Source organism: Panthera pardus, unplaced genomic scaffold (genome assembly GCF_024362965.1).
Source record: "Panthera pardus isolate Hobbes unplaced genomic scaffold, ASM2436296v1 HiC_scaffold_12, whole genome shotgun sequence".
Classification (NCBI taxonomy): domain Eukaryota; kingdom Metazoa; phylum Chordata; class Mammalia; order Carnivora; family Felidae; genus Panthera; species Panthera pardus.
In genome coordinates this window covers 90,680,956-90,753,044 of record NW_026526677.1, presented here as the reverse complement: position 1 = coordinate 90,753,044, position 72,089 = coordinate 90,680,956, and positions in this window count along the sequence as shown.

The following is a 72,089-nucleotide window of genomic DNA, read 5'->3' as shown; positions in this document are numbered from 1 at the left end:
ATTAAATGGACAATGGTCTTCTATCTCAGCCATTTGCAAGTTAATAGTATGTCAGGACAGACCGCATAAAGATCAGATATTTTGGCCTAACTACACATTGCATTCATTCAAGGAGAAATCTCCAAGCATCCAATTCAGAACTGGATTGCTGGAGAAGGCAGTGGGTAGAGACTGATAAGTAATTTGGATGACGAGAGGAAGCTGAATAAGACACATTACTGAAACCTCATTCCAATTTCTTGAATCATAATATTTGAGATATTTATAAAGCACATGTAAATCATCAGAATCTTTCTATTTTTGAGATTCCATTTCCTAGATTATTTATGAATATCTTATTACAGAATCCCATTTATACCTCTGTTAGATTTCCAGCTAGGCAATTGTATAGTTCACACTACATTATGTCTTACAAAATTTCACTATGTGTAAGTAATTCCCCCTCCCCCCTTCTTCCCGTGTGTCTATTTAAGGCACTTTCTGATTTGGAAGATGTGTGTCTCACCATGGGGTATAGAAGGCAGTGGAGGCAATTAGGGACAGAAAGTAGCTAGAAGTGTTTTTGTCCCAGAAAGTCATAAATGGCGAAAAGAAAGCAACACCTAGGAAAAATAATTTAATAATTATTTGAACTGTACACCTACTAATTATATACCTACTATGTCTGAGACTCTGGTAGGTGCTAGGACTAGAACATCAAACATCACAGACATAGTACCAGCCAGCATTGGATGCATCTATGCTGAGGCTTGGTCATTGGCATATTATTTCTAAGAGATTTTGGTCTCCTGTTCTCACGCATTCAATGACAGCATGTGGTTTTTCTACATATGGCCTATGTTTACATTTGTGTAAGGGTATACAGGTGGCTCTTACCTGCTTGATTAAGCATCAGATTTCTGGCCTAGAGAGTATACTAGAATATAAACTCCTATGAGATGTAACTAACCTAGCAGTAATGAAGTTTAGTTTTGTTTTCACATGGCTCTTATCTTGTTTTCAAGTTAGGGCCCATCAATGCCTTCGAACAAGTATACAACTTCAAAATTTGATGACCTTGGAGGATAACACCCATCTGAATGTGTAAGTTCCAAAGAATTTCTCCAAAGCGTGCTATGTGATTTGTTAATGATCTCCTGGTTAGCCAGGAAATGGTAACTAATTTCCAGAGAATCTCTACTTCTGCTCAATAAGGCAATCAGCAGAATAGGACCCCTGATACCACAGTATATGTGCCCAGTGGAAGTGCACGTATCTGTAATCCTTGATTATTTTTATCTTGTTTATAACTCATATAAATATTTCCCATCTACTAATAGCGTATGGTTGCCTATAACCAGCTGTTAAGATGGGTTAATTACAGTGCATTTTCATAAGAGTAACACTGTTTGCATGTCCCCGAAGCAACCTCAGAGACACAACCTGTCCAATTTAGGATGCTGTCTCCCCTAGGACAGACTACACACAGTCTTATTTCAATTTTGAGACTATAGTTTTCTTGAATTCCCAGTGAGGCCTCACTCATTCCTGCCTAATGATGGTGATGGGAAGTGACCCAATTCTGAAGCTCTGAACATCATTCCCTTGAGAATACAGGCTCCAATCTACAGTTCAGATGGGAAAATGGTACCAAGATGGAAAGTTAACTTAGAGTTAGCTCTCCTGTATGTTTCTCTACCATAAAAGATAATTCATATCAGACAAAGTCAGATTATTGATTTTGGGGTTCATAGCGGATTCTAGTCCTTATTTCTAAGACATAAGATTGGAGCACCTGCCTCTTTTGTTGATATGCTTATCCATGGACGCTGACTAACATCAAACCATAGTACAGTGCCCAAGTCTACAACTGACTAGTTTAATGTACAATACAGAACCATCTGATAGATTCCAATATCTAATATTGATGTTGAGTTGCAACTGCTTTCAACATGCCATGTTAAGCTTTCTGGGAACAGAATGCTGAACAAGATCAACCATTACCATCAAGGACCTTACCGTTTCAAGGGTTTAAATCATCAAACTAGATAAATGCTAGAATATGATAGAGGTCTAAACAAATTGATGCAATCAATTTCCTCTTCTCTATTGCTGTTCTCATTCCCCTCTTTTGTAGATTTACTTTTTCCTCCCTTGTCTGGACTCTTGTCTCTTAACCGGACCTCCAAACTCATCTACTTGCTTCCATACTCACTCTAAACCGCCTTTCATATAGCAGAGCATTTGTCCTTATAAAATATGCAAATATAGCCCTGTTGCCTCCATACTTAGACCTCTTCAATGGGTCTTCCTTGACTATGGGATAAAACTGAACTCTTTGGAATGGCTTTCCAGGTTCTTTCTGATTTGGCTCCTGTCTACCTATTTCGCTATACTTCCCTCCCTTCTTCAAGTTACTCCTACTCTCCCAGCCACACTGAATTACTTATGCTTTCTCACCTCATACCTTTCCACAAGCTATTTCCTTTCCCTGGATTGCTTTTCTTGCCCTTCGTTGTCATTTGAATTCCTAATCACACTGTAAACTCAGCTCTAACACTACTTGCTCAGTATTCCATGGCCTGAATTGGATGAACACAGAAACTTGTGCCTCTCTCTATCATAGCCCTCAGTATCCTGTGTTGTAAAAACTGGTTTATGAGTAGAAGTATGATTAAGCACTGGCAGTGAGATCCTTGAAAAGATGAACCTGCTGTATTTATCTTTGTGTGCCCAGGGTTTAGCACAATCCTGTATGCACAGTAGGTACTCAGAATAGTTTGTTGGACAAATGAATGACACGAGGCGCGATGGAAAGAAGTGATAACAACTAGCTGAGATCTTCAGAGGGCTTTAGAGAGTATATATTTTGGCTGGTCCCTGAGAAGAAAAGATTTAAACAAGCAGAAGTGAGAGTAGGTTATTTCTGCTGGGGCATATACCATTTAAAAAAAAACCCTAACTGACATTCTACATGATCTTTGAAGGGACTTTTGGAGTCTGGTGTTAGCTTGATTCATTAAGGGTTTCTCTTGGCTGATCAAACTAATCCTGATTCTTCAGGCAACCCACACCCAGAAAACCTCAGCTACAAGTCAGGAAAGCTTGGTGAAGGGCTGATGGCTTAGGGTACTTCAAATATCACTACAGAAGCTACAAGCTTTGTCCTGCCTTCTTGGCAAGATCCTGCTCCTCAGATGGAGACAGAGTCCTGTTCTAGCTCGTTTCCCTACATCATTACTCTTAGACTTCCCATCTAATAGATAAAGCTCTGTCACATCAAATAGTTTTTTATTCTAATAGAATCTAAAATTATTATAAGATGGGTGAAAATACCTGCTTAAACTGACTACTGGCTACAGAATTAGAGTTGATCCTGGAGAGAGAAGCCTCATTATTAACTTTCTTTAAAAAAGAAAAAGAAAAAAAAAAGACTTTATTCTCTCACTTTAAGGACTTGGCTGTTTTGGAATCTGGAATCTCAAGAGTCATTTTGAAGCATTTGCTTATAGGAGTCAGCCTTGATAGGCTGTGATGTGGTTTCAGAAGCCGAGCAGTGACTGGCTTTGATAATTCCAAATAATGACTTTAACAGCATCTGTACAGATAAAATAATGCAGGATGCTGAAATACGACCAAGATAACTCATGTAGTTAGACTATTAGATGTCCTAGAATCCAGTCTTTCCTCCCCCCCCCCCCCCAGTTAATTTGCAGGTTTATTTCCTGAATTGTCCAGAAAATTGCTTCTATTCTGAAATTCACAATAGCCAAAGTCATGGAAATATCATTTTACTAGCAATTTAATTGGAGGCTAACTACAGATTTAGATGATAGCTATAGGAGTTTAGTCATTCTCCCTTACTTGCCCAGTATAGCATTTTGGATACCATCAACTATGTTTCTGAGAAATCACATGGCCCATGCAAAAAGAGAAGAAATATAGATATTCAGATGCAGGGAAATTGACATTTTCTTGTTTCTCCTGTGTGGCTGTCCCTTCCTTTCTTTGTAGATGATTTTCACTCCCCTAGAGTGCATGTTCATTTTTGCCTTCAAGATCTGGCATGTTCATTCAGGCACCAACATACAGTGAAGACCTATAATAGACATTGAGGGCACAGAGATTCATTCATTCATTCATTCATTCAACAAAGTTTTATTGTTCACCTGCCATGTACAAGGTATGATTCCGACTAACAAGGAAATTATAACACAAAAAGGCGAGAGAAAAGAAAGCCAGTAATAACAGTTGGGAGATTCAAGTACGATGTCAGGAATCTGGATTTCTTTTATGGTGACCCCTATAATCAGACATCAAGGAAGGGTACAATTGCATCTGAGTGTGTTGTGGAGACTGGAATGAAGGTCAAGAGGGACTTCTGCAGGAAACATCTACAGATTGCCCCAACCTACTGAGAAACTCTGCATAGATATGATTGACCAGCTGCATATTATTTGGAAACTATTAGTTTTCCCTTGCTTCTTGTCTTATTTCTATTTTATAGCTAAAGAAATAAAAGTGCAAAAGTGGTTAACTCTTTAATTCTTTCTGATTTCTTTGTTATGTGTTTCCATTGAAAATGCCTCATAGGGCGGGTCTATCTTTTTTCTTTCTGTTTGTTTTGGTTGTTGTTGTTTCTGTCGTTTACTTGTGAGGTCCCATAATGTTTTGGGCTCCAAGTAACTGCTCCGAAATATTTATTAATTTTTTTACGTTTATTTATTTCTTTGAGAGACAGAGAATGAGCAGGGGGTGGGGGGGAAGAGAGAGGTAGACACAGAATCTGAAGTAGGTTCCAGGCTCTGAGCTGTCCGCACAGAGCCTGATGCGGGGCTTGAACCCACAGACCATGAGATCATGATCTTAGCTGAAGTCAAACACTCAACCAACTGAGCCACCCGGGCACCCCGTTTGCTCCAAAATATTTATTAAATAAGTATTTACATATACACACTCTCTTAGTTTTGATCTCAGTCTTCTGAAAAATCGACTCCATTTGTCTCTTTATTGGAGAGAGGTAGTTGCATGTGACCTGAATAAGGACTGACAGCTACTTTCTGGTAACCAGTCTTTCTGTCACTGGGAATGAATTTTTCCCTGATGACTGGAAAAAGAGTAGCAACATTATCTAGTTCATTGGTGCTTTTCCTCTCCCCGTGGGGAAAATAAAATGCATTATGCATACACACATAATTGTACGTATACTTCCATGGCCGTATTAGGCAGTATTAGGAGTATACTCCCTAAGCCACTATTTTATGGGTCCTTCTGCTGCAATGAAAAAAGAAATGTGTATTGGGAGCAAAGACATGAGGGTTCAAGTCTCATATCTGGCATTAACTAGTTGGTTGTCATTGCTTTGGTTTGTTGTAATAGCTTTGCACTGAGTTTCCTTTTCTCTGAAAATTAAGTAACCATGGATTCTCTATCTCCTTGAGCCTTAGCAGAGTAAACTGAGATAAAGTATAAGAGGAGGTTATGAGGAATAAAAAGGCACTAAGTGTGTATATTATTGTTATATATACTACTAATAATAAAAGTAAAGAATATTTATGATATTACTGCAAAGTAGTTTGTTTAAAAAAGGGACAGTCTGGTTGGAAATCTTCCCAGAAGAGCCACAGAAAATATGTTCGGGTCAGAAATAAGACTGACCCTGATTTCAATTAAGGGAACCACTAAGCTTTTAAGAAATTTGGAATGAAATCTAATTGACTTATTTTTAACCATTACTGAACTGTAACAATGTATGCTTTCTGTGTGTTCCTAGAGGTACATCCATTGGAATGCCACGAAGTCGAATTCTTAGCATGTTTTTAAAAAACCATATAGGTCTTTTCAAGATGTTAACATGTCTGTTCAGAAACATCCTATCAGAGAATGCCAAAGCAGAGATTCACCATCTTGCTTTACAGAATTTTTTTGCTTCCTCATTTTTAATGTCAGATTTCTGCTGGAGATGGACAGATCTGGGAACTTAGTGGATAGCTCCAATCCCCTGAGGTTGCTTGACGATCACCCCAGGAGGCAATTCCTCCCAGAGAGATTGGGAAGCAGTCTGCTCCTAACACCCAGCAGCCGGCAGGACCAAAAACAAAACAAAACAAAAAACCCCAGAGATTTTAAAACAAAGATGATTTGCACATTTACCCTTTAAGTTAAAAATATTCTTTAATTAGTCAAACGTCAGGAGCAAACTTTCCAAACCAGAAACTGTGGCCATACGTATTGTCTTCTGTTCTTTGACACTCCTCCTCCTTAAGCTGAGCTTTGATCTATGGTCTCTGATAAACCTCCTTGAGCACTTGATCAGATGCCTGGCCTAGAGGGAAAGAGAATAATTCAAATTGAATGAGAACACGGGACATCCAGGAATCCTTCTGGGCAAGAGAAATCTAATTGTATGTCATTTCTAAATTCTGACTCATTGCAGCAGGCTGAGAACAACCACACACAAATCGATAGGCAGATATAGTGAGTTGAGAGATAAATAGCACAAATAAGGAGGCCGACATGCAATAAATACGACCACTGATGTGAAACCTCTCTATGTAAACAGCAGCCCAAGTTGGTTGAACATGGAGGCCCAGCTGTTAGTTAGACAGGAGTTCCATAGGTAGAAAAGACGTAATTGGATAGAGTAGGTAAAAGGATTGACCTAGCCGTTTATACAAGTGTCTACTCCCCATTGGCATTTCAAAGAATGAATGCCCAGAGACTCAACTCCAGTCTGTATGCACCATCCATCTGCCTGTAATGAGGTCTATGAATCATGTTTCTCCTGAAAGACAGCCAGATCTGTCACTGTATTGGACAGCTGTCAATCCCAACAGCCAAGAGGAGCCTACCTTCGGCATTATTTTCTGATATTTACCGAATCCAGTCAAACCATGAGCTCTCCATGAAAAGTGCAGATGCAGGCTGCAACCACTCAATTGTCTCAGAGTCCCTTACAATTTGTTTTCCATTATTGCTCTGGTGAAGCTTTATTCCATTAAAAGACATCAGAGGGGACTATTTCTAACCCTGAGCACTGACACTTCTGTTAATGAGGTACTAAGAGGTAATGCCTACTAAGAGGTAATGAGCTTTGCTCAAACTGCAGTCTTTCTCCGTGCAGTAGTGATATCATTCCTCGTTCTGTGCAGGAGGCAGGCCTCCAATGCTTCCCCTCATGCGTGAGCTCACCTGTCTACTACGGTGTATAATGGGAAAACTGAAAACCCTGGGGTGTTGAGGCTGCCAAGAAATGGAAAATGGATCAAATACTGTTACCCTTGTCAAGGAGATTTTTTTAAATTTATGTGGAGTACTAATATCTTTTTTTAGTGCCTCGCCTCTAGCAGAATTCCAGAGTATTTTATGAGCTGTGTACAGCATGTGGGGAAATCACTTTGCATGGCCATGCCATGCAGCGATCTCTATAAGGGTATATGGAAGGAGACAGGTAGAGCCCAAGCAAAGTAATGCAGTATCGCCAAAGCGGTATGTCGTGGGAGGATGTTTCTGGAATGGCTAGTGGCCCAAGGTTTTGTTTTCACTTTTCATATGCTGACTGTACCTTTAAAATAATTTAGGCTGATGCCTGTGGGGGATTGTTGGTTTCTCTTTGGGGACTGTAGCCCCCCCCCCCCCCCAATTTTGATGCACCTCTTCAAACCCCCCCCCCCCCCTTTTTTTTGGACATGATGCTTAGTGACAGGCACAGGGTAGATACAATATCAAGATGTAGCCGGCTTTGGTGAGAAGTCTTTTTTTTTTTCCCTAGAAAAGGCACAGCAATCCTGTGAGGTAGACAGCGTGGGTATATTAGTATCCTTATTTTACAGTTCTTGACACAATAGATAGGTTCCTAGGACAACAGATTTGTTCTTTAGGGTACAAATGGTAGAGCCAGAACTTAACCTCAGGTCAACTGACTTTGAATCCTGTTCGTATGAATTTGTCTCATAAGATACACAATGGTTGTAATTCCTCGATGTCCCTCTGGAATTGCTGAAGTCCAGTGTGTCCCAAACATAGAGCTCCCTCTCTGGGAAAGCCACCCCCTCCAACTCTGCTCACTATGGAACTTCCTTAAGACCCTCAATTAGACACTGATTTAAGGCAGTTGTGACTGGTGCTCAATATTCTCTACCTTGTGCAGCTAGCCAAGCCCTCAGGTACAACTAACTGCACGATTTCCTTGTCCATCAATTAACTTGTCTTCTTTTCTTGGTCCCTGAGTCCCACTTTCAGCTCGGTGTTCTATTGTTCAACACCTTTAGCTGTTTCTTTCCTTTTGCACATTTCAAGTTAACATCACATACCAAAATAGCTGTTTTCCCAGAGCGGACAGAATGTGACATCGTGTTTACCATCAAGCAGCGTTCAAGAATCTACACGGAGGAGACAGAGCCACAAAGGTTATGCTTCTCTATGGTTGACATCCCACTACAGGAGAACACAGCGGCATAAGCTGTTGTGCATTAGTTCCCCAGTACAGGACAAGATGGTGGAAACCAGAGTCTTTTCAAAATGTGGAGAAATTGGAGTCTGCCTTTTGGGAGATTGTTTCTTTTTTTCCCTAAAGTTTATGTATTTGTTTTGAGAGAGAGGGGTGGGGGGGGGGGAGAGGAAGTAGGGGTGGAACAGAGAGAGAGGGAGAGAAAGAGAGAGAATCTCAACCAGACTCCATGCTATCAGCACGAAACCCATCACGGGGCTCGAACCCACAAACTGTGAGATCTGTGACCTGAGGCAGAATCAAGAGTTGGAGGCTTAATTGACTTAGTCACCCAGGTGCCCCTGGGGAACTGTTTCTAAGGGAGTAGCTGGGCAGACAATGCTAATATACAGGTATCTCAAAAATTGCTCCCTGCCCCTCCCCCTTTCTAGGAACATAGGCCTGGCTCAGTGACCCTTTTAGATTTATATAATTGGTCTGATATCTGATAGATACTTCACCAGTCACAGACATTCCCTAGTATTTTTGAATATCTGGTCAGAAAAGTGTGCTTCTCAACCGTAAGTGTGTGTGTGTGTGTGTGTGTGTGTGTGTGCGTTGACTGTGGACATGAAAGGATGTGATTGATGAGAAGAGAGAGGAATAGACATAGAGAAGTTCCCTTCAATTTTTGGGTCCCTCCATCCAGTTTATCTAGACCCCATCTCTGACCGCCCCCTCCCCCACCTCAGGGTTAAGAAAGCCAATCATGTCTTTGGATCTAAGCTGCTTGACGTTTGGTTCCTCTCACTCGCAATCAAAAGTGTACTGGATTACATGCCTATGTGCTCCTACATGGAATTGACTATAATCCTGACCCGTTTATCTATCTACCTACCTACCCACCCATCATGAAGTAGGTGTTCTGTCCAGGGGAGGTTGGCGTGACTGGATCGGTGTGAAAGTCAAAATGACCTTGAGGTCAAGATTTATGAGTAACTGGAGGAAAAGTTTTCAGCAAATGCATGAGGAGGCTATGGCATCTTGGAATAGATGCGAGACAAGGGGGAAATCTGGTTGAAGCTCAGACTGAGGACAGAAGAGTGGTAGGAAAGGAATGAATTCAATGGGAGGAAATGCAACCAAGAGTATAGAACACAGCTGTGCTGAGAATCAAGCTTTCCTACTTCTGGCTTTGCTTCTCTTACCACATCTCTTGCCTCCGCTTCTCTCAGTGGGATAACAAGTTTCTTGCTAGAATAAGATGTTTGGAAGAAGGCGTTTGGCATAGGGAATCAAATGCATGCTCCAAACCACTCCCTGGTGCCCTATGCCGCCTGACAGAGCTAATGTTTATTTATTTTTGAAAGAGAGAGATGGAGCACAAGCGGGGGAGGGACAGGGAGAGAGGGAGGCACAGAATCCGAAGCAGGCTCCAGGCTCCGAGCCCGCAGCACAGAGCCCGACACGGGGCTCGAACTCACGAACCGTGAGATCATGACCTGAGTGGAAGTCAGACGCTTAACCGACTGAGCCACCCAGGTGCCCCCAGTTACTAGAGCTGTTGTCCAGTTATTAGAGCTTTCCACACTTCCGATAACAGATTAAATCCAAGCAGTGGTTTCTGGACCAAAGGATCTGTTCTAATTGCTCTGTCTCTGGTCTTGAAGAATGAGCTGCATTTTATAGATCGGGGCTGAGCAGAGAGTATGTAGGCTGTACTGTGACCCACAGAGGCTCCTGACAGCTGTAAACCCTTGCCTCCTCTACCTAACGAAAACCACTGAATGTGCTCTCGTTAATATTCCAAAAGTATAAAGGAGGACGCAATGCTACAAAGCTTCTTTTAGAAAGTGCAAACCTTAAAAGCTACGTGCATTTGTGAGATATGTGGGCCTGTGTGTGTTTTATCCAGTTCTAAGGACAATACCCAGGTTTCAAAATCCTTACCAAAGAATTCAAAATATCAAACAGTTTAAATCTCCAGTGAAACATCCAATGGAAACATGAAAAGGAAAGCGAGGGAGGGAGGAAGGGAGAAAAGGAAGAAGGGAGGAAGAACGTGAGGAAGGGAGGGAAGAGGAAGGAGAAAAGGAGGGAAGGAGGGAGGGAGGCAGGGAAGGAGAGAGAAATCCTGCACCAGCCAAGTGCAACATTTCTGTGATCACTTTAGCTTAATTGCTGCAATACTATACATTGCAAATCATTTAGCCAAGAAAATCTCCCCAAATCCATCACCTCTTAGGTAATTACTGCTTCATTATGCTGAGTTTATAATGATCCATTTACAATCATGGAATGAATCAGCTCCCACCACAGAGAGCAACAACAGAGGCTGATTCTTCCAGCACCTCTTCCTGTCACCCAGCCTCAGGGAGGGCTTCCCTGTGGTACAGAACTTTCGCAAAAGATCTGCAGAGTGAACACCCAGCGCTAATTGGGGAAGGGAGCAGAGAGGAGAGGGTTGCCCAGAGAAAATGCTATAACCAAGAAAATCATACTGACATCTATCAATTCTTCACATAAACGTGAAATTATTTAAAATTTTCTCCTCGGGGGGCGCCCTGGGTGGCTTAGTCGGTTGAGCGCCCGACTTCTGCTTAGGTCACGATCTCCACGGTTTGAGTTCGAGTCCTGTGAGGAGCTCTGTGCTGACAGCTTGGAGCCTGGAACCTGCTTCAGATTCTCTGTCTCCCTCTCTCTCTGTCCCTCCCCTGCTCAAGCTCTGTCTCTCGCTCTCTCAAAAATAAACATTAGAAAAAATCTTGAAAATGTTCTCCTTGGCTCTTCAAAACGGTGTCTGACTTCAGAAAGAGAGAGAGAAAAAAGCTGGAAATCAATGACCTTAGCTTCGAAGCATGGTCAAAGTGATAGTCACACGGAGGCCTTATGCCATTCTACCTTTTAGTTAGAAGACCACCTTTCAAGTAGAAGGTGGTGAGAGCAGGGGCTCATGGAAAGCCCCAATAATGGAATGCTTTATTCATTCTGTGGATAAAGGAGGAGAAGGCGGAAAAATATGAGTGGGATTTGATGAAATGGAAAGTAGGAGTCAAATAATGGAAATCGGAAGACAGTTCACTTTCTCACATTAGATGGAGAAGCCCCAGCATGAGGAACAAAGTAAGCCTCTAAAATTCCTGACTTTGAGCCTAGGTATCTAGACTCTCATGTGACAGAACTCCTTCCTTTCCCAGGAAAGTGAAGAAACAGTCTACCTTCCCCCTCTCCGCTGAGGCTTTTTTATTTCTTTCTCATGTGCTTCTCGTCTGTCTTCCTTAGCTTGGCTACCCACTGGTTCATCAACTGGTTCATCGATTCCTTCGTTCACACATGTATTCAAAGCTTTTCCTTTGTTATCTACTCTGAATCTGCTGATGTTACAGGGTCCTTACTGAACTTTAGATGATGTAACAGTACAGGTGGATGGAGCTTGTAACTCTTTTGTCTAGTATACCCACTTCATTCATGCTTGTTAATCCCTTTCAAGCGAACTATGTCCATTGAGTGCACTGCTCTATACAAGGACTGTACCTATTCCAAAGGACATGGCCAGGGAAGTGAAGGAAAAGGGATGTTCCACATGCAAGATTGAGCTGAGGTTGACTGCGGTGGTAAGCCCAGAGAAGAGAGGGTTCTGATTAAGTATCATAACTCCCTTCACAAAATAGAACTGTAACTTTTTTTATGCTTTATTGTATAGTTCAGTGTTGCTGCTGGTTTTACTAATATAACCATGTATTGACCATGTGATTTGCACTGAGCACTATACATCATGTCAGGTAGACCTTGCAATGATCTAGTGAGATAAATATAATCCATTTCACAGGTAGTAAAACTGAGTCATGTGGAAGTAAACAACTTGCCAAGGGTCAGAAATTATTATGGTAGAGAGCCAGAATTTAAACCTAGGTCTGTGTGATTTGAAATGACAAGTTCTTAACTCTACTGTTATATGGATTCACAAATTAAGATAATATATATAATGTGAAAAACCATGGTAATGCTCCATCAATAGACAAACTCTTCTCTTTCTCCTTTGCCTTCTTTCCTTTTCAGTTAGAGGTATGTATTAGCCAGAGTTTTCCAGAGAAACAGAATCAGTAGAATTTATATATGGATATAAACATAGATAGATAGATAGATAGATAGATAGAGATAGATAGAGATAGATTGGATATAGATATAGATGATATAGATATAGATATAGATGTTTGTCAAGGAAATGGATTACAATTATTGAGGAATAGAAGGAATTATAAGGAATAAAAGGAATAACAAGATACACAAGGAATATGCTTATGGAAGCTGAGAAGTCCAACCATCTACCACTTACAAGAAAGAGACCCAGGAAAGCCAGTGATATAATTCATTCTGAGTCCAAAAGCCTGAGGCCAGGGTAGCTGACGGTGTTAACCTCAGTTATATCTCAGAAATATCTCAGATATATCTCTGATATATATATCAGAGATATATCTCTGATATAACCTCAGAAATATCTCAGTTCACTAGTGAGGCAAAAAAAAGGGGGGGAGCAAATCCCTCCTTCCTTGGCCTTTTGTCTTATTCAGGTCCTCAATGGACTGGATGTTGTCCACCCACGCTGGAAAGAAGATTAAAATGTTAATCTCATCCAGACACACCCTTACAGACACATCCAGAAATAATGTTGGATCTGGGCACTCTGAGCCAGTCAAGTTGACCCATAAAATTAATTATCACAAAGTGTTTCTTATTCTGAATGGAGAAAGGACCAGAAACAAGGGTGGGAAGCTTCCAGGAAAACGTGGTGGTTTTGTTGTTGTTGTTGTTGTTGTTGTTCTTATTTTTTGTTTTTGAATTTTAGAGAGAGAGAACATGTGCAAGCCAGGGAGAGGTGCAGAGGGAGAGGGAGAGAGAATCCCAAACAGGCTCCACCCTCAGTGCCTGTACTGTTACATCATCTAAAGCAGCACAGTGGGACTCAATCCCACAACCCTGGGATCATGACCTGAGCTGAAGTCAAGAGTCAGACAGCCAACCAACTGAGCAACAAAGGCAACCCCCAGGGAAACACTTTCTAGAGGTCCAAAGAGCTATCCTTGTGCGACGGAGCCACCCAGGAAAACACCTTTTAAAGAAAGACTCGAGAACTGCCCTCCTCCTGATGTGGTTGCTGTCCCCTGGTTAAAGATACACAAGCAGCCACATAACTACTTTTGCAAGGATGCTGGTCGAAGGCACTTGATCACCGAATGGGGACTTTTCCTAGGAGGCTTTCATGTTCTTTCTGACCCTGACATTCTCATTCTATGAGGCTTTGGAAACACCGACCCTGTGTCACCAAGGTATGTTTCCAGATTGCAGGTGGCAACCAACGGGTCTCTCAGTGTAAGCAATCTGGACTAATGTCATGGGAAGTGGGTGTCGATTAGTAAACGCACTTGTACATGGTAGGCAAATCAACAGTTCAGCACATCCAGAGTTGCCGAGCAGTCACTTGCCCAAGAATGAGTGTGTTTTTAATAATCAATTGCTGTTTATTTGACACATGGCTGTCTGGGTAAATTTAAATGATGTGTATTTAGGAACCTTGATATAAACCACTACCTTAGAAACAGAGTCATTTGTCAGGGACTAAGTTGTTGTTAATAACCTTCCCCAGGGGAATTGCAGGCAAATGGTTATGTATTTGGTGATATGGGGCCTTCAGTCAGACGCTCTGGAAAACTTAATCTTCCATTTCGGAAGAATAATAGGATGTTATGTGGTAGAACAGTGACAGGGTCTGCAAAATAGACTGCATTATTCTCTCAGAGTATTAGGACAGAGGCGGGGCCGGGGTGCACATGAATTTTGATTCTCAATGTGCTCCGTTTTGCACCAGAGGAAGCCTTATAAAGATGAGGTGAGAGTTCTCTCATGGAAAGAACCACAGAGTGTTCCAAAGTGGCACATCATCTGGTCTAATCCTGTAGTCAAACACCTTTGTGTTACTGATGAGGAAAGTTGGTGGCGAAGGTGTTGAAGTGGGGTGGGCAGATGTGCTGTCCAAGGTCTCAGCGGGAGAAATGGAGGAACTCATGTGAGAGAAACAACCAAGATACCACTCTTCCTGGTTTGCAGCTCAGCGCCAGCAGTGACAGAAAATATACAATTGAAGAAGGAATGCTTTGGCTAAGTGACTTGCTGGGGGATGCAGCCAAGAAATGTGGAGGCCTCTGGCGTCTGGGAGGATGTAAGAACTTAGTGACTTGGTGTGACAGTGACATTGAAATCGTCAATGACGAAACCCCATTACAGGCAGAGGAAATGTTGGCACGGACTTGGGATCAGAGCCAGATAAAGCATAGCTAGAAAATAGTGTGTGCTAAACACGGAGTGGGCAGGAGTGAAGGGAGGTACCCGCATGTAGCAGGGGAGGGAAGGGGGGACAGTCAGGAGGGGCTACATCAGTGTCTGGGTAAGAGGAAGAAAAGTTCCTTCTGCCACCTGAAGATCTAAAAACTTGAAGGGTCTAGAATTGTATGAAGTTTGCAACTGTATCTGTCCGGTCAAAGTAAGAGAGCCAATAATGATACATCTTTCTAGTTTAGGACTTCTATAATTTTATCCTCGTATTTTTTTTTTAAATGTCAACTCCTCTGTGCAGTCTTCCAAAATTTCTTATGCTTCAGTAGTTTGCGTAGTGCTTGGAGTAGCAACATATTCATTCTCTCCTAGCTTTTCTTTGTGTCTACTGCCTCTGACATTCTTTGTTACCCTATCTGAAAAATCTTGATGACTTTGATATCTAGTACAATTTTCAGAAGATAATAAGTACTCAAAGTATAGCAAGGGAATAAACACATGTAAAATACTGAGTATTATGTAGGCAGTACTTTCTAGTTATACAAATGCTTTCACGTCAGTTATCCCTTTCAATTCTCACAATTATCTTAGGAAGCAGCTCTAATTATTATTCATAGTTTTTAAATGAGGGAATGTACTCAGGTTAATTATCCAAGATAGTGCAACTGGGAAGTGACAGAGATAGGAAGTCTTATAACTTCAATTTTATCATGCTGGGGAGGAAGCGCGGGGTGGGGGGGGAAGGGCCAAACTATCACAGGTAATTGCTTTAAAATTCAAACTTGCTTTGCTTATGCAGACCCAGCTGTCATGCTAGAATGCAACCAAGAAACTAATGCGTAATGACACCTGCTAGCTGTCCAGCTGTCTAAGCTAAAATCATCCGTCATGTTTAAACTTCTGTCCCACCAGGGACAAAGCCTTGACGTAAATGGAACAACTGAGTTATGAAGAAATGGTCTTGGGACCAGAGGAGGTGGGAACCATCAGTTCAGGGTGAAGAAATCTCAGAGCAGAGAGAGGGGCTGTTGTTGGACCAGGACCTTGGGAGATCAATAGGAATCTGGAATGCTAAAAAGAGAATGAAGGTTTTCCCAATTGGATGAAATGACTGGGCTAACAGCAAGAAAAAGTGTGAATATGTAAACATACTTGAGGACTTGACAAGGGTCTGGGAGAAGAAAGGAAGTGGGTGGTAGATAATTGGAGAGATATAGGGGAGCCTAGAAAGATAGGGTGACCATAACGAGCTGCACCATGCCATGGGGTTTGGACTTCACGCTGTAAATGAGAGAGCCCTTGCAGAGGTTAGAATTGGAGCCATGACTGGCCCAGACATGCCTTTCAGAACAATTGTTCTACTGACTTTGTGGAGAGTGGATTAGCTGGGACACAGATAGATCTTGGAGAGGCAATTGTAGAGTTGAGATCAGTACTCCTCAAACTCTAATGTGTGTTTAGATTACCTGGGGATGTTGTTAAAATGCAGCTTCTGATTTAGGTCTGGGCACGACCCAGTATTTTGCATCTCTAACAAGTGCTCAAGCGTGGAGTAACAAGGGTGTATGTGACAGATAAGAAAAGCCCATAGTAAAGTCACAGTAGTAAGAATGGAGAGCCAGGGATGCCTCTGAGACATTGCTGAGCTGCCCCACCCCCAACCTCCCCCCCCCCCCAAAAAAAAACCAAACTCTACCTCTCTTTTATCGTCTAGCCAAATTTCTGCCAGGTGTTCCCAGCTATCTCTTGCCCACAGGTCTCCTTCTGCACTTTGAAAGAGCTTAATTTGCCATGCGCTATTTGGGCATCCAAACAGATTTTTTTTTCATAGAAATTTATCATTATGTGTGCGCATTTCCTGGCTCCAAAATGAAATTAAAATTCCCTAAAGGTCACAGATTATATCATAATCTTCCTGCTGCACTCCAGTGAGCACATAGTATTTGGCACTAATAAATACTTATTAAACTTAGTATGTTCCTGAAAAACAAACATATTGGCTTCTTTTGATAAAGGTAAATCATATTTTTAGTGCTGGAGAAGGAAATGTGACGCTCACAAGTTAAAGTTGACCTCTAGCCCCAAATGCTCAAAAATGCTTTTGAAGTATGAGTAATTATTAAATTTATTTAGTAGAGTGAGATGTTCAGTAATAAATATCCTCCTTCTATAATCTCACTTCAGAAAGGTCAACCTAACCTAAGTTTTCCATATAAAGAGAAAATTCATACCCATGTGTTTTCAGAGCAAAACCTTGAGCCCCCATTTGGGACTCAGAATAAAAATCTAAGGATTCAGGAATTCAGTGAAGATAGGGCAAGTTGTGGCCCTTTGAAAGTGATAAAGTCTGATGGTAGCAACGGTAATAGCCGACACATTTCTTCCCCAAGAGAATGGAAACAAATTGGTTTTAAATTCAATTGAGTTAACTCTGATTCTTTCAAATTGCTTTAGATGCCTGAGCTGGTAGAGCTTGGACTCGAACTTGGCTTATACCATAGCAATAAAATGTCCTTTACGCTCCCTAAGTCTGGAAATGAAAATGCCGCATGGCCTAAGGAAATGACTTTTGGAGGTAGACAGATGCGAGTTAAAAAATCTCATGGCCCTATCAAACACCAGGAGTATTAAGTAATTGTGGGCAAGTCATGTAACTGCACTAGGCTTCAAAGTATTCATCCATAGAAGTGGTAAAAAATCATACTTGGGATGCTTAAATGGGACCCAGTGTTCTCACTGTTCAGACGTTTTCTTGTTTATGTTTTTGTTTTTGTTTGCATTTGGTCCATTCAGATCCTGACTTCCTTTAAGGCTGAGGGTGAAATCCCAGGGGTACCTGGGTGGCTCAGTCGGTTGAGCATCCGACTTCGGCTCAGGTCATGATCTCACGGTTTGTGGGTTCGAGCCCCGCATCGGGCTCTGTGCTGTCAGCTTAGAGCTTGGAGCCTGCTTCAGATTCTGTATCTCCCCTCTCTGCCCCTCCCCTGCTCATGCTCTGTCTCTCTCTGTCTCTCAAATAAATAAATAAATAAATAAATAAATAAATGTATGTAAAAAAAATATATATGAAAAAAAGACAGGGCAAGGACATGGGCAACCAAAAGTTCTGGGTGATACTAATTATACAAAAACACAAAATGGATTCTTATCTTGTCATAAGCTAAATCTTGGCTTCAGTTTCAAACTTGTCACTGAATGTATAAAATGTCTTCGGTTGTCTGAGAAAATGTGAACAATATAAACTTAAGAGTTCTTTATTCTCAGTGTTAGGGCAGGTAGAATGTTGTGTGGTAGTCTGCCACCTTTTGGTTGGGTGGATCAGAGGGAGAGAGTCTTCTGGATGAATAGAGTTCACAAGACAATACAAATCTTCCAGTCATTCCAGTGGGATCAACTCCCATGTGAATTTTTTTTTAAGCAAATCTGCCTCTAATTTCAATCTTTAGGTGCTTTCTTTACTGAAACATGGTTCCTTTTCTTTATATTTTAATACTATATTCATCATGGGTTTGATGTGTGCTTTTGATTTCTTTGGGCCCGAATTAACCAAACACAAAATCCAACGTCCTCAATATGACTCATGAATATTTTAATAAATGAAGTGTTTATTTAGGCAGCAAAAGCATTCTTTAACGGAACGTCCTTAGTAAATTTGAGAAAAATCAGTGCAGAAATGTGATTTTAACTACAGATAGAGATAAATGAACAAAACTTGAGGTAGAGTCTATCCCTTCACTCTGTGTGTTGACGATAGTTACAAGAACAACATTAATAATCACTCTTTTTGTGTTATGTTTAACAATTTCTACCACACGTATAGTCTTCAGTTTTTTTTAGCCAGAGTAATGATACTTAAGTTTTCTTATTACCCACTGACTGGAGCCCAACCATATCTTCTCTACCTAAAATCTTCATCCATTTTTGATTTGTAGAAGGCATATTTATTGAGCATACGACATATGCCAGGGACTCTATTCAACTCCAGAAACACAGTAATTGCCAAAACAAAACATCTCTGTTCTCAGGGAACTTCTCCTCTAGTGGATGAAGGCAACAAACAAAGATACAGGCAGATGAGAGGAAGTGTCAAGAACAATAAAGCAGGGTAAGAGGTCAAGCTTGACTATGGTTAGAACTGCTCCTTATGGAAGAGCTCACTGGTAGGTGATTTTTTTTCCCCATTAAAGATATAAAGGAAACAAGAGAGCAAGTTGGAAAGATATCTTAGAGAAGAGTTTTCTTAACAGAGAAGAGCTGGGGCGAAAGGCCATGGTGGGAGGGTAATTGGCTTTCTGGAGGAGGGAAAGAAGGTTGGAGTAGCTGGGGGAGAGGAAGCGAGGGGAGAGTGGAAGGAGATGGGATCAGAGACACACAGATGGGAGGCACAGCATTTGAGCCTTATAGGCTGCAGGGAGGATCTTTGATACTTTGGGGAATGATATAATGATGTGAAAAGACATGGCAGGGTTTTGAACATATACATGACTTAAGCTGACAAGCCCTCTGCTTGAGACAGATTTTTCCAGTTGCCTCTCTGGGTCTCCAGAGGGTCTCTGGGTCTCCACCACTCTCCATCCCACTCTCTGGGCCAGGAGTCTGACCTATAGGGAAATCTATGACGGACTATTGCATCTTATGGCTTCCAGGCGAGTTCTGCCAAAGGGGAACCCCAACTAGCGATGGAAGAAGAAAGTACTTATTCTTCTGGTTCCTCCCTAACAGTTGCTTCACACTAGCTGTGTCCTTCCAGACCAGATCATTCCACTTGTCTAGGCAGTTTGCTTACAGGGCTCTCTCTCCTTCCTGGTTCTGGTCATCTTTTCGTCCCCAGATCCCTTTTGGCCCATGGGGAGCACCTGTTACCTCTGCTAGCCCAGGCTTCCTATACCATTACTTGCGGTTCTCTAAAACCCCACCTGCTCCTTTTTGGTTAGTCTTTTTATAAGTAAACTCTCCTTGAGTTGTCCTAATTTGACTGTGCCATTTGTTCCTTGAGGAAGAATGGCTGGTACACTCTCCATCCCTGAAGATAGTTACGGGAATGAATCACGGCAAGATGTGCCTAGCGTGTGGAATCTGTGCTACACCATGCTTTGGAGTGGCCTCCATAAATCATAACGTGCATTAATTTCTTAAGGGAACAAAAGTAAAGCAAAGAGGATACTTTTCTTCTCTGACTCCCTCTAAACTCGGGAATTCATTAAGCAGCCTTTGAAAGGAAGCGTTCGAGACAAATCTTAAAATACCATGTTTTTCAACTGCAGCCTGAAAAGCCTGTTTTATATTTCAAAATAGGTTATCGAATGCCTTTATAATGAGGAGAGCTTCTCAGCAAAGGCAGCTCCAGATTGTGCCTTTGCCTTTCAAGGAGGTTCCTTATTTGCACGCCACTGAAAGGGCTTCACCTCAAGAAGGTGGCAAAGAAGAGACACAGCTGGTGACGCGAGAGCATAGCTTTGTGATGTTGAAAAAAAAGGGGATCAGAATGAGAATTATTTAAATCAAAAATAGTTACTTAAGCCCAGGGTGAACTAGAAATTGAGTTTGGTGCCGGATGAAATGCAAAATAGCTTAATGGGAATGCCCTGGATAATAGGGATGTTGTGTATGTGTTTCAATGACCTTGGAAAACTTTGAATAATCCAGAAATCCCAATCTTGATCCTCACAATGTTCTAAAAAGCGAAGAGCAAGGGAGGGTGAGGGGGTGATAACAAGCTCCAGAAACCCTACACTAGCAGAAGCTGTGGTCTGAGAGGCCCCCTCGTAATCTCCATATTCCCAGCACCTCGCACAGTATCTAGCAATGTTTTAAGAATTCACGTTTATCAAGCGAATGCAGTGAATGAAGAGGACAGCAGCAAATGAATTTCAGGATACACTAAGACACCATAACATCCACAGGATTTACTACTTCCAAATTGATTTAAATTGGTAACGAAGAATGAGTCAGGAGAACAGATATATTGCCTGCCATTGTGTAAGCTAAACAAATAGTTTGTCACACAATAGTTTTTATATTCAACCTGTTGCTTTGAATTGATGTGCCTACTGATGAGTCGTAATATGGTGATGCTCTCATCGTGACAATATCATTTATTTCCAACTCAAAAATGCTGAGTGGCGTGCTTTTTTGATGAATAAGGACAAAAATGATCAGGTTTGGGGAGAAAACTTGAAAACACTCCAAAAGCCAAATGGTTACACCTGAAGTGTGGAGAGACTAGAACTACCAGGGAGCGGCCCAAGAAAAGATATCTAATGTTGTGTAGGGGCAGGGATTGTCCAGCCTTGGCAATAGCAGAAAGTGATTGTGGGCAGAGGGACGGCACTGTTGCAGGAAGGAGGAACCCATCTACGGATTCAGTCAGGGGCTCTAAACCCTAGATTACACAGAGCCCCAAATTCACCAGTAGTCTCCACTTCCTCATTTCTAGGGAAAGAAAAAGAACATGACTAACTAGACAGTGTTTTTGATCAACTGGGGAACCAGTTGTACTGTTACATGGTATTTAATTCTTTTTTATTTTCTCACTTGACACTGTTCCAGCAACTGAAGGATTTAACTATTCCAAATGAGCTTGTTCTTCATACCATAGGTGCTTAGGTACCTAAAAGCTAAGCGAGGAATCTGAACGTCAAATGGATCTATCACAGTCTCTGACCATAAAAACAAGATAAGCTCCTTTGATTCTTCTAGTCACCATCTGGCCCGGTGCAAATTGCAACTGGGAAGAACTTTTTCTTCTCTATGTACATAGTCTCCCATTTGGTAGACACCATTTTCCGTTTTTCCTGTAGGACCCTTTATACTGCCTCCTACCCAGCACCCCATTGCCCCCTTGTTTTCTCCTTTTTATTATTTCTCAGGATAGGCATTGAAATCAATCATTGGCCCCTTGGGATGAATGTAATTAGCTGGATTACCTCTCTCAGAAGTTTTAGGATTTAAGCCTTAGTTCATTGTTGGCCTCAATAAATAAATTTCAAACATCAGAAAAGAGAGTTATAGTAATGGTTCAAGTACCATACCCTTTGTTCCTTAAGTCATAATTCACTGACAGAACCTATTTTAATATAAGACAATGTCTAGAATATCTTCATTGTCATTCTTTCTCTATGGAGTACGAGAGAACACAGACTCCTACATCTTGCATCGTATGTACCTTATTAGTTATTTTAGTTTGGATTGATATTGGCTCTTAATATAAAAAAATAGCCATACAATTGAAGAATGTGGAACAACTATATAGATAACCTTTTCTCACAAATAAGAGTTCACCAAATCACCAACTTACCCAGTGAAACACTCAAGTAAACTGTAAGTCTCTCAAAGTCCTGCCCCATCTTTTCCAAAATCCCACCCTGGCGCACTTGCTCTCTGGCCCCCAACGTTTTACATTATGCTGCTTTCTTCACGTTGAGATACATATTGGGTGTGTTAGTATATGCAAAATATCTGAATCGTTTAGACCCCAAATATATTTTTCTAGCTACCATTCAGTTATTTCAGGTGAAAGAGTTTCTTTGCTCCAATTATCAGAGTAATTTAAGTACATGAAATCAATCAGAGTTTATACCCAGTGCTAATGCTCAACCCATTTTCTTCCTCCTTTCTGAGTGATAAAAATTTTAAAAGAACAGAAAAAGCATTAAATGAATATATTTTTGCGGTCGTTTGAAGGTCTGTAATGAGAGCAGGAAATACATAATTGAACACAGAGTAGTACAAGGTAAGTCATCAGTGTAATAAATTGAAACACACAGTCGTGCAAAGTAATAAACTGGAACACTTTCGTCTGAGGTCAGGTGTGTTGCTTTGAAGTTGGACTGCAATTTGCCTTCCCTAGGACAGAACTATCTCCTGATTCTGCATGCTCGTTGATCTACAAGTCATTTAACGAGGTAAAGGGTGACCAACAGGTGGTATCAGGAAATTTGTTCCAGTGTCCACAGGGCTAGAGATCAGCTACCATCTTGAACATGCAAAATTAGGTTTCTTTATGCTTGTGTTGATTAACAGGCTGAGCTCAGTTTGCACCAGAACATCTTACAAACACCTTCCTGTTGCCTTTTGACTATTATTCCCTATACATGGGAATAATCACACCAATCAGGGGATGTCTTCTCATCACTTAGTGAACAGCAGATCTGGGTTCTGGTTCCAGCTCTACTGAGATTCATTACAAGAAGAAAAACAATCTTTTCTTAGAGGGCCCAAATTCAAAATACTCCCTCCAAATCTTCATTCACTCCCTGTCCATCACCTTTCATGGCGGGGAGGGAGGTGCTTTAAGCATGAGTGGGCTGGTACAAGGGGTGTTTTCTGAGTACTTCTGGAAAGAAAGAGAAACCCAAATTCCAGAAATTACAATGCAGTTAAGGAGCTATATAGGTGTGAAAAAATTCTGGCAGGTGTCTGAAAATAAGCAAAGTCCAATTAGCCAGAGAATTCTTCCTGGTGATATTTGACAAACTTGACTCGCAGCTGAGCTAGAAGTATAAGTAGGATTCCATCCCTTAATGATTTTCAAAGAGATCTCCAAATGTTTTTATCAACATTGATGAAGCCTTAGAACCTGTCTTTGAGGAAGCCCTGGATAAACAGAATTGGGTGTTCCGGATACGGATGGGGTACTTATTAGGAACACTCTAGTGACGATGCCTTTACTTGACCCGTTAAATTCTGGAGTTAAAGTTACACCTGGTATCCTAATTCGTGGCACATTTTTCATGTCAGCAAACGCCCCAGGAGGAGCCTAACTCTGAACGGCTTAAAGGGTTTGCCTCTACCTTAAATGAATTACTCGACACATTTCTTTGGAGCACCTACTATGTATTCAGCCTGTCCTAAGCATTTTGAGTTCTTGAAATGGGGGCCTGAGACAATGAGCCATATGGCAGGGGAGAAGTGGGGGTATAGCACAGAGAAAAGCAGCAGGACAGTGAACTACAGTAAGGAAAATAGGCCAGTGGGGACAAGGGAGACCTGGTTTTTAAGATCTGATCTGATGTTTAGCTAATATGCTACTATTTTGCCTAATGAATATTAACATACCCAGAAAGCTGGAGACAAAGTATTAACAAGACACTGCTTTTGTTACCAGTGGATAGAAGACTAGAACATCAACCCCTAATCCTAATGTGTTGCTCAACATTAAAGGCAAAAAAGGTATAATGACAATTGTAAATTCACATATAAATCACTTATTTTTTACTGAAGCAAAAGTTCTACCTGATTTAAGAGCAGTAAATGAGAAATTAGATGCGCAGTAGCAACAAATCTAGGGACTCCCAGGAACGTTCTAAGTATACAAGAAATAAGTTGATGCTGGGTGCATGGCGGTCACTACCCTCATTAGAGGCCATTTACCATTTTGCGAGGCTGCATAAGTCAACTTGAGCTCCCAGTGACCTTTCTGAGACTGCAGTTAAGACATAGAAACAAAGAAGACCCAAAGACACAAGGTGAACTTAAAACCAAAGCCACTTAGCTTCCATTCAGTTATATTCACTGTTAATAAGGCCAGGATTGAGGCTTAGCTCCGCTCCAATTACTCAACTTTACCTATCTCTATAGATTCTATAGGCTATAGATTTTCCCGACAAAGCTGGCTATCTATCTGTAAGTGGATTCAGTCGGAAGGCAAAGGAGCCCCCAAGGAATAGCAGACACTGGGTGGGGCCATAGTAGGGCTGGAGTTAGGGTTATCTCTTTTAGAAGCAACTATAATTATGATGGCTATTTCCAATCGCATATTTTGGGAAACAACATTCTCCTTAACTGTGGCTACCCTGCTATGCTAAAATTTTATTTTTTTTTATTCAATTAGACAACTCGTGCTCTCATTCTTTCCTTCCCTTTCATCCTCACCCGAGTTGACCTTTTGGATCTCCCATGACAAGGTACCAGTGGCTGAAGCTAAGTCCGCCCTGATAATGATTCTATTCTAAGTCACAGAATTAAAAAAGGGGGTTGTATGGATCAGACGGTCCCACATAATTCCTTCCATATTGAATATGAGATTCCTTACTTCACGCTGAAAGTTGTGGGTTTTTTTAATCCTTCTTGAAGGTCTTGGCCCTCTAATTAGCCCATTCATTCAACCATTCAATTAATACGTATTGAGTGCCAGACACTGTGCTAGACATAGGATGAAATGGCGAGTAGAAGAGCAAATAAAATCGGGTTTAATGGAAGTTTCAGCCTAGTGAGAAACAGACTTAATTAAGTGATCACACACAATTAAATCTAAATTTTCAACTGTGAGAAGTGCATCCAAAAAGTTCAGTGTCCTAATCTAGGTGAGTGTGATTTCCCTTTGGCTGGATTTGAGATCTCTTTATTTCAAAAAATCAGTCTAGCAACTATCTTGACTATTCACAACAAATTGGTTCTTGGGCCTTTGAAACTTTGCACAGCGGCTGCACTTTTTTTTCCCTGCCACCCCGTTATTTCTCCAGTGGTCACCGGGTACAGGGAGACTCTGAGGAACCTGTAAAAACGCGGGAGAATGAACAGAGGCAGAGCATCTCTTGGGAAGGCCGTGATCCATCAGCCAGTTCAGTTCAATTATTTACTCGCTCTGTAAACTTGCACAATTCTCTTATTCTCTGCCCATACCCTCTTTGCCTGTGAAATGGGGATCATGATTACCAACCCCCTATTACGGGTACCATACTGATATACACGCACAAAAACAGTCTGTCAGTCGTGAAATAGAATATAAAATTAAATCAGCGTTATTATCATCATTTTCTTGATGGGTATTATGGCAAGAACAAGAAGAACCAAAGGGAGTAGGATAAAAATTCAGTGGTCTTTTTCATCCCTTGTTTCTCGTAGGAAAGCAGAAAAGCCACAGGAAGGGTTCTTCACTTTCACCCAGGCAGACCTTGTCACAGCGTGAGCTTTCTAGCTGTGGTGACCGTAAGTTTCACACACACACACACACACACACACACACACGCAAAATGGGGACCCGTGATCTGACAAAGGCTTTTTCCCACTGATTTATGACTTTAGCTTATGAAAATCTATAATAATTACAACACCTTAAGCTATAATTGTGATGTTTCAACGTTATATGAAAGAATGCAAGAAAATAAAATGGTACTGTCTCAGAAATCTGAGGCATCCCCTTACCCTACCCTTGGCCTGCCTTTGTGGCAAACGGTTGCAGATTGGAGTCTCTTCTAGCTCTGGTGGCTTTCAATGCAAGGTGAATAAATCTGTCCCCACGGGCCACCTTCTGAAAGGATGATCATCTCGATTCTGAAGATATTTATTTACCTCTGTCATGATTTAGAGACGGACTCCTCCTTCGCAGGCTCCCCCTGCCCTTTGCTGCTGATAAGGCATCCCTGAGGATTTATGTCGTTACCCAACAGTGGGATATGTGAGTTCAGACCATGTTGCTAGCACTATCCTGGATAAGATACATTTATCACAGCTTTGCTTAGTCTTATTTGCATTACGTTGTGTACTGCCTATATTGTTAAAACCAATTGCTTTTAAATTGTGGGCTGGTAGGTAGCGTGTCTCCCAGATCTATCAGCAATACAAAATTCTGCCTTTAAAATCAGGAGAGCAGAAATTAATCATGCTCCACTACTCAAAGTATCTCCACCTCCAGTCTGCACTTGCTGGCATTTTGGGTAGGCTGAAGGCTCGAAGTCATCCTAACAAGACCTTATCCGAGAAGCCAAGTAGCAGATGGGTGTCAGAACCCCCAGGGCACGGGGCTCTTTGAGGAAGGGCTGGCTCTTCCAGGGTCTTGTTAGGTAACTGGCTCTTTTGGAAATCTCAGGGTGAGAATATGTATAACCTGCAAGTGATCAAGTCACTTGATCATGATTCAGACTGGATCGAAGGCAGACTTAGGTTTCAGAAGCATCCAGCCAGTAAGGTCAGGGTTATGAGGTCACAGAAAAGAAGGAAGCACTGAATAGACAAAACACCAATCTGACTGCAGTTCAGTAAGGCTAGAACAATGTGTCCACACTTCCCAGAGTCAAGCTTTGCTGTTCCTCTTCTGTGAAGTGTTATTTAGCAAAACACAACCAAACACAAAGCCATGGCAAGGGTCATTTGCAAAACAAATGATTTCTGTGCCCCCTACTGCAAGAGCTTAAAAGGAGATTTAAATTCCTGGAGTCATAAAGGATTTTCTGAGGGTTTTGTCTGTTTGCTTTGCTTTTTTTTTTTTTTTTTTTTTTTCCCCCACGGAAACAGCAAAGACTCAAGTCAGTTCAAGTTACCTTCAGTCTTAAATAATATCTTAAATTTCCACTGCAGAATTGGTACCGGGAGTGACACTTTTCCTGGGCTTTGGCTGAGCCTTCCCCCTGTGCCAGGGCTTTGTCCTCCTTGTGATGTATTACCACCCTTGACTCCTAGTACAGTTCCGCTAGAAAGGTTGCTCCTGCTTCCTGCCAGCCATGAAGGCTTCTAGCACACGGTGACCTCCCCACTTCTGAACTCACAGCCTTCATTGAGTCTCTCATTCAGCAATTTATCACACCCTCCTCTGGGACAGCTCCTGTGTGTGGTCTTTGTTGTTGTTTAGTACTGGATTGTTTCGGGTGTTTTCATGTCTGGTCTCAAATGCTTTAAAAACATTTTTTTAATGTTTATTTATTTTTGAGAGAGAGAGAGAAAAAGTGTGAGTCGGAGAGCGGCAGAGAGAGAGGGAGACACAGAATCCGAAGCGGGCTCCAGGCTTCTGAGCTGTCAGCACAGAAACCGACGCAGGGCTCGAACTCATGAACCGTCAGTTCATGACTTGAGCTGAAGTCGGCCGCTGACAGAGCCACCCAGGTGCCTCGCCTTGTCTCAAATTCTAGATGGGAAATTGAGGAAAGGGATACAATGTTATATGTGTTATAAAGGCAAAATGGGATGAAAGAAATTTTCGATGTGACATTTACTTGTCAGCTAAATTTGGTCAACTCTTTTAAATGCCAGTGATCTAATTTTATGACTTCCCATAATCCCAGGCTAGGTGAGAGTACTTTGGGTGTGATGGATGCATAATAATTTTGTTACTTGATGAATAAGCTTTGCCCAAATCCCTTGTTACATTATCCAGTCCAAGTGAACGGGGGTGGGGTGGGTCCAAATGTGATCCAGAAGGACTACATGTGGGCAAGGACATCTGGAGGTCAAGGCCAAGCAGGAGGGACCATTCCTGGAAGATTATTAATAGTGAAGCAAGATCCAAGGAGGACAGGTAAGGAGTAGGTAGAAGGGCCAGGGGCGACTGCATGAAGCCCAGGCAGCATGTGGAGTCAATGGCAGATACACAGGAAGATTGGCAGCCAAGACGTCTGGGAAAAATAGAGTGACACATGGAGAGAGATCAACAGTGCAGTGTCGAGCATGGGAAGCAAACTATTTGGAATTCAAACCATGAACCCTGGGCATGTGGTAGATGTTTCTTTTATGGCACTTACAGCAACAGCCAGAACAATGGCTAAGTGATATAGATTGCCTTGGAAAATCCTACCCACCCACACAATGGTTTCTTTCAATCCCTCTCTAATATGCATAACTACCTTAAGGCCAAAGCGGGGATCAGTCAGTTGTGAATAGTTTCTAGACACGGGCCCCCTAGAGAAAGAATACTCACCAGGAGACTACTGGGGGGCTTTGCTCTGTTCACTGGTCCCAGGCTTCAAGTAAACCCTGTCAGCTCACTGCCCAGCAAAACTATATTCAGACTGGTGAGAGAGGCCAGAACCAAGGGTCTGAGGAGATAGATGCAATCCCATGTGCACACCATCTAGAAAAACAGGGCAATCACAATGAAGCTGGGTTGATCAAACTGGCATGGGAAGACATTTGGAAATACTTGCAACTAGTGAGCTTTTGCTGCATTAGCATTTTGTTCAGTGAATGGCAGAAGAAGGGAAGGAGGAAGGATGGACCGGTCAATATCATGTGTATGAATCGCTGCACTTTCTCTTCTGGAGGAACTAATTGCTGTTTTCTTCTTATTTCTGCTATGAACACTTGAGTCCAAAATCTCATCTGGTATCCTTCCTCAGTTGGCTGAATATTCTTGTGCCATGTCTGGTAAGAAGATTGATCTTGGCTCACCAGCTTGTCCTGGACTGTATGCATTTCGATTCAAACGGTTTATCCGGGGGGCTCAGTCCAGACGGCAAACTGAGCTGATATATAAATGGCCTCTTGGGGGTGCCTGGGTGGCTCAGTCGGTTAAGCGGCCGACTTCGGCTCAGGTCACGATCTCGCGGTCTGTGAGTTCGAGCCCCGCGTCGGGCTCTGGGCTGATGGCTCAGAGCCTGGAGCCTGCTTCCGATTCTGTGTCTCCCTCTCTCTCTGCCCCTCCCCTGCTCATGCTGTGTCTCTCTCTGTCTCAAAAATAAATAAACGTTTAAAAAAAAATTTTTTTTTAAATAAATAAATAAATGGCCCCTTGAATTGTGGCCGGAAATGGCAATCACCTTGGTCATTCTAGCTGGCCAGTCAGTGCTCAGAACAAAGTTGCTAATCATGAAAGAGTTTTATCGCTGCGTTTTTCCTTCCCCAGCAGAGATGGGCGCTGCTGTGCCATTTGAAATCTCTCCCCTGCTTTAGGAATGTGAGGTCAGTTGCTTTCACATTAAAAGGTGCTTCTAGGGGCGCCTGGGTGGCTCAGTCGGTTAAGCGGCCGACTTCAGCTCAGGTCAGGATCTCGCGGTCCATGATTCTGAGCCCCGCGTTGGGCTCTGTGCTGACAGCTCGGAGCCTGGAGCCTGCTTCAGATTCTGTGTCTCCCTCTCTCTGACCCTCCCCCGTTCATGCTCTGTCTCTCTCTGTGTCAAAAATAAATAAATGTTAAAAAAAATTTTTTTTAATTAAAAAAATAAATAAAAGGTGCTTCTAGTTACAAGTTATTTTTACATCCCGTGAATTATTGCGTCTTTACAATGAGTCAGATGAAAGCAGTGACTACAAAGTCCATTATGTAGGTGGGTAAACTGAGGCCAAATGATTGCACTGTACCCAAGGAATAAGCAGAATTCTGTTTGTTATCACCGGAGTGGCAGAGCTCGGCCAGCAAGCAACCAGCTTCCAGGACCCCAGACTGATGCTCTGAAGTCAGAGCGTATGTGCTATGCCAAATACACATACTATATTTCACAATGCAGATAGGACACCAGGCTAGACGCAGAGCAAGAAATAAGCAGTCATGGGGCGCCTGGATGGCTCAATCGGTTAAGCATCAGACTCTTGATTTGGGCCCAGGTCATGATCTCACGGTTTGTGAGTTTGAGCCCTTCATCAGGCTCTGTACTGTCACAGTGCGAGATTCTCTCTCTCTCTCCCTCTGTCTCTGCTCCTCCCATGTGCTCTCTCTCTCTCAAAATAAATAAATACACTTGAAAAAAGAAATAAACAGTCACCGCAGGGTTGTTAAATGACCAGTCTTCCACTCTAGCTGCATATTTTGTGCCAAATATGACACAAAGTGACACATTCTGAAGGCCAGAGTGACAGAATTGTGAAAGCACTGCGTTGTGCTCCCTTCTTCATATCCATGCTGCTCTGAGGCTTGTGGAGGAGGGTTTGGAAGGATGCGGAAGCTGGGGAAGAGGAGAAGGAGGGAGGGAGGGAAAGGGAAAGCATTTTTTGGGCACCAGCTCCACGATCAGTTCTGGTCATTTTTGCCATTTGTGTCACTTCATCCTTTGGGCAGATCCTTGGACATCACCGGGCCTCAGTTTCTTCATCTGTCCAGTAGAATTACGATGCCTACCTCCAGGTCATAAAGTGGGTAGAACGTGTTGGTACATATAAAGCACTTAAAACGGTACCTGGTGCTTATTACCTATTTGTTGTTGTACTTGCTACGATTATGTACACGTGAAAGAATGAGACTCAAAATTTTGAATATTTGGCCAAGATTTCAGCTGATAAGGAACTAAGGTATAAACCCAGGTCCATATCATCTGGGAGGAATCAAGGTGACCTATCTGAAATATTCTTATGTTGGTAGCTGGGAAGACCTTAAATTCTTCCACAAGGCAGACATTCTAAGGAAGAATAAGCAGATCCAGCTATAGGTGAGCAGAGAAGAGGGAGATCGGGGTGGAACTCTCTGTTGGCTAGGGAAGCAAAGGAACGAACGAAAACAAACAAAAACAAAACAGAGCAAAACAAAACAACCTCACGGAAGACCTGAAAGCCTGCACGGAGCATTAGCTACTTAGCACCACGCTTGCCCGGAGGAAAACAAGAGCTCTTCCTCAAAATCTATGGAAACAAAAATAATTAATGGCCCAGTACCTGTGAATGTCTTTCACACAGCAATTTTTACAGCGGACCAGCCTCTGTTTTAAGAATTCTCCTACACGGTATTTAAAAAAAAACAAACTCGGGGCGCCTGGGTGGCTCAGTCGGTTAAGCGTCCGACTTCGGCTCAGGTCATGATCTCAAGGTCCGTGAGTTCGAGCCCCGCATCGGGCTCTGTGCTGACAGCTCAGAGCCTGGAGCCTGTTTCAGATTCTGTGTCTCCCTCTCTCTCTGACCCTCCCCCATTCATGCTCTGTCTCTCTCTGTCGCAAAAATAAATAAACGTTAAAAAAAAATTTTTTTTAAATAAATAAATAAATAAAAACTATTTTCTTTAGCTGTCCCAACAATTCACTCGAGGAGCAATAAATTGTTCCTCTTTACTATGTCTTATATGGAAAAATATCATGTCAGTGCTCCGGTCACATATGCATACAGTGTCATTTCAGTAGAAGTTGATTATTTTTCCATTTTATGCTCATAACCTCTGAGTTAAAGTGAGCAACCATGCAGGTCTTTCGGTATTAAATAAATCGCCTGCGCTAAGGAAGGGTCAAGCTCCTCTGTGGGACAACTAGGCATCTCCCAGGAGCCACTGGCTAATCTGGACTTCTGGAATTTTCTATGAGTAGCAGGCTGCCTAGGTTAACATCAACTGGAGTGTGGGGTGCTGCTTGGCCTTCTTTAGGGAGGTTTTCTGGGGCTTATCAGTGTGCTGTCTTCTATTTGCCCTAAGAGGCCCCTCTCAGCTGGATTTCACGTTTAGCACAAAGGAGGTATGGGCCTGATACTCACTTACTGTTAACGTATTTCTCGAACCTTCCTAAAGTCAATAGCAGACACACAAATAAATCTCTATCTGTATGTGGCCGGAAATCTCTGTATAAAATCCGCCCACAAAATCTCTGTATAAAACCTGCGTACAGTATTTCCTAATAGAAGACTGCAGTGGGGGCGGGGAAACAAAATAAAACTGGGTCCCACGTCGCATTAGATACAGGCTTTTAAAAAGACTAATGCATTGAAAAGCAAATATATTGGCACTATCCATAACCCTGACATTTTGACAAATACCTCAGTGTCTGCCTGTGTGATCAAATTGATTATCTCTGTGAGTTTTCTTCAAAGCCAGTCACCTCTGTGGCATCTTCCACTTGGTTCTAGAAAACCCTGGGGCCTGATGCCAGCATGCTGTTTGTATCCCAGAGTTCTTTGCCGCTTTGTTCCATTTTTCTCATCCCCCAAAGAAAACCAATTCAAGGAATGCAGTGGGACGCCTCCTGAGGGTGAGGTAAATATGGTTAATTGCCAAGTTTTGTTGAGGGAAGCAAGTTTTGTGAGACGGAGCTCAAGGCAATTCATTTTCTTCTTTCTTGAAAATTGCCCTGGGAAGACTGTCCAGGTGATTTGCCCTGTCTGGGTTCAATTCTATAGAAGACAGAACTGCTGGAATTAATTTACCTTAATTTACTGAGTTGTAAAGAACCATTCATTCAATCATTCATTCAGCAAACGTTTAATGCAACTTTACTGGGTCTCCGGCCACGTGCTAAAGCACTGGGAATGTTAACGAAGGTTATCTCTCAGGATACAGGCAAGTTTGACTAATTCTTGTTCCAAAGAATCTTCCTTTGTTTTGCATATTCTAGTCTTTGGCAAGGAGAACAGGATCTGAGGGCGGAAGCTGGTTCTCAATTTTCCTTCAGAAAAGAATAAACTAGAAGGTGAGAGACGTTTCAGCAAGGATATGAGGAAAGCAGGGCAACGTTAAGGGAAGAAAGGTACCGAATTGTTCCACAGATCAGTCTTTGTGAATAGCACTGACATTCTTTCCGTCATTAGCTTGAAGCGTATCCCACTTCCAAAATTGTTCATTCATGTTCTCTCTTGTCCACCATGACCAACCTGTGTCACATCCCAGTTATTATCTTTCTCCTTGGTTCGCCACAGTGGCTTCTAAACTGATCTCAGTTCCAGGCTCGTTCCAAAATACCTTGGATTCAGCCACCAGCAGGAGCTTTGAGGAACCAGTAACCCACCACATGAACTCCCTGAATTTCAACCTGCCCGTTCAAATACACTCTGTACACGGCCACCAGATGAACCAAACTACCCCGCAACCTCTCTTCGTGTCGCTCCAGCCGAAGATCTTTAACCAAAGGAATATTATGGTCATCTCCTTCGTCTACTGCCACAGGCTTTCTACAGTGCTTTGCATGTGGTTGACATGCACCCCCCTGACTGGTCCCTAAACCCTCTGGCTTTCCCGTCTCTTGGGCTTGCTTGTGTTGCTTTCTCCCTCTGGACGAGTCCCTGAAAATTCCTTCCTCCTATGCCTTTAACTATTTTTTTAAATGACTTTATTTTATTTATTTATTTAGAGAGACAGGGAGAAGACACAAGTGGGGGAGGGGTAGAGGCAGAAAGAGAGAGAGAGAGAGAGAGAGAGAGAGAGAGAGAGAGAATTCCAAGCAGGCTCTGTGCTGTCAGCACAGAGCCCGATGCAGGACTCGAACTCACGAACCGTGAGATCATGACCTGAGCCCAAATCAAGAGTGAGAGGCTTAACTGAGCCACCCAGGTGCCCCCCCCCCTTTTTTTTTAAAGCAGGTCTCGGTGTCTCCTGTGTGCTGCTTTTGTGCACCCATTTTATAAATTGTGACATTCCCTTCACCCTGACAGTCCTAACTCTTTAGCCATTTCAGAGAGATCTGGCATATTCTCCCTTGAAGCTCCCCGCGGACCACTTGTTTACCCCTGACATGCTGAGACCTCAGAGGGTTATGAAGGTGTCTTTTCTTTCCCGCCAAACTCAGCACCATGCCTGGCACGTCATCATGTTATTTTTGAAGAAGTCCAAAGAGTAAGTTGATGATACAAACTTAAAAAAAAAAGTCTTAAAGTAAATGCAGTTGTTAAAACTTGCCTTAGTTCTTCAACAAGACTTGTCCTGTAGCATGGTCATGAATCTGCCTGAGGAATGACAAATTTGAGTGAGGATGGTCTATAGTGGGTCCTTTTTTCTTGGTGACACTTCTTTTTTTTTTTTTTATGTTTCTTTATTTTTGAGAGAGAGAGAGACAGAGCGTGAGCAGGGGAGGGGCAGAGAGAGAGAAGGAGACACAGAATCCAAAGCAGGCTCCAGGCTCTGAGCTGTCAGCACGGATCCCGACGCGGGGCTTGAACCCACGAACTGTGAGATTGTGACCTGAGCCAAAGTCAGAGGCTTAACCGACTGAGCCACCCAGGCGCCCCATGTGACGCTTCTTTCCACATATAGGGGTACCATTCTTAGCCAGTTGCATTTAGCAGTGTGACTCTGGTACTCTGAAATTGCCCGCCTCCATTTCAACAACGTTTGCTGCGAGTCCTGTCATTGTGGTTTTGGTCATTTTTGTTGGTTTGGTTGGTTGGATTTTTTTTTAAAACAGCTTAAATAAATACATGACAGGCAGAAGCCTGCTTTCTTATAATGTAACCCCATATACCTGTCAATTGGGCCATTGAATTCCTATTGATGGCATCCCTCAAACCCAGGACTTTGGAGCTGTTATCAGCAAGGAGTCCCAGATCTGATGGCCTGGGACCCACCTGGCCAGCTGGTGTCTGGCCCAACATTCTCAGGACATATGCTGAACATGAGTCATGGTGACAGTGAGGTCACTTGGGCTTCTCACCCAAGTGGGTATACTCTGACCACTGATGATGGCAATCTGGATGGCCTGATGGTTTCAGCGTCCCTGGAAAAAACAAAAACCATGTGCCAGCCGCAAGGAAAGCCAAGGTAAAGCCCACGTGCCCCTCCAGAGACTGTTGTCGCTGTTTTCCTTTCGCTAAAGATGGAAGTATTCACTCTTCCACCTGCGGCCGAGGAGACCAGCCTCGTCTTCCGTTTCGTAACTGAGGAAGCACCAGTGGCTCAGACCTTAACCTGGAATCTTCTTTTCCGCGTTTACTGACATTTAAAAGCCAAGACCCATTACCTTAAAATTGGCTAAATAAGGTCTCTCCAGTTAATTTTGCCTATAAAACAATTTTCCTATTCAAGAACACTGAACACTGGACTTCATCTCTCATAATAAAGAGGCCATTAATTCTCTGCTACTGCTCATTATTCTTATTAACTATTCGCAGACTTTTTGCTGGAGGCAAAATGTATCTATTAGAGCCAGCAAATCAGGATTGCTAACATGCTGAGGCCAGCGTCCTCTCCCAGGCACTCAGCAAAGCCAGCGACATTGGACTCCACCAGCTGGGCCCTGTGCTGAGCATCTGTGCTGTCGTGAGCCCCGAGAGGGAAGGTGGGAAGACAGGCTGTTCAGGCAGCAGAGTCGTTACTCAGATTTGCTTATTCAGAGCCCTCTATCTTGAATATGTAGTGAAAACAGTTTTCTAAGACTAAAAACTGACTGATCACTTGGATTTATCTTTAGTTTTTTTGTGGGTTTTTTTTTGGGGGGGTGTCCTATTTTGTTTTTTAATGTGAAAAACAGACATTTTCTCTGAGGGGAGAGTGAAAAAGAAAAGAAGGCGTGGGGTCTCACTTGGTGCCCCCTGTGAAAAACTGAGGGGTGAAAGAGAAACTAAGGAAATGGATATTTCCTGAGCAATTGACTGACTGACTTCTTACAGGTGGCTTTTTAAAAACAACTTACCAGGGGCACCTGGGTGGCTCAGTCGGTTAAGCGTCTGGCTTCGGCTCGGGTCATGATACCCCAGTCCGTGGGTTCGAGCCCCACATTAGGTTCTGTGCTGATAGCCCAGAGCCTGCTTCAGATTCTGTCTCTCTCTCTCTCTCAAAAGTAAACAAACATTAAGAACATTTTTAAAAACAACTTACCCAAGTATATCTTACACTACATGAAATTTACCCATTTCCTACATAAAATGCAATAGTTTTTACTCACTCTACCAGGGAGTGCAATTATCACAATAGATCGATTTCAGAACACTTTCATTCCCACACTAGAAATCTCTTCTGCCTATTTTCAGCTACTCCGAACCCACTCACATGCCCTAGCCCCTGGCAACTACCAATCCACCTTCTATTTCAATTTGCTTTTTGGTGACTTTTTTATGCAAAGGGACCAGACAAATACATGGTGTCTCGTGTCTGGCTTCTTTCGTTTAGCATCACGTTTGAGGTGCATCCTTGCCAGAGCACGTGTCAGCAGATGCTTCCTTTTCATCGCCAAATAGTGTTCCATGTAGGGTATACCACATTTCGTCTATCCATTCACCAGCTGATGAACATTTAGGTTATTCCCAGTCAAGGGCTATTATTAATAATGCTTCTTTGAACATCTGTGAACATCCACATATCAGTCCCTGTGCGGACCTATGTTTTCAATTCTTTTGGACATATACCCAAGGGGGGAACTGCTGAGTCATCTGGTATTTTTATTCCACCTTTTGAGAAACTTCCAAACTATTTTCTGAAGGGGCATTCCCACCAACACTGTATGAGGGTTCCCATTTCTCTGCATCCTCACCAGCATTTGTGACTGTCTGTCTTATTTATTTTAGCCACTCGGCTGGGTGAAATACGGCAGCGTGTTGTGTTTTTAACTTGCATTTCCCTAATGAATAACACGTTGAACATCTTTTCAGGTACTTATTGGCCATCGGTGTCCTCTGCGGGACAATCTCATCTATGTTCAGTACCTATTTTCTTTCTTTCTTTTTCTTTTTTAAAGTTTCTTTCTCTATTTATTTTGAGAGAGAGAGCAAGTGAGCAGGGGAGGGGCACAGAGACAGGGAAGGAGAGAGAGCATCCCAAGCAGTCTCCATGCTTTCAGCGCAGAGCCCCGTGTGGGGCTCGATCCCACGAACCCTGAGATCGTGACCTGAGAGTCAGCCACTTACCTGACTAAGCCTCCCAGGCGCCCTGCCTGTTTCTTTCACTGGGTTGTTCATCTTTCAGTAGTTGAGTTGGAAGTATTCCTGTAAATTCTGGATGCCAGTACTTTATCAGATTTGTGCTTTGCAAATATTTTCCCCCCAATCTGTGGCATTTCTTTTACATTTTTTAACAGTGTCTTTTGAAACGTGAAAGTTTTTAATTTTGATGAGACCCAATTCATCACATTTTGTTGGTGGTGGTGGTGGTGTCCTATCTAGCAAATCTTTGTCTAAGACGAGGTCTTAGAGCATGCTGAGTTAATTTTTGTGTATGGTGTGAGGTGAGAGTTGAAGTCCCTCTTTCCTTTTATTTTTTTTAACTTTTTTTTTAAAGCTTGTTTGTTTATTTTGAGAGAGAGTGCATGTGCTCATGAGCAGGGGAAGGGCAGAGAATCTTAAACAGGCTTCGTGTCGTCAGCACAGAGCCCGCCTCGGGACTCGATCCCATGAACTGGGAGATCATGACCTGTGCCGAGATCAAGAGCTGGATGCTTACCTGACTAAGCCACCCAGGCGTCCCCCATTCCAGCACCTTTTAATGAAAAGACTATACTTTCATCACTAAGTTAATTACCTTGGCACCTTTGTAAAACCAGTGATTGACTCTAAATATAACGATTTATTTCTATGCTGTTAATTCTGTCTACAATTAAGTTGGGACTGGAGTCTTACTGTCCCAGTTTCCAGATGGTAGAACTGCGGCTGGTCAGTGGTAGAACAATCTCCCAAGGTTGGTCTTCTTTGTCTAATATTCATATTCATGCTCTTTCTTTCAAATCACTCCAAATACAGAAGAAATATTATATTAAAAATCATAATATTGATTTAGGGATCAGGAATCTGGGATTTGTCTTGAAGGATGCCAGTTATCTTTCAATATTAGGAAAGATAATTTAGATGTATGGAACCCCCTTTATTTTAGCCATTGACAACATAATGTAAGAAATGGGTACCCCACTTCTTCATTTATTCCTATAACACATCTTTATTAAGTGTCCACAATCCAGAGAACCCACTAATCTATTAATAGCAGCTATTTATAACATGTCCTTTATGGTCTTGGGAAGAACCTCCCGTTAATTGATTCTCCCCATCTTCCGACGGACATCAATTCAATCACATGTCCCCAAATATTTATTTTCTGTCCTCCACCACAGCAGGCCAAGGTCCAGAAGTCACAAAGACTTTGGCACTCAAAAGAACTATAAAAAAGTGCGAGGGCCTGAGGCGAAAAGCTGTCTCCCATAGCCTGCTCAGTCATGATTTGCTACTCCACATCTGTTCTCTTGTGTGTTGGCTCTCTTCCTTTGGTTCCTGAGAATTCTGGGTTCCTGCACATTTCCTTTATCTTTTGAATACCTGTTTTACCCTTCTTTTTGTTTTGTGCTGTGTTTTCAACGTCCACCTCCTGTTGACCTGGTCTGACCTTCTCTACTGATCTGTGTAATGACCTCTCCTTTTGACCTGTACCCTTCCCTCGACCTCCTTAGCGTGAGAAGCATCTCGAGTAGGAATTGCTTACCTGATTCTAAATGCTCAGTTCTGCCTTGACCACAGAACCTTGGCTCTGAGCTGGAACTGGTGTGTTTCTCACTCCTTAGGATCCGCCTTCTGTTTTCATTGGAACAATACCCTGTTTCAAGTATTATAGGGCAGTGATTATTAAGGATGTGGACTCTAGACTAAGACTCTCCGGGTCAAAACTTTGGATACAACCTCTACTACCTACGTAAGCTACATAAGCTTGGTTAAATTACTGAGTCTTTCTCTGTCCTAACTTCATCCATAAAATAGGAATAATAGCAGTGTAACTTCCTGGGGTGGTGATTACAATAAAAGGAGTTAACATGCATGTCAAAATAGTGTCTGATACATAATAAGCCCTCAGTAAATTTGAGGTATTCTTCTGTTTTGGATACATCCACCACTGTAACTTGTCTCCCTGCCTCTGGGTCTGCTCCTCGAAAATCCATTCTTCGCACTATAGCCAGACTAGTTTTTCCAATATGCAAATCTATAATGTCACCCACTCTGCTTTAGGTAAAATATACATGCACCCTTGACCTTGCTTCCAAGGCCTTTCCTCACCTCACCTTTATCCCTTCCTCAAAGTCATCAGGGTCAATTTCTTGCCAATGCTACAGTCATATTTTACTTTTTTTTTTTTTTGTATTTTTAAAGTATTTTTATGTGTTTGTTTGTTTAGGATTGCACGGCCTCTTGCCTCTGTGCTTTCACACATGCTGCTCCCCCTGATGGACACAAGATATATCTTATCCCTGTTCCTAGGGAACTTCTTGTTATCCTTCAATTCTTTTTTTTTTTTTTTTTTAATATTTTTAATGTTTACTTATTCTTGAGACAGAGAGAGACAGAGCATGAGCAGGGGAGGAGCAGAGAGAGAGGGAGACACAGAATCCAAAGCAGGCTCCAGGCTCGGAGCTGTCAGTACAGAGCCTGATGCAGGGTTCGAACTCTTGAACCGTGAGATCATGTTCTGAGCCGAAGTCAGATGCTTAACTGACTGAGCCACCCAGGCACCCCTGTTTTCCTTCAATTCTTAATTATCAGTTCCTTCTTTGGGGACCTTCTCTGGTTCCCTGAAGCAATTTAGGAACCTCCTTTGGTGTTATAGCGCCTTGAATTCCCTTATTGTGGAATTTATCATGCTGTATTATAATTGTATGTACAGATGCCTTTCTCTTTCACTTGATAGCAAATTATTTAGGTCGCAGCTTCCTCTCTCCTGTTCAGAGTTTTACTTCTAATGCCTAACAGTATTTAGGACGTTATAAGCTCCCCCAAAGCTCTGTATTAGGCTTCTACACAGCTGACAATCGTCTAACAATTTTGATAGGTGTTAGTAAGTGTGGGAAAGGCAACTCACAGACAAAAATCTGAGACTATTCATTACCTGGTCTTAGTATTAACGCATCTCACGAAGCAACTTTACTTAAAAAAAAAACAACAACAACAACAGGGTAGGGCTAGAATAGATTGATTAATGCAAAAAAAGACAAATGGAAGAAGATTGCAGGGCTCTCTTACTCTTCCATATATCTTCGAGCAAGTCAAAGACCTTTACTACAGACGCACACACACACACAAAAGAATCAAACACATGGCAGAGAGAAAAGTGCAATGTTGCCACTGACATAATACCACTTGAAGATTGGCTTTTTCTCCTTTTGGAGACCCAGATGGTGGTGTGTGAAATTGCCACCTAGTACGGAGTCCGTAGATGGTTTCATGGGAGTGTCCCCATGCATTTCATTTATCTGTCACTTTTGTTTACTGCAATTTATATACTTAACTAATTTGACTTGACATAATCAGGACATGACCATGAGAAATGAGATGACGTCTTTTAAATATTTCATTTAATAAGAAAGTACTGGATGCTGTCTCCTGTTTCTTTTTATTAAGGAAGGAGATATGGACTAACCATCATTACTCACAGGGTTAGCATGAATTTATAATAAAATTCTCCAAGACATGTACAATATCTACACTTTAACTAATAGGGGTTGGTTGAGAATCGTATTCATTTTTAATGATTTATAATGAACTTTTCTTTTACATCGCTCCCCCTCATACATTAAGTGCCATGCAACCTAAAAGAAATCTGTACACCATAACAACTTATGATGGTGTATGTCCAGCCAAATGTTGTCTTTGGCTTTTCCACCGCCTCTTGAATGTGACACGGCCCAATCCAACATGGCGGATTTCTCAGTGGATTGGCTCCATTTCCTTTGACAAATAAATGTAAAGGTTTGGAAGTCCACTAATTTCAACTGCACTTGTTCAGTGGAAAATTAAGGATTTATAAGAGACTTATCTTGTTTTTATAAAGCTGTGGTTTCAATGAGCTGAAAATCCAATTCTCTTAATGGCTCTTCTATATTCAGTTCAGTTCCCAGAGATCAGAAAGAAGTTTTTAAGAAAACCAAAGAAAATTCTCTTACTTCCTACTTTGGATCATTTTAAAGGTAGTGCTTGAAGATGTAGTGTGGGCTCCTTCCTCACAGGTATCTACAGCATATTAAGCCTTACCTATGACACATCAATTGTTCTTAATCAATAAAACATGATCTACCAGCAAAGGAGGAAAAGAGTGTGATGCCTCTAAACTGAAATGATTTTTTTTTTTTTCATTTAGGAATGATTTACTTGCACCTTATCTCATAGAAGTAGCCCATATGGGACTAAGGAAATACATATTGCCCAGGAGAGTAAGAATAGTAGTGTACAGTTATTTTTTTAATTATTCAGAGGGAGTACATTTAGACATTCTGAAATGAATTCTAAAGCATAATCATGCTTTAATGGCAAAATGCTTCATGATAACATGGCACCTTGTATCGAATCTTCATGTGACTGGCAAGACTTATATATTCAGCACACTGCCCAGAACAGCTCTGTGTGGTGGCAGGTGGTAATTTCCTCAATTATTATTATTCATATTATAACAAACATGGTCTCTTTTCCCTTACCATTGGTCACTGATTGATCCCAGTCCTTCAAATATTGCTAAACCATGTTAAGGAGCCACAGATGAAGCACTGCTCACTTCATCCGTTGAGTAAATTAGCTGACGTGCTCTCCAAGGTTGACTGCTACTGACCTCAATCCTTTCTCAAGGTCTTATCTATAAGCAGACAAAGAATTTTTTTTCTAAGTTTAGGATCTGGTTACAAGGGTGTGTGTGTGTGTGTGTGTGTGTGCGTGCATGTGTGTGTGTGTTCTCTCTCTCTCTCTCTCTCTCGCCCTATAATTGTAGTCTACAAATATAGACCTCATCCATCTGTTGATTCCTTTACTCATTTACAGGTGACATAAGGAGACGTGAGACTAGCTGGGGATTGAAGATCCATGTAGCTCTACAACTTTAGTTTCTCTCGTTCCTGGAGCCAAGGAATATGGCTTCTAGGTTTGAAGAGACCAGAAGCTGTGGTTCTTCCAAATGAGCCTCTACCCCTGACTGGGCTGCCCTTCTGCCACAATCTTAAGATTATTTGTGAGTGTGGGTACCTTGTCCCTTCTGTGAGCATTAGGAAATCAAATCTTAGAAAGCATAATTCACTTCTTAGGAAGCTTCCTGTTTAGGAGGCGCCTGGGTGGCTCAGTCAGTTGAGCATCTGACTCTTGATTTCGGCTCAGGTCATGATCCCAGGGTCATGGGATGGAGCCCTGTGTCGGGCTCTGTGCTTAGCATGCAGCCTGCTTGAGATTCTCTCTCTTTTCCTCTGCCCCTCTTCCCGACTTATGAGCTCTCTCTCTCTAAAAGAATAATAATAATTAAAAAAACCAGAAGCTTACCATTTAGGAAAGGAGATGGATACAAGAAGGAAAATGAAATAATTCTGCTTCTATCTTGGAGGTCTGTATGAATTATAGTAGAAGCACAGGAAAAGAAACACCAACATTTCTTTTGGAGGGATGCAAGGAGGGCTTAAGAGAGAAAAGAGAGTTTGAGCCGGGCCCTGAGGGATGGGTGTTTCCCCGTAGGCAGGCAGAGGGGGTGGCATGGTCAGAGACACAGGGCGTGATGAGGTAGGAAACCTATAAGAGAAGACACTAGTGTATCAGCAGAGGCCATCTCTCCCCTCAAGTGATCCACAGGACCTGTACCTAGTATCTTGCCAGAAGAGGAGGGGAAACCAGACAACAAGGGGCTGGCTCTTCATTCATCCTGCTGAGCAACTTTAGAATATGCTGAGGCCAGTGGCGATGAAGCAGAACCCTAGATGGGAACCAAGCCCCTTTCTCCTTCTCTTCACCTCATTTCAGTCTCAAACAAGGCAACAGCCTGTGACTTCTGTCATTCTGATTAGGCAGGCGAGATCTGTGGGTGTGATTCTGGAAAAAGTCTCAAATAAACACCCACGGCAGTTGGTCCTAGTTTGAATGTTGTACACTGACTCCTTCGTTAAACCAACTGTGCTCAGAAGCGCCTGCTTCATCTCTGGCTTGTGTCCAGGCATTGCTGGGAGGCTTGAAGCTGAAATGCTTTGAAAACCTAGTGAAGTTTTTAAAGGGGCCCATCACTAGGGTGATTTGGAAGTTCTGATTCCGGCAAATGAGGTGATCGCTCATGAGAAAACACACTCTGTTTTTGTGGAATGAAGGTGGTAGTCGGGCAGATGAGCAGGGATGCTGTACATCCTGGCCACTGCAGTGCAGGTAGGAGGATTTAAAAAATAAACTGCGATAGCGTTGCTTCCCCAGAACACAGGAGCCCATCAGTAGCACATGAAGACCTAATTTCTTATCAAGCATTACCTTAGGAGGCCATGACACAGACAGCATACAATTTAGGGACACGAAGTCCCTTTTGGGGGGTGAGCCATTAACGAGCAGATGTGTGATTCTGGAATGCTGAGAAAATAATTTCATAAAATTTCTTTTTGAAGGGAACTTATTAAGAAGACTGCTCCAGACAAGTCATCCTTGAAGAATACTGAGGACTTCTTGCCATTGGGTAAAAACAACAACAGAGTGCAGAGAGAGGGTATTGCTTATCAGACTAGGATTCGTGTTTTCCTGTTCTCTTTCTGTAACCTGCTCTTAGTAAACAGAAATACCTGTTTTCTCAACGTATAAAACTTAGGAATATATACAACATAGAGAACATGGTTTCGGGGAGTGGAAGAAGCCACTGTGATTATTGAAGTTTTATGATGACCTGTGAGGCCAAGGCGTGGAGAGCACTCCTCTGCCCCTTAGGAAGATACTAGAACTCCAGGAGGGCTTCGTTAGGATATACATTTGCCATCAATTGCCCCATTTGATCTCATTTATTTTGCATAAAGTAGTCGGAATTTGGGGACTTTTTGGATCAATATGCAAATATATGCGAACTGGAAACCATGTTTGTAAAATATACCGTGAAAATGTTGTCTGGGTTTCCTAGGAAAAAAAATTCATTTAACCTAATCTCAGGCAGATCAGAGAGGATGTACCCCAAAGGGGATTAAGATTTCTACAGTGGAACGGAGGGTAGATTCCAGAGCACCCTTTGTATTATGAAAGTTTAATTATTACTCCCACACTAAGAATCCCCACTTCTCTGCACCGGTGCTGGGAATCTTGGGGTACTGCATGGTGTTGTATAGGGGGCAAAATGCAGGTGTATATAGGTATACGTATGTGTTCGTTTATTCATTCACTCAGCCAATAACATACTAAATGGTTTAAGAGAGCTTGCTATGTGGTAGGTACTGCTCCTATGCACCAGAAATACAGCGGCAAATTCTGCTTTATGGCCTTTAGGTATCAGTTGTGTAGGGAAGGCCAGACGTATCAAATAACAAGTAAAATACATCGTAAGATGAAATGTTACAAGTTCTAGGTAGGAAAATGGAGCAAGGAAGAGGAAAAGGGAGTGTTGGGAGAGCTATATTTTTTTAATGTTTATTTATTTGAGAGAAGGAGAGAGTGTGAGTGAGGGGGGGCGGCGTGCAGAGAGAGATGGAGAGAGAGAAATCCCAAGCAGACTCCATGCTGTGAGCTCAATCTCATGACCTGTGAGGTCATGACCTGAGCCGAAATCAAGGGTTGGACGGTCAACCGACTCAGCCACCCAGGCGCCCCAGGGAGGGCTATTTTAAACAGCGTGTTACTGATCAGGTTACTTTTGAACCAAAATGTTGATAAAGTTGTGAATCATGAAGCCATGTAAGGGAAACCATGCCAGGTGGAGACAGCGTAAGCATAGGGCCTTGAGGAAGAGACATGCTAAATAAACCGATAGGAGCCAAGTGAGGAAAGAGAAACGTAGTAGATGAGGCTGAATGGGTAGTAAGGGGCTTTAGGATGTGCATATTTATGTGCCTTTAGGCTTTGGAAACGTGCCTATGTGTGTTTATGTATACGTACTTGTGGGGTGGGTGGGGCACACTTCCCAACTACCCATTTAGGATTGCTGGTGTAAGACATTTGAAATAGGAAAGGGGCCTCAAGGTCAAAAGTCAGCATATATCCTAGCATTTCAAGTTGCCAAAGTGTGCAGTGGTTTATCTGGTACGGCATAATGCATATGGCGCCAGGAATGAGTCCAAGGTCATTTCTCTGATTACACGCATCCCTTTACTACCTTCTAGTAGTGCCTGTGCAGTGAAGCATCTTGAGGCCAGTGTCCTTTCCTGGTGTTGTATTTTCCAGAGAAGCTTAAGAGACCTTCCCAGGAGTAGCCACCCACTAACATTTATTGGAAGAATAAGTGAAGAAAATCATAGTAAGAGGTCATTAGAGCTTGGTGATATATAACGACGCAAATATCACATGGTGTGTGACACAAATACTTATCACAAGCCTTCATCATGAAAAATTTAAAGGATGCCTCTTGCAGAATCACATCATTGAGTGAAAGAAGATTCGCAGCCATGTGTTTCCACATCATAGGAATGTGAGCGCAAGGAGAAAAGAGCTTTTTTTTAAATCACTTTTCCTTCTGAGGTAATGAATATAGAGGCAGCATCCAGCTCATCATTTCAAACTGCTGAGTCATTTGCCACTTGAAATGAATTGAGGGTTGTTAAAGGTTTTATAGAAGAATTCATTAAATATGTATTGAGCCAGCTTAAGATGGAAATTGTTATAAAAACTGGCAACAGTTCAAACAGCAAAACGTTTCAGTTTATGATGGAGAGATTTTTCTCCCGCCTGGACTGTGTCCTCCATTAGTCCATTCAAACTGGGTTGGCTACAGTCGTCTACACGGGGCGTGGTAACTGCCACCACTGCTCACACCGTCGTTCTGTGAGCCAAGTAAAACACAGCGATTCCAGCCAGGTGATCCCCCTCCCAGAAGGCATGGTTTTCAGCGAGATCTGCGCATTCGCCCAAGTGCTGACACCTTCCGATCGCCTGGAGGTGGGATTTGGGGGCCTTGGAATAAACGTACATGTACACGTTCGCGTACGCGTACGTGTAAATAAACGTGCATACGGGTGCACGCGCAGTCACCACATCGCAGTGCGCACGCATGCACGCGCACACACAAACGGGATATGAGTGTTCTTGCCTCTGAACTCTCGCCAGCTTGGGGGATCGGGAGGAGATGAAAGAAAAAGGGAGAATAGTGCGATGGGAAAAAAGCAAATTGCTTAGAATGCAGCAGAACTGGGTTCGTCTTCCAGTTGCTCCGCTAGGCGGCTAAGTGATCAGAGTCAAGCCACCTGATTCTAGCCCTGCGACCCTATGTATTCATACAGTTTTGAAAATAATACCTATCTTTGGGCCTGGTACTTAGTGGGTACAGGTGTTTCTGCTATAGTGTTTTATTTTTTTTTAATATTTATTTATTTGTTTATTTTGAGAAAGAGCCTGCGCGCAAGTGAGCGGGGGGAGGGGCAGAGAGAGGGGGAGACAGAGAATCCCAAGCAGGTTCTGCTCTACCTGCAGAGAGCCTGATGTGGGGTTGGAACTCACCAATGGTGAGATCGTGACCTGAGCTGAAATCAAGAGTCAGGCGCTGACCCAGCTGAGCCACCCAGGCGCCCCTCTGCTATTAATGTTTTATATGCATTTCTGATATTCTAAAAAAATCATGCTCTAAAAACAAGATAAAAGAAAAATAGAGTTGAGAGTAGGCTATTCAAAATCTGTACAATTTGGTAACCAGAATACTAACAAGAAGTGGTAAAAAAAAAAAAAAAAAGACAACTAGCAGTTTTAAAATGGTAAAACTCCTAATAAATAACAAATAAGTATAAAATTTTAAAAGAGGGAAGCCTGAGTGGCTCAGTTGATTAGGCGACCGACTTTGGCTCAGGTCGTGATCTCACAATTCATGAGTTTGAGCCCTAAGTGGGGTTTTCTGCTGTCAGCACAAAGCCTGCTTGGGATCATCTGTCTCTGTCTCTGTCTCTGTCTCTGTCTCTGTCTCTGTCTCTGTCTCTCTCTCTCTGTGTCCCTTCCACACTCATTCTCTCTCTCTGTCTCTCTCTCTTTCTCACCACCCCCTTCTCAAAAACAACATTAAAAAAAAACAAACAAACTGAGCCTGGGTGGTTCAGTCAGTTAAGCCTCTGACTTTGCTCAGGTCATGATCTCATGGTTGGTGGGTTCGAGCCCTGCATCTAGCCATCTGCTGTTAGCACAGAGCCCACTTCAGATCCTCTGTCCCCTGTCTCTCCGCCTCTCTCCTACTCGCATGCTCTCTCTCTTAAAAATAAACATTGTTTAAAAAAATTTTTAAATGAAACTTTTAAAAGGAAAAGATAATGGTAGTTTGACCCAAGGCAGTATAAAGGTGGAAACACTGAGCATAGAGACAAGGTCAAAACGTATAAAGATTGAGATAATCACCAGTAAGCATTTTTTTTTTTTTTTTTTTTTTTTTTAGAGATAGAGCACCTAAGCAGGGGAGAGGGGCAGAGAGAGAGAGAGAAAGAGAATCGTAGACAGGTTCCATGCTCAATGCAGAGCCCCATGTGGGGCTCCATCCCCCAATCCTGGCATCATGACCTGAGCCAAAATCAAGAGCCAGCTACTTAACCAACTGAGCCACCCGAGGACCCCCACCAGCAAGTATTTCTAAAAGGCATGTGGTGAGGATGAGTTAAAAGCAAGAACATGGGGAGGGGGGGAGCTCCTGGCTGGCTACATTGGTGGTGCGTTTGATTTTTATCCTTGAGGATGTAAGTTCAAGCCCCATATTGGGTGTATAAATTAATTAAAAATAAAATCTTAAACAAACTAACATAAAAAAATAAAAGCAAGAACATGGGGCAAATGGGTATTAAATACAAAATTACGTGTTTTTTTGCAGCTTGCTGCATTCTGCTGGGTTAGTGTACTTCACGTTCAGGTGTTATTTGGTGGTGTAAAATGTAGGGGGCTGGGAAAATGTTCCTTATTAACCAATAAGATTTCTGCATCTCACTGATGACGTTTCCTTATGTGAGTGAGCTAATTTGCATTACAAAAATACGGTGGAGAGAACAGATAGTACTTAACATGCACTTTGGAATGTAACATATAATACAGAATTATGAGTAATTATGTGGTATTGTAGATGATATATAGTGTAAACGACTCGGCACAGTGTCTGATACCAAGTATGTGATAAATACGTGTTTCTCTCAGAAGATGAAATCAAGAAGGGTCTAAGCGTTTAGAATCTTGGCCAGAAATGGGACCAAGAAACCGAGAAGGCTAAGAGCCTTGCTCGGCTTAACATCAGGTTGAAGTCATTCCAAGTGTCAGAAATGGGACAGAAAGTATCATTGGACAGGAGTGGTTCTGATACAGAGAGAGCTACTGTGATCCTTCACATGCTGCAGAGGAAAATCAACAAATACCAAATGCTCTGATATCCTGGTCGCTAAGACAAATGATGACCTTTCAACCTGCCAAGAGAGTTCTTGATTCCAGATTATAAGACAGCCTAACATGGAAGGGCTTGATAAATTATTGAAAGCCACTGTGCCTTGGGTAGGTGTTCACTCTGGGACCCTAAAGAAAACCAGTCTTACTTACATAACATTGCATGCTGCCACAGATGTGATTACCACTTAGAATTTAGCCTTGAATTCTAGATTACAGGTACAAAACCAATGAGCATAAATACACTGTAAATTGTATAATAATCTATGGTTTATAAAATGTATGAAAGCATAAAGCATATGAAATATAAAACATTATTATGAAATCCGAATTGTCTGTAACAGTTGGGTAGGAACCATAATGTGAAAAGCTCTCCATCCTCTCGTTGGCCATGGATAACCCAGACACAGGCATTTTGAGATGAATTTCATTCCATCTCATCTGCTGACCCACTTATTTCAACACAGTTGATGCATGTGTTGATACACAGCCTTCATAGGGTATGTAGTGTGTGTTTACAGCTATGCTAAGAGATGACAAGACATAGTCCCTCTTTTTGAGGAACTCACGATCCAGTGTGCTGTGTCCAAAGAGGAGGATGTTTAGGGGGCGTTTGGAAAGCACAAAAGGGAAGCTCCACCTCGAAGAAAAGGGCAAGTTTCCGGAGATCAGAAGACCCCTCTGCAGAGTCTGAAGGATGTGTAAGAGCCTGGCAAGGAAACACGGAGGGTGTGACTAGACCCCAGGATATGAGACCTGAAGAAACGTGGGCGAGGTGTGCAAAAACATCACCACCCCTGGAAGATAAAATGCAAGGCAAGGACAGAAAATGATGATAAAGATGTATTAGGGGCCACACCATAGGCATATCTAAGAGGTAACACGGGTTCAGTTCCAGACCACTGAAATAAAGCAAATAATGCAAAAAAGAAAGTCAAATGAATATTTTGGTTTCCCAGAACGCATAAAAGTTATGTTTACACTGTACCATAGTCTCTTAAGTGTGCAGTCACAGTATGTCTAAAAAGGTACGTGCCTTAATTAAAAAATATTTTATGGCCATCAAGTGCCTTCCGGAGCTGTAACCACTGATCACAGATCGCCGTAATAAATAGAATAATAATGAAAAGGTTTGAAATATTGCTAGAATTACCAAACAGTGAGTGACACAGAGATGCAACGTGAACAAATAGTCTTCAGAAATGGTGCTGATCGACTTGCCTGACATAGGGTTGCCACAACCTTCAGTCTGTAAAAATGCGGTATTTGTGACACGCGATAAAGTGAAGTTTGCCTGTACAGGGTTTGGTTTGCTCTACAAAAGAGTTTCGATTTCATCGTGTAGCCACTCGGATGAAACCGACGGGTATTAATTCAAAGAGGAAATGAGTCCATTTGGCACGTAAGAAGACTAAGTGGAAGAAAATCAGGAGAAGGAAGCAGGCCCGGCTCCCTTGAGGGGAACAAAAACGAATTACATTTTTTTTGTGTGTGACCAGAGTTTTGTCTAGCCATTGTTGCCATGTTCTGAGTGCCCAGTGTTCAACCCACCTCTCCTGTCCTCGTTTATTACCTCATTGTTCTCACCAGTCTCTCCTACCTCCATTTGAAATGAGGGCCTATTGAAATTCAACATAGGGCACCTGGGTGGCTCAGTGGGTTGAGCAACCAATTTGGTTGAGCTTCCGACTTCATCACAGGTCATGATCTGGGTTTGAACCCCACGTGGGGCTTCATGCTGACCGTGTGGAGCACGTTTTGGATTCTCTGTTTCCCTCTCTCTCTGCCCCTCTTCCTCCTCTCTCTCTCTCAAAAATAAATAAACATTAAAAGAAATTAAATTCAACATAATCAGATGGTGAGACGTCTGGAGTCCGGATGTGCCACAGGCTATTCTGAAATGGGGAAAAATATGCTTAGCTGGAGCAATCGTCGCAGGCTTCATGGAGGAGGGCTCTGTTGAAGAGGTTACGTAAGTGAATAAGGTAGAAGAGCAGGAAAGAACACTGAGCGAGGACTCGGGATTATAACGTAGGCTGTGTTGTGAGTACCACGTGTGGCCGTATGCTCAGTTTACGTCACCTCTCTGAGAATCGGTTTCTGTGCTGTTTGAGTAGGAAACCAAGTGAGAGGATTGCTAAAATGGCTTCCAGTTGGGGCGGGTCTTTGCGGTTCTCAAAGGTGAAAGGAGCCTGGGGAGGCAGGTGCTTGCTGAATGGAAGAGGAGATACGGCATGGGGTGAACAGGTTCTAGGCCGCAAAGGCAGGGCTGAGCTTGAAAGGCTGCAACAAAGTCGTTCTGTGCGCTCCGCCACGAGAGGAGATATCACACCATTCTAAAGCAGCTCCCTCTAAGGCGTGGGGCTTAGTCATTTCCCGAATGTTCAGGTTTAGTAAAAGGTTATTGGAACCTTTTCCTGAGTTGGATCCCTGGAAATAAGCTTCTGAGATAGATGATGTCAGCTGAACTCTAGATGCAAATTATACTCTGCTCCTCACATGGCTGCTATTTTTAGCCCTTACAGTATGTGATTTCTCTCAAGGACAACAGGAATGTTCATAAACTATGCATGGGTCATGATGGCGCTTAATGGGGAAATAGCCATTTGTTAACAGAGCATTAAATGTTTAATAGTCCATTAGCATAAAATCTTTCTTAAAATTTCGGAATATTTTCTAAAATGCCTCATTTCTAATATGCCTCCACTAACCAGATGAATGTTGCAGTATCGAAATTCATAAAGGTGCCTAGTCTTTTGACCCTACCGGAGTCCGGCAGGTTTTTCACCTAATTCTTTGGAAATGTCAAGCTTAATCACTCTATAATGATCAATTAAACATTCAGCTGTATCTCCTCATGGGTCCTCTGCATAAACATTTAAAACAATTAGAAGCTGAATCACCCGCGAGCCCTTTACGAGTGGGGGTGGAGGGGGTGGGCCATTCCTTGTTAGAGACGGTCCTGTGGTCACTATAAAGGCTACACCGCCTGAGCTCCCTGGAGGGAGTTAAACACACCTGGGCCCTCTGCTCGCAGTCTGTCTTTGGAGGTGCTGGCCACGGAGTCACATTCACCTCTGTGTATCTCAGCAAGGGAAACTGAAAGGGGGTTGATAGGAACAGGAGGCAAAAAGAGAAGGAAGTGGGTGGTGTTGCTATCCAGGGCTTTGCCAATCAAGCTGAGAAGAGCTGTATAGTGGAAGAGCCAAAATCTCTCCAAGCCAAATCCTCCCTACTCCCAGAGGCAGTCGACGCCGGACTCAGACTTAGTCTGGTGCCAGGAGAAATGGAGACAGAGCTGGTCAGCAGACCAAAACAGGAGGGCAGGGCGAGGCACGTTTCCTGCCCATTCAAACGCACAGCATTTCCTCCTCCCAGGCCATTCCTAACAGAGCTGGGCTTTACTCGCTGTCTGGGCGAAAGCACCCCAGAATTTAGAATGCCCCCAAAGGACTAACACCTGAACGCTGTGGGGTTAGAGCACCCCGAGTCTGTGTGTAAGGTCCTAACTCCGACTCTCCTGAGACCGAGGGAAATGCATGGCAATGCTTTGATCAGAGAAAAGAATGAAATATTTCTTATTACAGAAACTTCCGTCCGTTTTGTTTTCTTAGAGCACTTGTGTCTCCATTTTACAAATACCACCCCCCCCCCAGAGGCTTTGGACAGGGAGTATTACTGAAAGATCAATAATAATTACAATAGTAGAGAAGAAAACAGATCAAAAATTGGTGTTGCCTTTTAAAATTAGACTAGTGAGGACCATAGATCACAGATATTTGGAATATTCGGTCTGGCAGGGGCCTTAGAGGTTGGCTAAACTGACTCCTTTGTTTTGGGAATGAAGAAATTTGCGGAGGGTAAATTACTGCCCCAAGGTAACAACTCTAGCCTGTGGCAGAACTGGTCCTAGAAACTGAGTGTCCTAATTTGAAAGGGAGAGATTTCACAATTAGTCTTATTTGTTATCAATAACAATCAGAATAACAGCAATTGCATTTCCCCAACCGAACAGCTTGAGGTAATGTGGTAATTTGAAATGGAGAATGATTAATATAAACCTAAGAAAAAAGAGGGTGGTCATATGTTTTAAAATATGTACTTTTAAATTCTAACATTGGTAAAGTTGAAGCTTTGGGGCTCAGAGTAACATTTTCTTGGGCTAACCGCATATGTGTTTTAATTAACATAATTGACACAATTATACACACGCACGTTACATTTAAGCCTCAGCTACTTGCCTTTATTATATTGACAAAATGAATCATATGCTGTTTTATTGAGGCCTTTGGTAATTACATTCCTCATGCTCCTGATACATTGTAATATTTTATATCAGTTTGTATTTGTCTTTCTACATCTCAAATGCAAAACAACCTCCCTTATTGTTATGATGAGTTACCAATCGGAATATACTCGTGTCGAAACATGCAAAATTTAAGACTCAAAGCCCTGTGAGTTTAATAGTCTTATTTATAACCCTGAATATCGTACAGACCTTTTCACATTTACTAAATCCCGTGTGCTTTAATTTGCCAATGTAGATCTGTTTCAAAATAAATTTCCAGGGTTTAATATCCATTTTTTAAAAAGTAAAATGATTTCAAGTACTTAATCACATTCCCATTTGGATGACCCCAGTAGGTGTGAAGTTAATAACTTACTAAAATGAGTGGGTGAAGAAAGGGACAGATCACATTATTTGAACTTCACTGCAGATTTTCATTAAGGAATGATTTCTTTGTCTTGTTTCTCTTTTCCCTGAACTTTGTTTTCGTTTTTGCTTTTGTTTTTACATGCTTCTTCAGGAGAAAGTCTTGCAATATCCAACTCAACCTGATAGTTGACTACCTATGCCCCTTAGTCATGGAGACAAAATGGAAACGACTAGAAGGAAGTTATCCTCTACCTTTCCCTGTGATATGTCAACCTGTAGAAAGGGCTATGGTTCCTATCAAGAATAATAAGAATTGAGGTGACATTGTGACAGATTTTGTCTTCTCTGATTTCTTATTTACCACTCCTCTGAATCCACGTAAGGTTATTGCATGTTGGGTCTTCTAGGGAAAAAAAAATAATTTTTTAGCTAAGATATTGCCTTATAAGTCTTCATTCTTCTTCCTACCCATCCTTGTGATCTAGCCTTTAAGTTTAGAAAGTGTTCTAAAAATTTTTGGTAAAGAGAGTTCTCATGGAAGCGTTACATTCCACGATGCCTGGAAACATGTCTCTCTTGGATGCCTCACCTTGCCATCTAGAATCTTACAAAGTGTGAATCATTCACCGGGGAGGAGAGGTGCCATGCACTGTCTGCTAGGAACAAATCGATAGGCGTGTCTGGATTTGTGCACTAAACTTGCCTCCACAGTAGCCTGGCAAGCAAGAATTAATAGGGGCTGCCCTTACTCTCTCTCTCTCTCTCTCTCTCTCTCTCTGTGTGTGTGTGTGTGTGTGTGTGTGTGTGTGTGTGTGTGTGTACCCAAGCAAAATGTTTGGTTATGAATATTGACCGAGTTGATTAGCATGGACCCACTCTGCAGGGCTTGGAAAACAATAGACTTCTCTTCAAAGAAAACAGAAGTGCCAGATATGGCATAAGAATTAAATATATGATTAGGGGCACTCATCCTATTTAATTTCAAGGTTTTACTATAATCTTGAGATGGATAGGCAGGCCTAAGAAGCAAAACAACAACAAAAAAATTAGTTGAGAGGTTGGTGGATTGTTTTGAACCTATTGGAAAATTGATTTTAAAAATATAAGTGTTACAAACGATTGTACAAATACATTGTAAGTCCTGTCCTCTTATTCATTTATTTGTTCATTCGTGCAATAAATGTTAGTGACAACCTACTGTATTTCAGTCCCTCCTGTAGGTACCACAGATAGAGAGTGGTGAACAAAACCAACAAAATTAGTGGCTTTCATGGGGCTTGTATTCCTTGGAAGAGAAAATCAGTATTAGCCACATATTATTAAAAATTCCTAGGCTAGGGGCACCTGGGTGGTTCAGTTGGTTAAACATCCAACTCTTGATTTCGGCTCAGGTCAGGATCTCATGGTATGTGAGTTTGAGCCCCTAGTTGGGCTCTGCACTGAAAGCACAGAGCCTGCTTGGGATTTTCTCTTTTCCTCTCTCCCTGCCCCTCCCTCACTTGTGCATGTGCATACATTCACGCTCTCTCTCTTTCTCTCTCTCAAAATAAATAAATCAACATTAAAAAAATTTCCTGGGCTAAGTTTAGAATAATAACTAGTGGTAGTCTACTAAATATTCCCAAATATCTAGATTGTATAGTTTTCCAGCAACATACACATATTTTATGTTCACACGCTATTAATTGTTTAGTTGGTCACTGGCTGAATCCTGACCATCTGCTCATTACATTTGGACCTGTTGAACTGAGTTAGGAAGTTTCTCCTCTTCCAGCTTCATGTTCCCAGTGTCCACAGAAGTTGAACTGAGCAGACTGTGCTGTGTTATTGCCTTCTGTCTGGCTTATTACCACCATGACCTCTAGATCCCTCTCGGCACCAGCTCTAAATAAATTTAAAACTCGAATCCTTGGGTGTCAGGCATTGAGAAAGGATATGGAATCTGCACTTGACCTCATATCTTTTCATTGCAAGTTTATACTCAAGGCATTATAATAGACATAACAAATCTCAAGACATTTATATCTCAGTCTTATAAAGTTGAAGAGGAATGATCCATGTAAATTAAAATGAGCCAGCTGTCTTTGTTGTAGGGGAAAGCATGGCTTGCTGTGTGGATTCCTGAGAGTTGGGCTATTAGCCATTTTGAATTCACATAACTGAATGTAGGGGCTTGGAATGGGATAGGCGTTTACTTGGAACCTGGATCTGTGTTCTTGTAGAGATTGCTTCCATCACTTTAACAACACCATGATTCCACCTGGAGAAAAGCAATTGGCTCAGCAGCAGATACTCTGAATATGATTGATCCCATGGTTCTGGCCCCAGATGCTCTGTCCTATCTTTTGGTCTTGCTGGCAGGTGAGGTTTACTTGCAAAAGAGGCGATCCTTCTGGAGTCCTTGTTGAAAGCATCGACATCTGTTATTATTGCTTCAAAGAAAAAAAAATCCCCCCCCCCCCCAAAATATGTTCTTTTCCCGGACTTAAATCCTTTATAGCCTAAAAGGCAAATGGGGAAAGGAGAGCTGGGTTTTCTCTTATTGAAGTTTTTGATTCATCTCTACACTTTGCTGGAACAGTAAGTGTATCAACTCATGTCCCTGCAGTCCACTTAATGTAGCACAACATAAGAAGCCTGTAGCTATGTTACTGTCATTCTCAACTGTGATATTTTAACAAAAAATAAAAATAAGAAAAGACCATGTCTGTTGTGCAGGTACATGAACAAGAGTCACAGTGCTAACTATGGGGTATATGCAATGTTTCGTTGTTAAATTTTTTTAGCTTCCCTCTCTTTCCAGATATGTCGAAGGGAGAAGTTGGCTCTCCAGATTCTGAAGCCTGAGTGTCTTTGTGAAAACTGTGGAGTCAAGTTTTGGTCATTGTGATGCAAATATTAAAATTGTATGTGTTATTGACCACAAGGAAATGATTAGGGGCCTTTTGACTGTACAGCGGTCACTTCTTTCTGGAGAGGAAATTGCGACAGGAATTGACTAATGCGTGTTGAAGCTATATCTCTCTGCATTTTTGCAGGCTGCCTTCATCTGCAAGGCCTGCTCGCCTAGCATGAGTCCCTGGCCTGTGTGCTGGGACTGCAGTGGCGTGCAAGGATGGTGACCTTGGCCTCCTAGAGCTTCTGTAATTACAGAGCATGCAGATGTGACAGAGTTATATATGTTGGGGCTTGACTTTCACTGTGTAGAGAACTCAGAAGTCCTGGCTGCTAAGAGAGCATTTAATGGAAACGACCTAATGGTGGCTGACAGAGAAACCTTCCTGGAAGAAGTGATATTCGGGCTAACATTTGGAAGATGGTTGGAGTAGGCTGATTCCTTATCATACGTTGGTTAAATAAGGAAATTCCATGAATCCAAAGTCCTTTTTTTATTTCCTCAGAATAAATGTTTTTAATAGTGAAGCTGGATGTTAGATGCTATTCGGCTAAAAATTAATATTAATTATGAATATAAATAATCATCCACATTATATTATAGTAGTGGGTGTCTTTAAATTTCCCCCCATCTCTGGCTCTGTCCACTCCCATCCAAAGGAACGTATGTGACTGTCACCTATCTCCTCTTTGAAGTGGAATGCGAAGTTTCTAGTTAATATCACTTAGGGAGCACTAGTTTTGGAAAGATGCTGGAAGACTATTGGTGTTCCTACAACCAGCAGGTTTAACATCACCCTCGTTCAAGCTTCTGACACCTCCCTCTAGGATTAGTTCACTAGCCTTTAGTTGGTTTCCATGACTCTGTCTCTTCCCTATTGAATCCATTCTCCATTGTACTGCTGGGGTGAGCTTTCTAATAAGCAAATCTTTGTGGTGATACATCTGACGGTGATACTATATATTAAGCCATAACACAGAGTCCTTCCTCATCAGCCTCTTTCCCTGCCTTGGCCCTGCAGCAAATTCCAAAACCCCTGAGCTGCAGCTACTGTGAACAGTTAGCAGTTGCTAGAGCAAACCATGCTCTCCCACACTCCAGTGCCCTTACATTTACTGTTTCATCCACCCACAGTACTTTTCTCGGCCTTCAATCTCTACCTTGTTAACCCTTATTTACTCTTAAATACTCAGGTCAAGCTTCAGCGTCTCCAGGAAATCATCTCTTACTGTTTCAGTCTGAGTGAGATGTCCGCCTATGCGAGCTCATTGCTTCTGGCACATTTCTCCCTCACAGACGAATCACTCACCGTGATATCGACGGCCACTGGCCACATGTGGCTATCTGACGCCACATTGTAGACTAGGACAGGCACAGTGGAAAACAGTATGGAGTTTCCTGAAGAAATTAAAAATACAATTATGGTACGATCCAGCAGTCCCACAGCTGGGTATGTATCCAAAGGAAATGAAATCATGATCTCAAAGAGATAGCTGTATTTATTTCCATGTTCAGTGAAGCAATATTCACAGTAGTGAAGGTTTGGAAACAACCTAAGTGTGTGTCATCAGATGCCTAGATGAGGACTGACCATAACTACATACATACAAATGTGTGTGTGTGTGTGTGTGTGTGTGTGTGTGTGTGTGTGTATTTTTCTTTTAAGAGAAGCGATTGAAAGTGTTGCTAGAGGCTATGGTTGGGGCAATAGGGAGAGGTTGGTAAACCTCTTTCAGCTACAAGATGATTAACGTATGAGGATCCAATGTAAAATACGGTTACTATAGTCGATAATACGGATAATTGTTAATAATGCTGTATAATTGAAATTTGCTAAGAGAGTAGGACTTAAATGTTCTCACACACATCAGAAAAGGTAAATACGTGAGGCAATGGATGTGTTAATTAACTCAGTGAGGGGAAATCCTTTTATAATGTATACATATATCAAACGATCACATTGTATACTTTAGCTATCTTGTAATTTTATTTGCCAATTATATCTCAATAAATCTGAAAAAAAGTTAAATTTACAATAATTAAAGTTAAATAACGTTTTAGGTTCTCACTATAGCCACATTTTAAACGTGATATGGCATGTGTGGCTAGAGGTTACTGTCCTGGACATGAGAAATATAGAGGTTTTTCACCATTGCAGGAAGTTCTGTTGAACAATGCTGGTTAAAAGGTTTGGAATATTTATGTATGTTCCTCTTTGGCTCTGAACTTCTTGAGGTCACGTGTTTCCCCAGTGTTAGCAATGCTTAAGAGACATGTGCTAAAAAATTAGTAAATTATTAAGATAGGAGCTTTACGTGTGTTATGTTATTGCATACAAGCAATCAAAAAAACATTTTTTTTTTCAAACCTAACAATACAAATTTTGACCAAAGGGGATTCTGGACAGGTAGGATAAAAAGAGAAGAAAAGAAAGGCATCTCTCCTTGCATATCTCTTTTCCCAAGCTCAGGAGAAGATCAGGACTCCATCCCAAAGCCTCATAATTAGAAAGGAAAGCAGTACAAGTCTGGAGTTTCATTCTGGGGAAACTACCCACACAACTGTTTGTTTTTGTGGGTTTGTTTGTTTGCTTGCTTTCTTGCTTTAGTTGAGTTTAAGAAGTGGTAGCTGGTACAAATATCGCTCACAGAAACAGGCTACGTTGTCTTTTCTACACACGAAGTCCACTAGACCATGCCACTTTGGGTTGGAAGGCAACACTAATCATGGCCTAAATGTTCTGTTTTAATTGCTAAGGGGAATATATGCTGAGCTTGACGTGGTAAGAGGAGCGATTCAAGTGACAGTGCATCTTCAAATTATTCACCAGCCATCTCCCGTGTGATTAGCCAAAGATATTCTCTCAGGCACGGACTATTCTCTGAGGTTATAGGGTGATCGGAAGCAATGGGCAGACCTAGGAGGATCACATATAACAATCAAGGCAAATGTATTCTCCCTTGGCAAAACATGTGAGCCTCTGGGCCCTCAAACCTGTTCAAAACAAAACAAAACAAAACAAAACAAAACAAAACAAAACAAAAGAAATTGATCCTGAAAAGAAGGAGGCAGGAAAGAAGAGAAGAAATTTGGTTTGGGTTGTTGCTTTTGCTTTGTTTCCTGAATACGACTGCACTCTACGGTCTCCTAACTCTCCTAATTCTGCACCTAGTCTGTGGCAAATAGTCACTGATCCAGTGTCCATCCTTTTCAAAGTTGGACAGGCTTCTAAGTCAAGCCTTTATCCGAGGTAGCCAGTGGTAACTAGTGTAGCTTCTGGTTTGAACTAAGCCTTGGAGTAATCCCTGCCTTTGAATGACTCTTAATTATTGGCAGGTTTAGGCAGATTTGTATGACTTACATGTTAGTTGTCTCTTTTTCTGTCCTTCTTCCTCTGACGACTTTGGGTAAAAATTTGCCTAATTGGGGACGGGGGGAACAGATCGTATTACATTCATAATTTTGGTATAGCCATTTGGCAAGAAGACCAAACTATGACTCTTATCATTGGTTGAGGTAACCTAGGGACAGACGATCCAACAAAATGTGTTTGGAAAATTTCTTTAAAATATCAATTAGCGGGGCGCCTGGGTGGCGCAGTCGGTTAAGCATCCGACTTCAGCCAGGTCACGATCTCGCGGTCCGTGAGTTGGAGCCCCGCGTCAGGCTCTGGGCTGATGGCTCGGAGCCTGGAGCCTGTTTCAGATTCTGTGTCTCCCTCTCTCTCTGCCCCTCCCCCGTTCATGCTCTGTCTCTCTCTGTCCCAAAAATAAAATAAAAAACGTTAAAATATCAATTAGCAATAACACATGGGAAGGGGCACCTGGGTGGCTCACTCAGTTAAGCTTCCAACTTTGGCTCAGGTCATGATCTCATGGTTTGTGAGTTTGAGCCCTGTGTCGGGCTCTGTGCTGACAGCTCAGAGCCTGGAGCCTGCTTCCAATTCTGGGTCTCATTCTCTCTCTGCCCCTGCCCCACTTGTGCTCTGTCTCTCTCTGTCTCTCAAAAATAAAGAAAATGTAAAAAAAAACCCACAAAAAACCCAAACCAAACAAAACCAAAAAACAATAACACATGGGAAAAGAAAACCCAACTTGAATTCCACCACCCCAGGTATTTGTACCTATAATTTTCCAGTATCTACCTATACATATACACGTCCTACCAAATGTAGTTTGCATACTACTTTACATTCTGCTTTTTCTCTCTTAAGATTGTATTTCCAACATTAATAAAATTCAATTTGGGGAAGCAATATCACTCTGGTATCACTCTGCAACAGTCTGAAGAGGCATTTATGACCTAAGGAAACCTAGCAAATCACTTCAGGTTTCTGTCAAGCTCCAATGACACCATTTAGGAAGCAGTGGAGGTAAGAAATAAAAAATAATGTAACCCTGCGAAGGAAGAAGGCAACAGAGTTGCCGAGCTCTATTGTCTGACAACTTATCTCCAGAGAGGCTAGGATGAAAACCACACAAATTACTGAAAGCAATTTAAGAAATTGGAGACCCTTCAAGTGTGGGAAAGGAAGATGTAAAGGATAGTGTGGTCTGGAACAATCTTTCTTCCTCTCAAGAATATGCGGTCAAAGTGGTTAGCTAAGTGGGTTTGTGTATTTCCAAAAGAGTGTCCTCTTGGTCTGGAAGTAAGGTGTGCCAGTCACGCCACCCTGGCGGGGAAAGTGCAGATTTTGTCCTGTGCCGATGAAGGCTTTTGAGGCAGGGCCCTCCCTTACTCAGTTATTGTCCTTGGCTTGACCTTGCAAAAAAAGAAGTGTTTTTACATTTTCTGCAGCTAATCTGCTTCTGACACGCTGCCCTTTTGAAGGGGGCACTGTTACCTAGTAACCGAGTAAACACACACATATTCTGTGTGCGCATGTACGTATTTTATGCAGTCTCCCCATCCACTCGTAGGGTACAAGGAAGACACACTTTCCACCTTTTTTTTTTTTTTTACTCATCTGCTGTGCTGGGTTATTTTTGTTTGCTTTTGTGGTGGTGGTGTTCTTTGTTTTGTTTTGTTTTGGTTTCGTTCTTTTCCTTGAGAAGAGAGAGGTCTAGGTTCACCACACAGCACTGAAGATTTAACTCACTTTTTTGCTTTGGTAACGAGGGCCTCAGTAAACTTCAACTAAGTTTTTTCCCTTCGAATTGGTGGGTCGGGCTGAGAGAAGAGAAAGGTAAAAGAGTGAGCCCCTGCCCTTTTCTTGATGCCTGGTGTGTCCCTGGCACTTTGGCTGGTTGACAGAAGGGTGTGAGGTTAGCCGCGGTCATCATCAGCCAGAATTCTCAGCAAGGACCTCAGGTTGATTTCTTTTTATAATACCAGGCTCCTGGGATGTGCCACATCCTCTTTGTGAGCCCTTGACATTTCTGGTTCTGTTTCCTTTCTCAAAACAAGAGGGGTGGTCTTTGTAGATGCCCTTGCCAGTTCCTTCCAGTTCTAACGCTTCCATTAGGTCTATGATTTACTCATGGTTGGACCGGCACAGTGAGGATGATGACTTGGAAGCTAAGGAGAGGAGCAGAAAGGCACTAAAATTCATCAAGAGCTTACCCTGTGCTGAGCACCAGATTGAGCACTGCACCTGTGTGATATCCTTTAATCCCTAGCTACCGGGTGACAAAGTTCTACTCCCAACGTTAGATGAAGAAATAAATCAGAGATAAATAACTGGTCAATGTCTTCCAGCCGGCATGCCACAGAATCAGAACGGGGGCACGATTTTCTTGGAGCTCCATACCGAACCCTTTTCTAATTCTGCTTTGTCAATAGCACACCGCCCACGCCCCCCGCACGGCCCTGCCGTCCCCGCTCCCACACGACCCTCCAATCTGAGGCTCTCGGAGGAGGTCGTGGAGAGGACGTGACCCGGAGTCGACTCACACACTGGACCTGGGGAGCTGGAGGCTCCTCACCCCCTCCCGGTGCATGGAATGTTCATCCCACCCACAATTTCCAGAACCGGAGCCTTTTCAAGGATGCAGCCTTGAGAGAGTAAGGCCTGGTCGAGACCGCCTGGGCCCAAGGTGGGGCTGAAGTCAGTGAAGGCTCTAGACCCGCTTTCAACATTCTGGAAGGCGGGTGTGGAGATCTTGCCTTGCCGCTGGGACGAGCCTGGCGGGTAAGTTCCCTCGCGTATTAAACGTTCTCGCTATGAACCTGGAACAGTCTGCTTCTTTGTTCTGTCCCTCCCTGCCCTCCGCTTATGGGGACCAGTTTCGGATTTCACCCTGGGAGCTCCCAGCTTCGGAATCAACAGGGGGAGAAGAGTAGAGAGCAGCATAGTGGTTAAGGGAATAGGCTTTGGAATCACTATCTAATTTGGGCAGAGCTCAAAGAGAACAACTGTGAAAGATCTTTGTGCTTTATTAAATGCAAAGCATCAAAACAACATTCGAGTTACTGTTAGGAGTTAGAATATCATAATCCCATCGTCTGCAAGCAGCTATTTTAAGTAGTGCGTGCTTTACAGATACATATTTCATACATTTACATATTTCATACATTTACAATTATAGTCCACGTGTCACTTCTGTTCTTCCATTTTTTTTAAATTAATATTATCTCATAAACATTTTGAGGGGTGCTTTGGCTGTCCCACTAGATCATGTTCTGCCTCTCATTCTCTCTAACACACGCGGAGCATATGGCAAAGAATAAAGCTACTTCAGACCAAAGGACTATTTTTTAATTTCTTTTTGGAATATGTCATGCTGAACATATTGATTCTATAGAAATGAAAACATTAATTCTATAAAAATTAATATATTCAGGGTTTTAATTCTCTCTCTCCCCCCCCATGTGTGTATATATATATATTTTTTTTTCTTTCCTAAAAAAGGCATTTATGGTTGATGCACTATGTAAGTGAGTGTACCTTTGAGTCATTGATCATACATATTAGCATAATGTCACATCTAAATTTCATTAATTTGATAAGCAATCTACACGTTCTAGCTTGGTTTGCCATATATATAAGTACGTTATATATCCATAAAAATTTGGAAAGCAAAGATTTCAGTTAAAGCCCAATTCTAATTAGGAGAAATAAATGGTGTATTATGTAGGAAGAAAAGCCAGGCATCATCATTTACTGTTACCACTTTGCCATATTAATTTGATGGCAGCATTTTGTGCAGGATGAGAGAGATAAACATCGCATGCAGACCACTTTGATGTGTATCATTGCCCTGATTGACCTAGTCCTGCCAGAAAATCGGTTCCAAAAAGCTTATAATCTGAGGGCTCTTTCATTTATCCCCAGAGAATTAGCAGCCTGAAGTTATCTAGATGGAAGCAAGGTTGTGTCCTACGGCTGTGTCCTACCGTTTACAGCCAAGATGAGCTACCCCAGATCCCCAGCAACCTCAGATGCTCAGAGTTTTGCCCTTGCCCTTGTTGACTAAGGTCGCTTGTTTTACAGCTGTTATTTATTGCAGATTTGATCTGCCTGGTTTATTGCACTGCTCCAACTTTCCTAATCATGTTTCCCTTTAACCAGGCAGTTTGATGATCACGAATGGTGTAAGGATGTGAATAATCCCTGGAGAGCCGGAATCTGAAGAACCGTGAGTCTGTTACTGACCTATCCCTTACACCCCCTGTAAGAAGCAGGGGATGAGACCCCCGTGCTCCAGGCTAAACCTGTGTTTTTGTGGGTGTTGAAGCGGGGCTTTCCTGGCGGGCAGCGGTGTATGTGACCTAGGCAGAGCCCTGCCCGATGTATCAGGGAAACAGCTAGCCCCCATTAGGGCACTAATCAGACTAAATAGGACCTGATTAAGGTAAGCCCTTGATCTCCACAGATGGTTAGTTCCTGAGCACTGCCCAATGCTTGGCTCTGACATGCTGAGCTGTGCAAGGAATCTCCCCTTCCAGAAGCCACAGGCACTGGTAAGCTGTGGCTGGACTGATCACCGTTGTACAGAGAAGCCCTGTGGGCCTTGACTCCATTTCCTGCCAGGATTGCTTTGTCCTGAGCTTCTAAATTTCTTCTCTCTGCCGTTAGCAGAGGGTGATTAGCAAGCTGTCCATTTCCATTTCTATGCCCTTTGGTCCCAAATGGCACAGCAAATGCCCCTCAAAAGTAATTCCCAACGTACAGGTGACTGGCCTAGCCCTTATACCGTGGGTGGGAACTTCTGTGTCTTCTCAGACCCTGAAAGCACTTGCCTAGCAAGCTATACCGTTAGAAAGGCTTTGGGATCCGATGGGAATTCAAATTCCACCTTTTTCATGTAGTATATTGTGATATTGAACTAGTCCTTTCACTTCCCTGCGTCTCAAATGTCTCCTCTCTTCAATGGAGTTAATAATACCTAATTTTCAAAGTTGTTGTTAATAATAAATGAAACAAGAATGATCATAGTACCTGATATACAGTAAGCTCTCAGTGATTGTTAGCTAAAAAAATATTGGTTAATGTAATAATTTTTAAAGCCTAGACTTTTCGAATATGCTTAATCCATGTTATTTATAATCACTGATATGAGTCAGTATCTTGTATGATGCTGTCCCTAGAAGGCAATGATGATCAGGCCTCAGGGAGCAGTTGACTAGTTAGTAAACTGAGAGAGCATGCAATTACCCGTTGCAACAAGCAAGCACTGGGACACCTGGGTGGCTCAGTCAATTAAGCGTCAGACTTTGGCTCAGGCCATGATCTCACAGTCTGTGAGTTCGAGCCCCACATCGGGGCATGTGCCTTCGGTTCAGAGCCTGGAGCCTGCTTCGGATTCTGTGTCTCCTCCTATCTCTGCCCCTCCCCCACTTGTGCTCTGTCTCTCTCTGTCTCTCAAAAATAAATAAATGTAAAAAAAATAAATTAAAAAAAAAGATACAAGCAAGCACCAAGTGGGGCTGAAAGACCATTGCCCACTTGCACTGACCCAGATACACAAAGGCCTGGGAGGGTACCTACACTTAGCGGAGTGTATGTCTGAGGCTGGCATGTGGGGAAAGGAAGGGCCAGGAGCACTGTTAAACGGCAAGAAAGCTGCCTGTACTTAAAGCAGTTTGGGCCCAAAGCCAAGAGCTATCCTTTTTTTTTTCTTTTTAATGTTTTTTTAATGTTTATTTTTGAGAGAGAGAGAGAGAGAGAACACAAACAGGGGAGGGGCAGATAAAGAGAGGGAGACACAGAATCCAAAGCAGGCTCCAGGCTCTGGGCTGTCAGCACAGAGCCCCACGTGGGACTCGAACCCAGAGCCATGAGATCATGACCTGGGCCGAAGTCAGATGCTTAACTGACTGAGCCGCCCAGGTGACCCGCAAAAAGCTATCCTTTAATATACTCCCACCTCCCCCATCAAAATAGCATTTTATTTTCCATATTCTAAAATGAAGTCTAAAGACATGAGTTTAGCCCAGGACAAGAAAATAGGTATAAGGTGCGCTGGACAGAAAGTGTCTAACGTAAAATAGAAGAAATAATTGAGAGAACTTTCAAATACATAATATAGTATTGTTAACTGTAGTCATCATGTACATTATATCCCCAGAACTTCTTTATCTTATTACTGGAAGTTGGTACCTTTTGACCACATTTACCCAATTCGCCCCACCCCCACCCCTCACCTCTGGGACCCACCAATCTGATCTCTGTTCCCATGAGTTTTATTTCTTTAGATTCTTTATTCATTCGTGTGTTGATGAACACTTAGGTTGTTTTCATGTCTGGGCTATTGTAAGTAATTCTACCATGAACGTGGAGGTGCAGATCTCTCTTCAGGATGGTGATTTCACCTCCTTCAGATAAGTGTCCAGGAGTGGAATTGTTGGATCATAGTTGCTAAGGGAATAAACCTTAAAAGTTCTCATCGGAAAGAAAAAAAAATTATAACAGTGTGAGGTGATGGATGTGGTAATCATTTTGCAATATACACACATATCAATTCTTTATGTTGTGCACCTTAAACGTATACGTTATATGTCAATTACATCTCACTAAAACTGGGGGAAAAAAACAATTGAAGGGAAATTGAAACAAAGAATGTCTGGGAAGGTTTGGTATTATTGCCACTTGGGACCTTGTCCATGGTGCTTTACAGATTGTGAAACACTTTTGCTGTTTATTTAATCCACCAATGATGTGATAAGTAGATGGATATTTTTATTCTCCTTTCCTGCAGATGAGGAAACTGAGGTCTAGGGTGGCTACCTGATTTGCCCAAGGTCACACAGAAGGCAAAGAACAGGCTCAGGGGTGAAATCCTGGTCTATATTATCTGGCCATCTACTAAGCTATGAAAAGCTGCTCATTAAACTATATTTTTAACTTATTTGTATTTTAGAATCTCAACTATGTACATTTTTGAAGACCTGGAATTCTCTATTTTAGTATAGGTCAGTAAGGAACTTGAGCAGACAAGAAGAGACCCATATCCTTAGTTGGCTGCACACAGTAGATATAACAGTAAAAGAAAACAAGCTGTAAAAAAATGTTTTACAGGGGTGCCTGGGTGGCTCAGTTGGTTAAATATCCAACTTCGGCTCAGGTCATGATCTCACAGTTTGTGACTTTGAGCCCCACGTCAGGCTCTGTGCTGACAGTTCAGAGCCTGGAGCCTGCTTTGGATTCTGTGTCTCCCTCTCTCCCTGCTCCTCCCCGGCTTACGCTCTTCTCTCAAAAATAAATAAACATTAAAAAGTTTTTTAAAAGAAGATATTTTGCAAATGTTAGCTCTTCCTGTGCTGAATACTCAATTCTTAACATATGCTACAAGATACAATCACAAATCATTTGATAATCAGGCTAAAAGCATAATTTGAGCCAGTAGAAGGTGGGAGAGGTGGGGAGGAGAAAGAACCAAGGAGTATCGTTACCTGTTTTTCTCCAGTTGCATTTGGGCTTGGAGTAGAAAGCACTGGAAAGGCTCTGTGGTTAGCAGATGCTATGAAAGGAGTGCTTAATATTCACTGGTGGGATCAGGAATAGGGTTACTCCATCTCTAAAGCTGCCTCTGCCAGTGGAACTTGGGCATTGACCCGATCTACAGAGGAAATTCCTTCTTGTGGGGACGAAACGTGGACTTGATCTTCCTCCTGATGGGTTCTTATATATTTAAGACCTTCTAAGGACAATTAACCTTCTCTGGAAACGCAAAGGTTGTTTTGTATAATAGAACGCCTGTGATTTCATGGCAATAAGTACTGATTTCATAAGTCCTAGACTATCAGCACAGGAAGGGAGTGATCTTCAACCTCCTCATTTTGTCGAGCAGAATATTGGAACCTAAAGAGGTTGTTTGACTTACCAGAGTTCACACAATTAGTAATGGCAAATCTAGGACCCCAGGTTAGTACTTTATCCATTATGTTACACTCTCTTCCTTGCTCAGAGGTGCACGTTTGGGTACGTGTTGTGTATCAATCATTGCTTTCTCTGGGTTGCTAGTAAATTAAACACAACACTCAATTCATGGAGCCTCCACACTTTACAAAGTTCAGTGCTGGGTACAGCATCCACACACAAGGAGCATCCGATCTAATGGAAAGGTGGAACAGAACCCATTTAATGTCTCCTGTTTCCGGGCTGTTGGAATTTCTCCTGCCAGGGGTTCAGCTCCTAGCTGTCTGCCACAAACTAACATTGTATCTTTTAAGTTTCCTGTTTACATCCCCTTCACCTCTGTGCCACCACACCATTACTTATGATGTATTTTCCACCACAAATACCCCCCTCCTAATTTCATGAGTATTTTCCTCCAAAATGTCCTTGGTGCTTTCCCCATACCTGTATACTTTTCCTTCCATTGAATTCTATCTATGTCATGTTATGTTATCTACAACTCTGTGTCTTTTATTGTACTTATGGATATATATATATATATATATATATATATATATATATATATATATCCATACATATATATGTATATGTATATATATACACACACATATATATATATATATATATATATATATATATATATATATATATACATCCTTTAGATCCTTGGGGCAAAAATGTAAGTCTAATCCCTATCCTGCCTAGAAGAGTTATCACATGAGTAAAGTTTCAATAAATATATAAATCTAGAGATTGCATAAGTTTTTCAACACTCATAGATTTAACATTTACTATAAACCTGCCATGCTGAGTGAATATTAGTTTTTTATTACCAAACAGATGCAACTTCAAGCATGTGGAGGCGATTGTTCCTTTGGATTTTACCCATAGGCTAACTCTTCAGTGAATGTTGAGGGAACTCTGGGAGATTGTACAAGCAGTGACGTCTCCATCAAAAAGGCCACTGAGGTCTTTTCTTAAGGTTGGACCTTCAAGAACCTCCGGACAATGCAAGACACTTTTTCCTTAAGCTAGATCTTCAGGGAAGTGTAAACAAATCTGTTTCTTCTTGATTCTCCAAACTTATTAACTCCAGTTTAAGTCTATGGGTAATTGTTTGGTTGAGAAGCCATATTTTGCTGGGTAGCACTGTCTATGTAGCTAATGTAGAGTTCGTAGGCTTTTTAAAAAAATAATTTCTTGTCAAATTGGTTTCCATACAACACCCAGTGCTCATCCCAACAAGGAAGGGCTCTCCTCCGTGTAGAGTTCATAGGCTTAAAGGGAAAGTCCTATCTTTCAAAAGATGCACTTCTTTATTCCTGGTGAAATATTCTTTCAAGGCTACGTTTGTGTGTTTGGAATCTTCCTGGGCTCCTACTTAAGCCACTTTCTATAGAGTTCCCATTAACTGCTTTACTGTCTCTCTTCCATATCCAATGGAATTTACACATGATCCAATGCATATCCAATGGCATTTACACATGACCTCATTAGTTAATACCCACCCTGCTTGGTATTTACAGCGTTGATTTCCAGTTACATAGAACAAAACGCGAAATGTTCTTACACAGAACAACCTTGGAATCTTCTTTCTAGAATAATAGAGCAGGGTTCTGGCTGTCTTCATTTTCTGTTTTCACTTTCCTTTAACTGAATTTTATAAACACAAGACAAGCCATGCCCAATAGGGCTTTTTAATGAATTTAGAGCCTAGATTATAGCTATACTAATTATAAATTAGCATTTTCAATTCTTTTTACATTTCACAAAGTTTTCATACATTGAATTACCTTCATAGAACAACCTGTCAAGCTGGTATTACCACTGCATTATAAATGAGGAAACTGAGGTTCAGAAAAGTGGAATGGCCTTGTAAGGTTTGTATAGTCAGTGGTTTGCAGAACCAGGATTGGAGCCCAGATTTTTTTAAACCCAAAGCCACGATTTTTTTATCCCTCTATAGGATTCTGGATTCTTTTGAAAGTAGACTATATGTAGCAATTCTATGCTGCCACTAAATATCCAACAAGTGCTAACTAAAATCTACCAATAAACAGCCCCCAGGCAGACCTTGGCATCAATGTTCATGGTCAGTATATGATAGAGGAAGCATCACAAATCAATGAGGAAGGGGTCAATTATTCAACAAATGGTGCTGGGAAAATAGGCTAGGTTTATGAGGGAAAAGAAATCAATTTAGATCTTCCTATAAAACTAAACATCAAAATAAAATCTAGATTAATTAAGACTCCTCCTAAAAAAGAAATAGAAATGGAAGAAAATGAAAATGAATTATTGCCCAGTCCTTGGTAAGGCACAATTTCCATGCTTAAAACTAATGAGAGAGATCTCAAAGGAAGCAATCAATAGAGCTGGTAGATAAAAGTTTAAACTTCTTTGTGTCAAAACCATAACAGCAAATAAAAAAGGGAAAAATATTTGAAACATGTATGGCAGAAAAAGCTTTATAGCCTTGATATAGGAAAAGCCCGTATCGATCAATGAGCAACCATAAAAACATTTAATAAGAGAGAATAGAGGAGGGATAGAAATATGTGAAAATGTGTTAAACTACTAATCAAAAATGTTAAGCAAGAAGTTACTTTTAAAAATTAGGTATACAATGTTTGTAGAGGTCCAATGAGGTAATATGGTGTCATTCATATACACATATAATGTAGTCCTTGATGAATGCAATTGAGTAGAATGTATAAGCAATGTCAAAATATTCATAGCCCCTAAAACAATCCATATCCGTTAACCTAATAATGCTGCTTCTAGTAATTTATCCCAAAAGTAATTAGAAATGTGAACAAAGAAGTCCACTTGAACAAAGGGGTACACGTAAAGTATCAAATTCAACCTTATTTAAGAAAACACATTAGAACAGAAATCCTTATGGTTCTAACCATCCTGTCACTCTTCTTTGCTCAGAACAGGGTCTTCCAAAATTGGTTGATTGGTGGAATCAACAATGGGTTACAACAAAACAGTTGAGGAAGTACCTTGTAATGATTATATTGTTTGGATATATTATAATCAATGCTTTGAATTTTAAGTGAAAAAACACTATTGACGTAACATTTTTAAGAAGACAGGAATGTGGTAAAATGCTAATATTGGTTATTTCCTGGAGTTGGAGTCATGGGTTATTGTCATTTTCTTGATAGTACTGTTCTGTATTTTTCAGTCTTCACAGAAAGTATATGTCACATTTAATTAAACACACACACACACACACACACACAGGGTAATCTGGAAAGATCCATGTTAAACAATCAGCAGTGATTTATTTCTTGGTGGTGGGAGGTTTTTAATTTTTGCCAGTTCTTTATAATAAGCCTGTATTATTTTTAATCAGAAAAAAAAAGTTACATTAAAAAGAAACAGATGATCAGTCTATGCTACGTACAGGCCAGCAGTGAGACTGAGAAAGAATGGACGTCACAAAGTCAAGATAGGATAGGTGTGCAGCAAGGTGAGGCCTTCATCAGAGTGTGATCAATCGATTGCTTTAATGACCCCAATTCTTTTTCTTTTTTAATTGAAGTAGTTGACACAGTTGGTACATTAGTTTCAGGTGTACATCATAGTGATTTGACAAATCTATACGGTATGCTATATATAAGTACCATCTGTCCACACATGCCATTACGTCTATATGGTATGCTATATGTAACTACTATCTGTCCACATATGCTATCATCATACCATTGACTATATTCCGTATGCTGTACCTTTTCTCCCTGTGACTTATTTATTCCATAACTGGAAGCCTGTACCTTCCGCTCTCCTTCAGTCACTTTGCCCATCCTTTCAGCCTCTCCTTTCTGGACACCAGCAGTTTGGTCTCTGTGTTTATAGGTCTGTTTCTGCTTTTTTCATTTGTTCATTTGTTTTGGTTTATATTTTTTAGATCCTACATGTAAGTGAAATCATTTGGTATTTCTCTCTCTCTGACTAATTTCACTTAGCATAATACCTTCTAGGCCCATCCATGGTGTCAAAAATGGCAACATCTAATTTTTTTGTTGGACTGGGTAGCATTCCAGTTATATATATAAATCGAATTTTTATCCATTCATCTATCAATGGACACTTGGGTGGCTTCCGTAACTTAGCTATTATAGATTATGCTTCAGTAAACATAGGGGTGCCTATATCTTAGTGTTTTCATTTTCTTTGGGTAAATGCCTAGTAGCAGAATTACTGGATTATCTGATATTTCCCTTTTTAATTTTTTTTAACGTTTATTTATTTTTGAGACAGAGACAGAGCATGAACGGGGGAGGGTCAGAGAGAGGGAGACAATCTGAAACAGACTCCAGGCTCTGAGCTGTCAGCACAGAGCCTGACACGGAGCTCGAACTCACAGACCGCGAGATCATGACCTGAGCCGAAGTCGGAAGCTTAACTGACTGAGCCACCCAGGTGCCCCCCCTTTTTAATTTTTAAAGGAACATCCGTACTGTTTTCCACAGTGGCTGCATCAGTTTACATTGTCACCAATAGTGCATGAAGGTTCCTTTTTCTCCACATCCTCACCAACGCTTGTTATTTCTTATCTTCTTGATAGTAGCCATTCTGACTGGTATGATGTGTTATGTGGTTGTGATTTGCATTTCCCTGATGAATAATAAGGTGGAGCATCTCTTTCTGTGTCTTCAGGCTATCTGTATGCCCTCTGGAGAAAAAATGTCTATTCAGGTCTGCCCATTTTTAATTGGACGTTTGTTTATGTTGGGTGTTGAGTTGTGTAAGTTCTTGATATGTTTTGGATTGAGTGGCCCTCATCCCCAGTATTTCCCTTTATCTAATGCCCCTGCTATCTAATGCCACTAACTTTTAGTGCCCTTCCACCATTACTCCGGACTTGGCCATGTGGTCTGCCTTAGTCAAGGGCTTTGCAAATAAAACGTCAGCAGAGTTTGAAGTGGGCTGGTATTTTGGGACCAGTTTTCCC